Source organism: Caretta caretta, chromosome 7, assembly GCF_965140235.1.
Source record: "Caretta caretta isolate rCarCar2 chromosome 7, rCarCar1.hap1, whole genome shotgun sequence".
Classification (NCBI taxonomy): Eukaryota; Metazoa; Chordata; order Testudines; family Cheloniidae; genus Caretta; species Caretta caretta.
In genome coordinates, this window is record NC_134212.1 from 44,672,012 (window position 1) to 44,744,100 (window position 72,089).

The 72,089-nt window shown below is 46.8% G+C and overlaps 1 protein-coding gene across 1 annotated transcript; it reads right to left on the reverse strand.

The window, feature by feature from the left end:
• Nucleotides 1–14,748: 14,748 nt before the first annotated feature.
• Nucleotides 14,749–24,218, reverse strand: DUSP7 (dual specificity phosphatase 7). Its single transcript, XM_048858055.2, has 3 exons — nucleotides 23,232–24,218; nucleotides 19,673–20,101; nucleotides 14,749–17,115 (listed from the first exon to the last, which is right to left on the reverse strand). Exons 1-3 carry the CDS (start codon nucleotides 23,644–23,646, stop codon nucleotides 16,808–16,810), a joined length of 1,152 nt encoding a protein of 383 aa, XP_048714012.1. The 5' UTR covers nucleotides 23,647–24,218; the 3' UTR covers nucleotides 14,749–16,807.
• Between the last annotated feature and the right edge of the window lie 47,871 nt (nucleotides 24,219–72,089).

A 72,089-nucleotide genomic window follows, 5' to 3' on the forward strand; every position in this document is an offset into this window, starting at 1 on the left:
AAAGAATCTGTCTTTAGGACAGCAGTTGGAAACAGGAAGAGCAGAATACTTGGGTGCAGAGCAAATACCAGAGCTACCAAAGTAATGCCGTAGGAACCCCAGCAAGTGGCTTTCCAGAAGACAGAGGTTTCTTCATGTTTGAATTCTGTCCCTTTGCCAGCTATTTTTTTAAGGCTGTGTGCATTCATCTGGTCTCCGTGAAAGGCAAGCTACTAATCGGAGCTAGGCCACAACCAGAACTTCAGATCTCTGAATTCCAGGAGATGTTGCACTTTCAAATCCCCAAACCCAAACTTGCCTCTGTGCTTCTGTCTCAGAGTCAGGAGAGTGATCACTTTAGATGAGCTATTACCAGCAGGAGAGTGGGGTGGGGGAGAGAAAGCCTTTTGTAGTGGTAAACACCCATTTTTTCATGCTTTGAGTGTATAAAAAGTATAGAAGAAGTGAGCTGTAGCTCACGAAAGCTTATGCTCAAATAAATTGGTTAGTCTCTAAGGTGCCACTAGTACTCCTTTTCTTTTTGTGAATACAGACTAACACGGCTGTTACTCTGAAACCTGTCTCAGAGTCTGAATCAGAAGGGAACACTATTCATTCTCATCCAGATGAGGCCACAGATGGTACAGGAACAATTTGTGAGATGAATCATAGAATACCAGGGTTGGAAGGGACCTGAGGAGGTCATCTAGTCCAACCCCCTGCTCAAAGCAGGACCAATCCCCAATTTTTGCCCCAGATCCCTAAATGGCCCCCTCAAGGATTGAACTCACAACGCTGGGTTTAGCGGGCCAATGCTCAAACCACAGAGCTATCCCTCCCCCCCTTATGACAGCACCAGCAAACCTAATCTCCCCAATTCAGTTTCCAACCCTCATCTTGAGCCTACATATAATCCACGATTGACCATCACCACCTCTCCCTGCCCCCACCTTTAGTGCTAGTGGGCACTCTGCATGCTTTCCCCATATGGGTCTCATCTCAGCCTTCAATTTGCAGCACTCTCTCCCATTTCCAGCCTGCATCCCATCATTGCTCTGTGTAGGAATGTATGAGGCAACCAAATCAGATCACAGAATATCAGGGCTGGAAGGAACCTCAGGAGGTCATCTAGTCCAACCCCCTACTCAAAGCAGGAACAATCCCCAACTAAATCATCCCAGCCAGGGCTTTGTCAAGCCTGACCTTAAAAACTTCTAAGGAAGGAGATTCCACCACCTCCCTAGGTAACACATTCCAGTGCTTCACCACCTAGTGAAAAAGTTTTTCCTAATATCCAACCTAAACCTCCCCCACTGCAACTTGAGACCATTACTCCTTGTTCTGTCATCAGCTACCACTGAGAACAGTCTAGATCCATCCTCTTTGGAACCCCCTTTCAGGTAGTTGAAAGCAGCTATCAAATCCCCCCTCATTCTTCTCTTCTGCAGACTAAACAATCCCAGTTCCCTCAGCCTCTCCTCATAAGTCATGTGTTCCAGTCCCCTAATCATTTTTGTTGCCCTCCGCCGGACGTTTTCCAATTTTTCCACATCCTTCTTGTAGTGTGGGGCCCAAAACTGGACACAGTACTCCAGATGAGGCCTCACCAACATCGAATAGAGGAGAATGATCACTTCCCTCGATCTGCTGGCAATACCCCTACTTATATATCCCAAAATGCCATTGGCCTCCTTGGCAACAAGGGGCACACTGTTGACTCATATCCAGTTTCTCGTCCACTGTAACCCCTAGGTCCTTTTCTGCAGAATTGCTGCCTAGCCATTCAGACCCTAGTCTGTAGCGGTGCATGGGATTCTTCCATCCTAAGTGCAGGACTCTGCACTTGTCCTTGTTGAACCTCAGATTTCTTTTGGCCTAATCCTCTAATTTATCTACCACTCCTCCCAGTTTATGTCATCTGCAAACTTGCTGAGAGTACAATCCACACCATCCTCCAGATCATTTATGACGATATTGAACAAAACTGACCTGAGGACCAACCCTTGGGGCACTCCACTTGATACAGGCTGCCAACTAGATATGGAGCCATTGATCACTACCCAATGAGCCCGACAATCTAGCCAGCTTTCTATCCACCTTTAGTCCATTCATCAGCCCTTCATACTTCTTTAACTTGCTGGCAAGAATACTGTGGAAGACCATGTCAAAAGTCCTGCCTCTTTTCCCAACAATAGATCCCCCGCCAGGTAAACCGCCAAGCTAAGCAGATGCATCTTTCATCACACTTTAAATACATCTAAGTAGGAATCATGTAGTAGTCAGGGAAGACCCTCGGCTGTATTAGAAACTCGGAAGCCAGTTGCAGCCAGCTCTTTGTCATTGAAATTGCTTGTTCTGTCCACTCCATGAATTCTAGATGCATCATCAGTCCTGCTGGTGGCCTATTCCCAGACAAAAGCCCCTTGCTAAGTGCAGATTCATTTTTACTGATTAATCACAGATAAATCAAGGTGCTTCTCAGTTATAATACTTTGCTTCCTTATGGTGCCTCGTATAATAGAGGAGCTCTCTGTGTTCTACAAACATTCATTGAGCCTCATGACACCCTCTGAGGCAGGTGAGGGACACATAAGGGAAGCCTTTGCCTAGAGATGAAATCCAACCACCTCTGGATTGGAATACTTCAGCTGTTTGGCAGTGCACAGCAGTATTGTGCAAGAGTTGTAGGGCAGAAAATGAAGGATCCCCTATGCAATTACATGTGCAGGAGGGCTGAGCTCAGTCAGAATGTTCAAGTAGGAATTCAGGGAGGATCTCAGAATCTTTCAAAACTTGTCATTGGAACTCTAGTGGCCAGTCAGGATCTATATTTTACACTTCAAAGGAGGAGACCTCCAGCCATCACAGCGTTTCATACCAACAGAAAGCATCATGCTGCCTGTACACCCACCAATCCACCTCCTGTGGCACTTGGGTTTTCCCTGGAAGTCACCAGCCCATGTTTTGACCCAGCCAATGCTGATCCTGTAAAGTCTCACAAGATTAGCCTAATGCCAGATACTATTGCTGTATCTTAGTATCACTGCTATATGCGTCCCCAGAAAATAATCTCTATTTCACAGTAAAAAAGCACCTGCAGGTGATAGTCATTGGCTGGAAACCTCCCCCAAACATACCATTAGGTGCACTGGTTCTTTATCTCGAGAGCTGGATATATTATTTCAGCAGCTGGTGAAGTGACACTTGTCTATATACTGTAGAGTCTCTAAAGCTTTGGGGGATCTTTGGGATGGAAGCTGCCATACAAGAGAAATAGGTTATTATTCCCACTTTCAGTTGGGTGACTATTTTGTACCTCAAGCTTCTCCTAGACTTATGAGCAGATCATGCTCATTAGAAATAAATAGCCGAGCCAGACTGCTCACTAGATGGATTCCCCCACTCTCTCTCTCCACCCTCCTCCCCCAAAGATATCTGAGCTCTATGTTTAATTTACACTTGGAAGAAATGTCAGGGAAGAAATCTTTCCTTTCAAAGCCATAAATATTCAGGACATGGTTCTTAGGCCATTTCCCCTCACTTCTCCAGCTAATAGCTTAGTGCAAATTTAAAGTCAGTCTTGCCAAAAAACTTCACTTGTGGGACATCACTAAAATATTTATTGCTCGCATTTTCACAGCTCCTTCATTTTAAATGCAGGGCTCATAGTGATTCGGCCATGTGAGTTTCTTCTGATGCCCAGCAAAGGATAATAGAGGAACCCCCCATCCATGTCAAGACATAGCTGCAGACCTCCCCCTCTCGCATGTTCAGGGTTGCCAGTTTCAGCTCTAAGCTTTGGGAGATCATTGATTTAACCAATGACAGTGCCCCTTTCTGGGGCTACCAAATTTCAGTTCTCACCCGGCACCATGCAGGCAGCAGCCCTGTTTCCCAGACTGGCTGTCTCCTCGTGCATCCAGCCGGGCTACATGCATGAACTGCAGTTCCTTCCCTCTGCCCCTGAGGGCCACTATGGCACAGTCAGTGCCCCTGCCCCTTCTCCCTGGTCCCACTGCTGGCACCAGGCCAGGATGGAGGCAGCAGCAGCAGCAGCTGAGGAGGAGCAAGCCAAGGAATCAAAGGAGGGAGAGAATAGGGCAGAGTCCGGAAGAGGATGGGGCATATATGCAAATTCTCATTCAACAGCATGCATCAAGTGTCACCCATGGAGCTATCCCAAACTTGGCCTTTCATAGGAGGTAAACTGAGGCATAGAGGAGTAAGGCAATTTGCCCCTGGCTAGAGAGTGAGCCAGGAATAAAACTCAGGAGCCGTGGGGCCCCCTCCCCTGGCTGTTGTTCCTTGGCAGCCCTCTGTCCTAGGGGGAAGTGCATGTGTGTTTACATACACTGGAGAGCTGCAAACAGTACCACAGTCTGTGTTAATGGCAAGAGCTTCCACTGCCAGGGCCCTGCAGCTTCCATCCAGAACATGCAGCAATCACTTTGCCCACCACGAACACAGGCAAAGGACTCTTCACACAAGTTGACGTTAGGACAAGCTCCCACCTTTAGCAAGAGGCCCCTGGGGGCTTTCGTGGCCATGCAGAGAGCACCCAGGACCTCTGTTTTTAAGGCCTGGTCCAAATGAGCCACTACCTAGTAAACTGCCCACTGTCAGTATTCAGTACACCCTCCCCCAACCTGTACCAGAGGGGCTGTAATGCCCTATTGGGCAGGGTGGGTTTCTTCTGGGTCCCAGCCACACAGAGCTCCCTCCTGCATGATGTGCCTAAGCCACAGGGAGTGTAATGCTCGCCCTACACAGGAGTGCGGCAGGGACAACAGTTTTCTCCAGTCAAAGCTAAACACCCCCATGTCTGACTTCAAACCAAACAAACCCTGGTCTTCATTTGCACCACTGCTGGGGCAACAATGATGCAAAGCATGAACAAGCAATGACAAGATGGCTGATGTTAGTATGGTGGGTCCTGCACTTTTCTTGGCAGGGGGGCTAAGATGCCACCCCTTGTTCCTGCTCTTGGGACACCAAGGGCCCTCCTAGTGGCCCAGGAAGGTGGTAGAGAAGGGAAGCAGGGGAGGGGTCTGGGTTTGCACCTCACTCTGAGCCACAGCCCTCTCAACCCCTGTAGGTTCTTACCCAGTACCTCCAGTCCTTAGATGCTGGGGAAGGGAGTCTCCCTCCCCTACTTTGATTCTCTAGTTTTTCAAAACACTCCTCCAAGCTCTAGGCCTCACTCCTTCCTCCTCCTTCCCAACTGCCTGAAGCAGGGGGATTTTATTAGGTTCCTGACAGGCCTTAATTGACTACACGTGCTCAAATTAACCTGTAGCCACCCTACCTAGTCTACAGGGAACCATGCCTTAATTAGCCTAGGGCTTATATATTTCCCCTCGACCACTCTCCTACTGCTCCTTGGCCCTCCTGTATCACAAAGTCATGGAGGAGAAAGAAACAACACCAAGGTCTAATCAGACCTGCTGCATTGCCCCCCCCCCCAGCACTCTTGCAGCTCAGCTCTGACTTACACTGCACTTCAGCCAAGTTGCCTCATGTTGAGTCTTTCCCCAGGTCTATAACAGCCACAACATTTGGGATAATGCCTGAATCTGCAGGAAAATGAAGCCCTGGGAGGCAGCATGTCGCACAGGTGGTCTCCCTTAGGAGTTCTTCTCCAGAGGAAGAGAAAAACCTTTACCACTCATCAGCTCCTTTCACAGCCTGCAGGTAGCTGAGCCCCAAGCTAATGGAACAGAAGGGAGAGGAGAATGCCTGAGGCAGGGTGAGAACAGCACCACAAGAACACCAATGAGACTTAGGCCCCATCTACAATGGCAGGTTTCTGCACAGTAAAGCAGCTCTGAGTGCTGTAACTCCCAAGGTGGACACGCTGCCAAAGCACTTAGTGCGCAGAAACAGCGCAGTTGTAGCGTTGTAAAAAAACCACCCCAACGAGAGGCGTACAGCTTTCTGAACCGGAGGTACAGTACCAGCCCTGGAGTGGCTCTTAAACATTATGGAGCACCAAGCAGATATGCTCCAGGTGATACTAGCTCTTCAAATCGAGCAGCTCCACACCTGCCCTCCCCTGCAGCCACTGTCACAAATTTCTTTCCCATGATCCCCCCACACACTGCCAACACACTCTTATCAACCTCCTGGCTCCAGTCCATTCCTCACATTCCACTCCTCCCCCCTCACAGTCCAGCACTGCGGACTCCCACTACCCACTGCACTTAACACCCATCCCTCTGCAGTTTGGCCCTGCTGAAGTACAGTACCCACTGCATTGTACTCCAAAGGAGAGAGGTGGCTATGAGCTTTGGACATACACAAATCTTTACCTCTCCTGGGACCCCTCCTCCTCCTGGGACATTCCCTTCACCCATCCCCCTCACTGCGGATTTTTTTTTGTTTGTTTCACTCTCTCCTCTGGTTGTTGTTTTTTAATAAAAGAATTGTGTTGGTTTGAAAGCAATCTTTATTCTATTAATTGAAAGCAAACAGAGTCCTGCAAAGCAACAGACGGTTACGTTAAACCTTCATATTGCATCATCTGCACCAATCACCTCCTTGCATTACAAGCACTGCACTCCGGAGCATAGCAACAAATATTAGTGGATTTCAGCTTCAAATTGCTGCCTCAAAGCATCCCTGATTCTTATGGCCCCATGCTGTTCCCCTCTAATAGCCCTGGTCTCTGGCTGTTCAAACTCAGCCTCCAGGAGCTGAGCCTCTGCGGTCCAGCCCTGAGTGAAGCTTTCACCCTTCCCTTCACACATATTATGGAGCGTACAGCACACGGCTGTAAGTATAGGAATATTGTCATCGGCCAGGTCCAGCTTCCTATAGAGGCAGCGCCAGTGGGCCTTTAAAAGGCCAAAAGCACACTCAGCAGTCATTCTGCACTGCCTCAGCCTGTTGTTGAACCACTCCTTGCTGCTGTCAAGTTGCCCCGTGTATGGCTTATAGCTACGGCATTAAGGGGTAGGCAGGATCTCCCAGGATCACAATGGGCATTTCGACTTCCCCTACAGTGATCTTCTGGTCCAGAAAGAAAGTCCCTGCTTGCAGCTTCCTGAACAGGCCAGTGTTCCAAAAGATGCATGCATCATGCACCTTTCTGGACCAGCTTGCCTTAATGTCTGTGAAACGCCCTCAGTGATCCACAAGCACCTGCAATACCCCTGAGAAATACCCCTTGCGATTAATGTGCTAGGTGGTCTGGTGCCAGAATTAGAATATGCATGCCATCTATCGCCCCTCTGCAATTAGGGAAGCCCATTTTAGATTCATAGATATTTAGGTCAGAAGGGACCATTATGATCATGTAGTCTGACCTCCTGCACAACGCAGGCCACAGAATTTCACCCACCACTCCTGCGAAAGACCTCTCACCTGTGTCTGAGCTATTGAAGTCCTCAAATCGTGGTTTAAAGACTTCAAGGAGCAGAGAATCCTCCAGCAAGTGACCCATGCCCCATGCTACAGAGAAAGGCAAAAAACCTCCAGGGCCTCTTCCAATCTGCCCTGGAGGAAAATTCCTTCCCGACCCCAAATATGGCGATCAGCTAAACCCTGAGCATATGGGCAAGATTCACCAGCCAGATACTACAGAAAATTCTTTCCTGGGTAACTCAGATCCCACCTCATCTAATATCCTATCATAGGCCATTGGGCCTATTTACCATGAATATTTAATTACCAAAACCATGTTATCCCTTCATACCATCTCCTCCATAAACTTATCAAGTTTAATCTTAAAGCCAGACAGATCTTTTGCCCCCACTGCTTCCCTTGGAAGGCTATTCCAAAACTTCACTCCTCTGATGGTTAGAAACCTTCGTCAAAGCCAGCCACAATGTCACGCACACTGCCCAGAGTCATGGCCTTTCAGAGAAGGATGTGATTAATGGCCCTGCACACTTCCATCAACATGAGTCCAACAAGTGACTTTCCCACTCTGAACTGGTTAGCGACCGATCAGTAGAGGTCTGGAGTAGCCAGCTTCCACAGTGCAATCGCTACGTGCTTCTCCAACGGCAGGGCAGCTCTCATTCTCGTGTCCTTGCACTGCAGGGCTGGGGCGAGCTCATCACCCAGTCCCATGAAAGTGGCTTTCCTCATCCGAAAGTTCTGTAGCCACTGCTAGTCATCATCCCAGACATCCATCACGATGTGATCCCACCTCTCAGTGCTTGTTTTCCGAGCCCAAAAGTGGCATTTCACTGTGGTCAGCACCTCCGTGAATGCAACAAGCAATCTCATGTCGTAGCTCGTACGCGTGGTGAGATCAATGTCCCGCTCCTCTTGCCTTTGTAGTTTAAGGAATAACTCCACTGCCACTCGTGACGTGTTGGTCAGAGCAAGCAGCATACTACTCCCCATTCAGGATCCATTCCTGCAGCCCGAAGAGGCAGGGCGTGCAGTACACAAACCATTGAAAGATGGCACCAAATGCAACCGGAAGCACAGGGATTGCTGGCATGTGAAGCAATGCATCACAAGTCATTGGGTGCCCCGTGACCCCTCCGTCTTCCCACAATTCTTAGTGGCAGAAGAGGAAGAAATTCACTGTGGGATAGCTACCCAGAGTGCAAAGCTCCGAATACTGCTGCAAGCATGAACATGCTATTGCACAGGCAGCTGACAGTGTGAACCCACAATAGCAGTTTCCCTTCAGCGCTCTCTGAGCGGTGCTGTAACTCCCGATGCTGTAACTCTGCCAGTGTAGACATGCTCTTAAAGTTACCAGCAGTGTTCACAAAGGAGCCCATCCTTCAGCCAAGAGCTGAGCCATCCCCAGGTGGCAGGCAGGAAGACCAACTCCAGCAAAAAGGGGAGTGGACTCAGAATCAAGCTTTCAATTTCCTCCTGGGTGCCATGGTAACTAATTAGAGCTGGGACTTGAAGCAGCTGTTGGGGAAAGGAAAGGAACTCACTTATACAAGAAACCCCCAGGCTAAATTCTTTTTCATTTCTGCTTATTCCTCTCCCCCAGCTCCACCCCCTTTTCAGGGCTAGATTTCAAATGGGGCCTTATCCTTCCACTACGCTAGCTTGGACTGGGAACCGGCAACCAGTTACAGGCTAACCACTGGCAGCAACTGGCAGCAACCGGATGAGAGACCTCCGAGAAACACCTGCTATCCTGGTAGCTGTGAACAAAAGTGGTACTGATAATTCAGGAGGGGTCCCTGAGTTATTATTGAGCCTCCAGCATGGCTGTGCAGTGGTGGGCCCTGCCCATGTCCAGAGCCCTGCATGGGCACAGGGGTGAGGCTCTCGTTGCAGAACAGGAGTCTTGGTGTGTGCTAGTCCCCCACTTTGAGATCCTCTGGTAAAAAGCAGGAGGGATCCCCTGTATTAATCTCCAGAGGCTCACTGGTGCTGGTGCCGTTCTATTGCTGTCACTGGTACCCTGCTATCCCTATCGCTGCTGCCTCCAGGCAATGCCATCCTCCCACCTTCCAGCCATGGTCTGTCCCAACCCTGTGAATGCATCCTCCAGCCCCACACCCCACCCCGGTAGCCCCTCCAAATATTGCTGAGTCACTGCCTCATTCCATGCACCCCTCAGGAAATAACCCCAGCCCCCATGTCTTCCCCAAGCAAAGCACCATGTTCCTCCATCATGGCTACTCCAGCCACTGCCCAACTGCTCTTAAACAGCCTGACCAGGAAATGCCCTCATCCTTGCTGATAACTCGCCTGACCAATGTCTCCCCCGACCCTGCCGATGTAATGCCAGGTAATGCCCCATGGCACGGTCTACTACACCTTCATTGCCTTCCAGCACTCTGATACCCTCCTTATCCATGCATTGCTACCCTCACCCAAGCTCTGTCCCAGGCCCCTTCCAGAGAAGCTCCCATGACCACCAGCAGCTCTGGGAGAGAGTCTGAAAAAAAAAGGCCATGATGAATGTGCAAGAGAGTTGCCCTGGATATGGCTGAGCAGCCCTTCGTAGCAGGGAAAAGTCAGAGCAGGCAGGTGGAAGAAGTTAGCAATGCTTGGGCTGGAGAAGCCTTTAGGTAAACCCGGGAGGAGGGAAGCATCAGGGTTTGGATGGAGGAACTTGGGGAAAAGGAGCAGGTGGATACGGACAGCAGGGTAGGATAGGTCTGATTCAAAGAGATCTCCCTGCAGCTCGGTAGTCAGGTTGCATCTGTTTTGTGGACATTGTTCCATTCAGCCACTCGTGCTCCCAGGTTAACCCCCCTTTCACCAGCATGGAATTCTTGCCCAAAACACAATTAAAAGGGAAGAATTTAAGCTCGTGATAAAGAAAAAAGCACTTTTCAAGCAGCCAAGTGCACGACTCTCTGAGCATGTGCCAGTTGGCTATTAATACAGAAATGTGTTGATTAGCTGAACTATTTATATGCATTCCAAATTTCTGTACCCAGACTATACCCATCCTATTTTTGCTCAAAACTGAGGGGGGGGGGGGGAAACCCCAGCAATCCTGTTACTCTGGAAATCCACACAGGCAAATTGAGCTTAACGCTTTAAGAGTTTGCTTTGCTTATTTGTCTCTCTGTGCCACAAAGCAAGAGGCAAATTCCAAGCCTACATTATTATCGCTTGACACTATTCAGAGGAATGAAGAGTCTGGGAGTGAAATCCTGGCCCCACTGACGTTGATGGCAAGAAGGATTTCATCCCAAATCTCTGGCCTGTGGTGATAACCTAAGAGCTCAGAGCTAGGTGAGAGGCAGTCCAACTGCCATTGAAGTATTTTCATTGGCTTTAATGCAAATTGGATCAGACTCCTGGACAGAAATAACCTAAGCAGGGGAAAAGAAACAGAGTTCATGGGACCATACCCTCCGCTAGTGTCAATTGGCCTAGCTCCATTGGACATGCCCAGGAGTTTGCTTGCACTGGTGGGGGGTGGGAGGGAGCAGGGGTAGGGCCTACCATCCCCTGCCAATGAAACTGGGGCTTCTACCCTAAAGCAGTGTTCTCAGTACATCTGCTAGCGGTCTAGAGCAAGGGCCTCTGCACTGCAACCTTCCCACCCCACCCCCGGCTAACACAGCCCCTCTAAGGGGCATGGCAGACACTGGACCAGCCAGAAGGTACATGTCGCCGTCCTAAACGTTCCCCCTGCCCCCCATGTGTTGTTCTTCCTGTTCCAATCCTGCCATTTTAGCAATTTACCCCAGCTCTGAACTAATCTCTAGGACTTTGTTTCCTTCCTCCAGGACTAGGGTTGCCAATTTTGGTTGGATGTATTCTTGGAGCTTTCATCACATGACAATCTTTAATTAAAGATTAATCTTTAATTCCTGGAGGGCTGGCAACCCTATCTGGGCTGCTACCTCATCTATCCCAGGCTGGGCTGGGGCTTTCAGAGGGTGGCAGGTTGCCATGGCGAGGGTTGCCCAGCAATGACACAGGTGCTGGAGTAGCGAGCATAGGCACTGTGTACTGTGCACAAGGGCTGTGTGCCGAGGGGAGTCAGAGCTGAGTGTGGGGCAGCTAGCAGGGCATGAAGGCGAAAGGCAATGAGTGATGGGGCATGGATTACTTGATGATTACCTGTTCTTTTCATTCCCTCTGGGGCAGCTGGCACTGGCCACTGTCAGAAGACAGGATACTGGGCTAGATGGACCTTTGGTCTGATGCAATAGGGCCATTGTTATGTTCACCTCACCTGTAGCTCTAGCTCCCAGTTCTCTCGAATTACCGTAAATTTTTCTAGTGCTCTACTGCCCTTCAGCCCCCAAATTTTAGGAGAACCAAAGCAGAGCCATTTGTTTTACAGAGATTTTTTTAAGCCAATGTCCCAGATTTCCAACATTCAAGCCCATTTTTCTTGATGAGGCATTTGACTTAACTTACTGGACTATTCCAATCCGTGAGGAGAGTGGGGGGTTCGGAGGGGAGATTATGCCCTGGGGATAGGTAAGTAAGAAAGATTTGTGGGGAGCCATTAAAAAAAAAAAGCCAAATCTTAGATTCCCTTCTCTTCCACTGTGACATTGGCTGACAGGCCACTGTCAGCATAAATTCAGAGTTTCCTACTTTTCCTTGGCTGGAAACTGACAGAGGCAGGGATATGAAAAGCAACCTGTTAGTACAGAGATGGCCCTATAGGGCCAGTCTGATGGGCTCCTAGCACTTAAAGATAGGGATGGATGAGATGCAACTTGCAGGTGAAATTTCCCCTTTCAATTCCCAAGTGCCTGCAGCATCACAGCTGAGAATATCTGAAGGGGCTTCTCCCCCCAAATCAGGGGGAGAGGGGTCACCTAGCTTTGTTTGTAGAGCAACCCACTTTGTGTAAGAGCAAGGTACGAGTTGCTTGAGGCTAATTATTTATCCAGAAGCCTTCCCTGCTGTATGTAAAACAGCATCTTCTGGCTGCACTGAACTCCACTCATCTGAATTTCACCAGATAGTGGCATTTCTCTCACCCAGCCCTAGCTCCTCTGCTTAGCTACTGAGGGGTCTGGGGGCTCATCCAACACTGGGCACATGTACTTGCGAGGGCAGGAGAAATAGACTCCGTCTCATCAGCCTTTTCTAGTTCTGATTCTGTACTGATTACTACATTTCTCTGCGGCTTTTAGGGCTTTGCTGTGTTTACTGGTTGCTTTCAGTTTTTTTCTCCTCACGGAATTATCTCTAAGACTTCAGAAGTCATATGTCTCTGTGCAAATCCTCTGTAACAAGGAGCAAGAACCCCAGAGCTCCTTAACACGCACAGATGCTTAAGCACATGGCTGGGCTTCCATGTCAGGGCCAGAGAAACTTGGACAAACTTCCTTAAGAGACCGCTGGGAGATACCACTCTCCGGAGGTAGGGATGCTTAGCAGGAGCAAACTCTTTCACAACTTAGGCAAAAGGACCTTCTAATGCAACCTGCTGCTGGTAACATTTGCAACCACCTGAAGCCATGCTAGGGTGTGGGGCATTGTGAGATCAAGCCCTTCAGAACTAACACAGCTTGTTTCACACAGACGTTGCGTGAATACAAATTCTTGTAGTTAGAGAGATTAAAAATAGCATCTGCACTGTTCCAGACAGCTACAATCAAGCTACTGTGAAAGCCAGCTCACATGGCTGATGCTAAATGCTATTATTAACCTGAATCCTATCCAACAGTATTGTAGGAAAGAGAAAAATCAGATTGAAGAGAATATAACCACGTTACTAGCTGCTGAGCTGTTCTGCACCTTTCCAGCCCACATTTATGCTTTTTCATGGTTTCCAATCTTCCAGATGAACCGCTGTACCATGTAATTAAGGGAGGAAAAATGTAAAGGTCCATCTTTCCCTGTGTACAGGATGGATTTTCATTTGTCGAACCACAAACAAGCCTCTAAATCAATATATGGATTTCTATCATGCAGTAAGCTTTCTGCGATGGGGACACATTAGGGGGAGGTAAGCAACACACAAAGGTTCACTTTTCTTTTGCTTCAGACTTTTGACTATATTAGCCCCACCACCACCACTATATCTGAGGTCCTTTGCAGAATAAAAAGCGACAGTCTTTTGTTCCCCGACACCAGGTACAAGAAGAAAAAACAAAACAAAACAAAAACACCTCATTTGAGGACTCTGGTCCACAGAAAGGATTAAAAACGAGTAAGTTTGTTATTCACCCACTGGATTGAAACAAAGAATACTGAAAAAATAGAAATTTGCTTTTTTTAAAATTTCTCTCAGCTGGGACAATGGAACTAAACTGCCAAGTTTCACTTCCCAGTTCACATTGGTGCAGCTTGGATTCGCAGTTCTGTGGGGGAATGTTCAACTTTTCAACTAAATAAAAAACACATGAACACTTTGTAGGTGTTAAACCCATTTGAACAACAAAATAATCTTGTTTGGCCTAAATGAATGAGTGGTGATTTGCATTTTGTCTTCATTTGGACTACAGTTCAAATAGATAGGATCTTTCTGTTCCTCTTGGTAAACAGATGCTATCAGGCCATTGAGTCAGAGTAAAGACCCGTCTATCACTTCCTTTCGGAAATACAACTACATCTGCATTAGGGCATAGCCCAAGTCACAAATCTGAATCATGCACCAAAGTTTAAACTCTAGAAATGGTTCCATGTCATAGTTCTTGAACCAGGCGGTTAGGTACCAGAGCTAGGGCTCTGCCCTCACAGCTGGGCTGTAACTAGAAGTACATGTGGTGATTTCGAGCTCCCCTCTCCCCCAACTCCTGATTTCACATGACATTCAACATGCCAAACGAAGTAGCAAGGGGACTATCAACCTGATCTGAAAAATGCAGAGCATCTACAATTCCAACTGACTTCTTGCTTCAGCATCAGGCCCTAAGTTACCGTTACTTGCCACTGAAATGAAAGCGGCCCCTTTACATCCACTATAGAAGTTATTGGCAAGGGCCAGGTGTCCCCCTCAAGCCACAAATGCCTTATGAACAGAGGGCTTTTTTGGGTGGCGGTGCAAGAGGGTCAAAACCAGTATGCGTCTCATGCTGTTCTTTGTTCTCTGGTGTATTCAGTCCTCATTCTCCCCACCCCCACCCCCACTACTGCAAGATCTCAAAAATTATACTAAAAAAGAAAAGGAGTACTAATGGCACCTTAGAGACTAACCAATTTATTTGAGCATAAGCTTTCGTGAGCTACAGCTCACTTCATCGGAAGTTACACTGTGCACGAAACCAAACACCATGCTTGAACACAACCCAGAAAGTGCCGTTCACGGTCACAGGAGGACATAAAACGGGCCATAAAAAGGGATAAGAGAACAGCCCGCCCTTATACAGACAGGTTTCGCTGACTAGCCAAGCACTGGACACAGAAACATGATTTTTAAAGAAAAAATAATATTTATTTGCAATATAAACAAAAGTCCCAATATTGGTTCAGTATATATATAGGGTCATTAATTTACCTTCATAACTCAGAAAGCAAAAACCATCCCTCGCTAACAAGCTCTCATTTGGATTAATCAGAGGATGTATCTCTTTCCTTTAAAGAAGACAGATCACTTACAGCACAGGAAGCCTTTATAAGCCAGCTTAGCTGTAATGCAATACAGATGCACTGTCTAAAAATCCCTGAAAAAAAAAAAAAAAGTTCCTCCATGAGGTAAAATGCAATTAGGATATTTTCAATTTGCTCGCTCACTCTCAGCCATACTTATGTCCATTCTCCCTTCCCTGATGACCCACAATCCCAACATTGTTACAAAACAAAACAAAAAAACAAACAGAAGACAACCAACCAAAAAAAAAAAAAAAAATCATGACGACAGCATCGAACTTTCCTCTATATGGAGGGGTTCTTTTTTTTTTTCTTCTTTTATTTTTTTTTTGAAAAAAAAAAATACAAAAACCTGGATATTTAGAAAAAAAATTCCGTGGCTTTCTCTTTTTTTCTTTTTCATTTTAGTTACATGAGAGTTCCAGTGGATAAGGAGGTGGGGAGAAGGGAAGGACTACATTGCAGCCAATAAAAGAAACCTCCAGATCCATTCTGCCCTCCTCCCAGACGTTAGTACCACTTCTTCAGCGTATGAAACCTTTGCCAAACATTAGCCAGAAACATGAACAAGTCTTCTTGTTCTAGAAGGCACGGCAAAAAGTTACTCGAAAAAAGGAAACCCATCGAATCTCCATTGAACGCTCTGAAAGTCTTGGAATTTGCCAGTTTTTACAACATTCTGGTCATTATTTCACACATTTCCACTCCCCTTCCATGGTTTGCACATGACTCCGCAGCAGTGTCATGCTGTAAAAACTTTGCTCTGCTCCAGTCTTTTGGAGTACCAGTAGCACTCGATTCCCACCCTTGCACACATAAAAGAATGAAGTGTGCCAGATAAGTGCCAACATCACAAGTACTTTCTTCACTTCAGAAGCTGGAATGATTTCAGGCCAGCTGGATGACACCAATCATCATTCGACTGACGGCAGAGAACGAGGGCTAGCCTCAGACATGCTTCTACCAACTCTGGAGGCTCCACCAGGTTTACCTCTGGCAACAGCAGACAGTGTTTTTTGGTGGTGGGGTAATGGGGGTGGTATTTAAAAAAAAGCTTGCAGCTTAGTCACCTTGGTTGATTCAGTGCAGAGTTTATGATTGTGAGTGTGGAAGTGGCAGAGAGGCTAAGACCAACTGGCCTTCACAAATAACAAAGCTTCCTACCAGATGCTAGCAAGAACAGCAGCATGTGTCTCTCTCAGGGTGTACCCAGTAATATGCCAGGACGTCTCAAGGCTTCACAAAGTGTGCAAAATGCATTTGGTCAATATAAACATTTGATTAAAAAAAAAAAAAAAAAGAAAGAAAAAAAGAAAAGAAAGATCAAACAAGAACAAAATAAAATACTGGTTTTGCAACCTCGTCTGTACAAACAGTCAGGAACTTACATATTTAAAACAAGTTGGAGCCCAAGACTCAGAGGGTAAGATTACCTTTTTTTAAAAAAAAAAGGTAAACGTGGGTTTTAAAATAGTCTTGGGCCAACACCCTTTGTTCAAGGTTGCCAAGTGCGTAAGTCTCCTCTACTTTCCACAACAACCTACCACGCAGGTAGCTTTGCGTGTGGTTTGTGTGAGTGTGTGCGGTTCACTAGTCTCAACACATCCAGGAAAGCAGTTATTGCCGGTAACAGCTGCGCTCAGAACGCCACGAGATCCCCCATATTAAATAACCCCTGTAAAGAGACTACTCTTTGATCCACTTTGATTAGCATCAGGATACTAATAAATGGCCTTAGCCTTTTTAAAGCAGCGATCAGACACCTCTACTTGGAGAAACTAGTTCTTTCAAGGCTGCCTGGCAAGATACATACATTTTTAATATTTGAAATGCTCAAGAGAAGCTATTCAAGGCTCGAGTTCCCAACCAAACAACATCCCCTTCATGTGGACTCCAAGGTGTTCAGCTGGAACAGGTTGTGATTGGTGGGGGTGGTGAAGTACAGTTGCTCACTGGGGGAGCGGTTGTCACATGGGCTGTTGAGCCCCAGAGTCCTCTCAAAGTCCAGGAGCTGGCCCATGAAGTTGAAGTTCGGGGAGATATTCGACTTTTTCCTTTTCACGAAGTCATAGGCGTCATTCAGGGACAAGTTCATTTTTTGCATCAAGTAGGCAACGGTTACTGTTACAGACCTGCTGATGCCGGCGAGGCAGTGAACCAGGATACCACATTTCTTGGTACGGGCCTCATCTGAAACAAAGAGGGGGAAAAAGAAGGATACATTTAGACTTCTGTAGCAAAAATGCACTGTCCTGGAGCAGGGCTAGATAGCAGCTTCAGGCCTATAGAACCAGGTCATTGCCAGCAATGGACCCACTGCTCCAGCCGTTCAGAGTGACACTTTGTAATTTAACTCCACATATTTTCCTCCTCAAAAATCAGGCACCCTGACAATATACCCCAGTGATGCACTCAGTCATACTTAGCACTTCAGCTTCCCGGTGCTTAACAAAGACTAATTAATTAAAGCTTACAACACCCCTGTGAGGTTAGTAGGATTGCTTTCTGTTTCATAAAGGGAAGAAACTAGTGCGGTTAAGTCACTTGCCCAAGGCCAGAGAGAGTTGGAATTCCAACTCCAGAGTTCCTGGCACCCAGACCTGCTCCACACCCCTCTCACAATTCATATTAATCAATCAGTGCTAAGATGGGGTTGTGAAGTCGAACCCGTCATGTGACCAGAAATGAGACACACAAAAATCAGCAAAACTGAGGGGGTTTTTTTTGTTTTGTTTTTTAAAGACATTTATTTTCGGACTACTGTACAGTGGAAATGGATTCAAGTGAACTTTAAAATAGAGGAACTTAATTACTGTGATCTTGTTCTTTAGGCGTGGGGATTGGGAAAACAGACTTCCCTATAGCAAGATTTGTGCTATAGTGAATCTATCAGGACATACGGTGGCAGAGGGAAAAGGAAAGATAGCTTGTGGTAAAACTGCCATTTCTCTTAGCAACTGCTGCCACTGCTTGAAGAACACAGATGTACTGTCTCTTTCTCAGAGCCTGAACAGCGTGAACTGACATCATAGCGTTGAGAGAGAGAGGAATGCCGCTAAGAACATGGCATACGTTAAAATATACTGCAAAGTTTACTTCTGGGCAGAACAATGTTTCAAACAAGTCATTTGCCATAGAGCGTGGCTGTGAAGAATAAGGTACCATGAGAAAGGAAACCTCCACTCCCGCTCTAGTCAAAGCCAGAGCTTTTAAAAAATATATATAAATAAAAAGTACTCCAACACTACAGACTCAGGGATGGGCGGAGAGTAGGATACAAAAATTAAAAATAAGCCTCAGGTTTGACTTCCTAGTCCCCATTACTGTGTGAGTAACTCCAAGAGAAAGAACACCAACTCTTCAGATTGCATTGCTGCTCCTGCAATTTCAGAATTTCGCTGAAGTGTGTGTGTCTTTCGTCTGAGCAAAGCCCCATTTCTAAGTTTTGGATTTATAGTAAGCAAGTGAGATAATCCTCCATTTCCTGTCATTAAAAACAAAGCACAAGCGGTTGGTGTTCACAGAAACATGGGTTGACTATAGCAGAAACAACCCAAATGCCACAGCTCATCAGGAACCTGATGCATCCACCAGGAAGGTGAAACAGCATCCCTGCACCTTGCTAAACCCTTGGGCTTTTGACCAGAACAGTGCTATGGGGGGGAGCAATGGCAACTGGTTCCTCCAACATAGCTGCAAAGCACCCAAAGTCCTAATACTGTATTGTTCCATTTAAGGCCTCACAGTAGAAGCACCTAGGCCCCTTACACAGCCTATGGTATGAAGGCAAGGGGATCATTTCATTTCCTAGAGATATCAAAGCTTTCTAATGGTTCAATTGAGGACAGCTGCTTGTGCCATTCAATCCTAATAAAAATCTGGTGTTAGTAGGCCAATGACTACCATCCTTGAACAGCTGACATGCACACTGGAAGCATGCATTTTATTCAGCCTGACAGTCATCTACCACAGAACAAAAAGCATTTCTGGATGTTAAAGCTAACCTGGGAAGGGATCTGTCCTGCCAGGACCTTTAGTAAAGGTGGCTTAGGGCTTGTTTACACAGGGAAATTTACCAGCATAACTATATCAGTATGATTGTATTGCTATTATTGTACCACTAGAACTCCGTGTTACACTGGAATAGGAGCAGCTACATTGGCAGTTACACCAGTAGAAGTAGAACGGTATAATTACACCCATACATTTCCCCATGTAGACAAGTCCTCTGATTTTACCTCTAAGGATTAAGAATCTCCCTACAGGTATGGGGAACAGGCAACTGTAGACATCAGTCAAACCACAACATTTCTTGTCAGTCCACATTTCCCAAAACAAGAAGGTACCCTACTCCTGATTCTCCACCGCCTTGTATAGTCATTTTATACGGATGTGAATACCTATGTGAGGTGGGAGGCAGTGGACAATCAGGCCCCATAGCTGAGGTTGTTAAAAGTAATCAATTGTGGGGAACCCAACTTCAGATGCCTTAAAGGGAGACGGGCTTGGTCAGCACCAGTACTCTGAAGATGAGGCACTTCAAAAAGTACCTCAGATTGGACACTGAAAAGCAGTTGATTTTGGGTGGCTTGATCTTGGCACGTGACCAACATCTGATCTGAGAAGTGTACAACTTTTACGTCCACGTACAGACAAGTGGCGACTGTTATGGCACCGTAGCTCGCTGCAATCTCAAGTTGTGATTGCTAAAGGCATGTTCTGCCAACAGCGGAATTCCAACACCTACCAATGAAAGCGATGGCCTCAGGAAAGAACTGAGAGAGATTCTGGCTCCAGTGATCCGAGATGGGAATCTGTTTGTATTTAAACTCTCCGTTGTGCTCGAACATGTTTGGCAGGTTGGGAGTCACATTTAAGATGTACTTGATGCCGTATTTGCCCAAGACATCTAGGTTGGTAGAATCTTTGGCACAACCCAGATACAGGTAGGGTAGGATCTGGACAGGGAAGGCAGGCTGGTTGTTAGGGATTGGGCTCCCATCCGACTCTGTGGCACTGCTTGGCTCCCTGTCAGACTCGCCGTCAGAGCAATCGGAGCTGATCCTTAGTCCTCCAAGGCCAAGGACAGATGCAGGAGGAGAATTGCTGGGTGAGGAGCTGTCAAGGTTGGTCTCACAATGCTCAGAATATTCGGTCTGAAATTTGTTAAAGCCACCTGGGGGAAAAAAGGCAAGTTACTATTTAAAACGAGAGATTCTTGCATCAGTTAGTGGGTTAAATTTGGTAAAACACTATTTACTTTGGTCTTTGTTTCTCCCTAGCAAAAAGGGAGTGTAAATTCAGATCCCTGAAATGTAGATTATAGGCCCGATAGTGCTACCCTTACTCCTGTAGAGTAGCACTTTACTCAGCAAACAGTCCCACTGAAGTAAACGGAACTACTGATGTAGTATGGTACAGGAGTATGGGTAGCAGAATTACTAAGTAGGGGCTCAATCCACTTCCCATTTAAAATCAGTTGCAAGAGACTCATTGAACCTGAGCTGGCTTTCACCAGAGTCAAATTTTAGTAAATTTTGGTAAATTTTAGTTTCCTAATAATTTAATACCTTGAGGTTCGTGGAGATGTAAACCTAAGTCTTTTTCCATTTAAGATGGCTCAGACAAGAGCTATTGTGCTATTTAACGTGTAAGGAAGCCACAAAAAACAGTCAAACCATTCAAACCCCATCTACAAAAGATTTCACTTTAAAAACAGTTAAAATGACATGGGTTTTGCATGGTAGATTGATTCCAACCTCTAAGCTGTACGGTACAGACACACTTTGCATTGGATCATTTGTTACAGAATTTTTTAACATAAGAGAATCGTTTTATATAAAAATACAAAGGAGAGACCGAGAGGATCCAAAATGCTGATTTCTCAGCATTTCCTCTTCAGTGTCTCAGCTTAGCAGTCTGAGGAAGGAACGGAAAGTGGGGAGGGGGGAGAGGGGGGAGAAATCTACCTTCTTTTTAATATATATTAAACAGGAGTTTAGCCATCATTATCCAAAGCTGACAAGGTGTCATTAGAAAGCCTCCTGGAAACTTTGTTAGTGGGTTTGGTGGTTGTGAGTGGGTCATTGAGTAGAACAGACAGCTCCAGCCACATCCATTCATGAAAACAGGGCTCTTTCTTCCCCTCCTCCTCTTCCCTCCCCCAATAGAGAAAGACAACATGGAGAAGCCATCTTGGAATTTTAATTGAAAACATTTCCCACCAAAGCCCCAGGAAAAAAGGAGAGCAAGAGAAATCTAACTCCTCCCCTCACCATTAAAGATGGCTTAAAAGTAACTTCAAAGCTGTTTCTTCCTTCTTATGGGAGAGAGCAGTTTAAAAAGCAAATGACAGAGCTAATCAGATAACACTAAAGAGATATGGGGTGGGGGAAGGGATTTCATCAGGAAGGGGAAGAGCATATCCACAATCAGATCAAAAGCTATGACTGAAACATATCGGCAGGCAGGTCCCTTTATTTCACTTACGAACAGACCTAAATGCTAGAAAGAAGGAAATGCTCTGTCCCCAGATAATCCATTCCCCACCCCCGCCATGCACTCCAAAGAGCCTGATCATCTCCTCCCTCCCCCACATATCACTGGGCTCCTGGGGGGGGGAGGGGGAGGGAGTGGAGTGTGGTTTTAAATGGTTGAAAGTGACAATTTTGCTTCTGCTTCATTTACCATTTCTGCCTCAACCCTGCCGCCCAGCGACCGCAATGGGGTGTGCTTTGGGAACAGAGGGTGTCTAACTAGGCCAGTGTTCGGGGGGTGCCTTTTGAGACAGTTAGAGGAGGAAAGAAAATAATTAACAAAGTGAAATATAAATCAAGATCTTAAGTATGGAGCTACGAGGAGTTGAGCGTTTTATTCAGAGACTAAAAGCAAGGCACCCTCCCACTTCTATAGAGTGAATCCCGGGGAGGAAACCTAGTTGCTCTGAGCTATCCCTGGGTGTACATCAATGGAGTGTGTGTCTCAGAGGCTAAAGGGGAAGGTATCAGTACAAGAAACATCCCCTCTTCCACAGAGGTTACTGGATCTAGGAATTTCAAGATGGAGAGGGGGAACCAAGAGCAGTTTTGATGGAAAATGAAGCTCTGACCACTCAAACTTTGCTTTTTTTTAAAAAAATTAAGCTTTAGTCTACGGGGAAGATAGTCAGATCTTCTTCTGGGTAAATGTCAAGAAAGGGACCCTGCCACTCCAGAATACCGGAGGCAGGCCTTTAAAATACTCTGGGAGCAAACCGTGTGTCCCCAAGTGGTTTCTACAGCCAGTCAGAGGCACACATGAGAGCGGGGGTTATTAGTACACAAGGGATTGTTTTCATGCCAATGGGGTATCCCGCCTCCACCCTTCTCTGCTGGATAATAAAGTTCTGCTTTACTGTGGGGAGTTTTGGGGGCTGCTCTAATTACTGCAGGTCAGTTTAGGACATAGGAGACTGCGCATGATCTGTGCCAATCTGAATTTTCCTTTGAGAGAGAAAAGAAGACGAAAGATGCATCTATCTCCCTCCAGTAGGAATCAGATGTGGACTAAAGAAACGGATGAGGGGCAAATCCTTAAGGGTGGGGAAGGGAAAGGAATCTGCTAGGTTGTTACTTTCACCCTGCCCTGCTCTCTGGAGGGAGAGAGGGGGATCCCCCTGTTCTCTTTTAGCCTCTGGATTGGAAAAGGGGGGGGGTGTCAATTCGCTTCCCAGACGAGTTGCAAAGGAGGTGGTGATAGCGGTTCCCCCCTCCCAAGACACAAATGCAAAATTCGGGGCGATCTGGCCAAACTCTCCACTCCCTCAGCACACGGAACCATTTTGTAAAAAGATTAACAAGGGAGAAAATAATCCAGGCAAAAGAAAGTGTGTGTGTCTTTCGCTCCAAGTCTGAAATCACATCCTAGCTCGGCTTCCCCCTCCACACACAGGAGATTAAAAAGAGATAATCCTTGTGTGTGTGTGGGGGGGGGGGGTCTGTTATCCCCCCAAAAGTCTCGATTTCTCCTCAGAGAAGAGTCAGAGCCAATCGAGGGCATATGGGGGAGGGGAAACAAGGAGGAGGAAAAAAGCCCTAAAATAGGAAATCTGTCCTGGGGGATAAACTGCAAAGCACGGGGGGCTGGACAGAGTTTGTGGGGCCGCCAAAGGAAACGCATTTGTGATCACATGGGTGGGGGGGAGAAGCTCTGAGGTCCGAGGAGAGAGGCAGATTGGGGACTGGCGAGTTTAGGGAGGGCGATCTGCGAGCCCCTTTTCGGGGAGGGAGGGAGGCTGGGATAGGGACCGATCCGCCCCCGCCCCTTACCTTTCAGGTAATACGCCTTGCACCCATCGTCCCGCAGCTTCTGCAGCAGCAGCCCCAGGACAGAGCTGGGGGCGCCGTTGTCCTGCTGCCACTCGGCCGTGGCCTCGTCATAGAGCAGCACGGTGTCCGCCTTGCAGCGCTTGGCGAAGCGCTCCTTGTCCTCGTGGTTGGGGATGATGGAGCGGATGGGCAGGTTGCCCTTCTTGAGGCGGCGCAGCATGAGGCCCGGGATGGCCAGGTTGATGGCCGTCTCGATGTGCGAGGACTCGAAGAGCTCGTGGGGGCGGCAGTCGAGCAGCAGCAGCGAGCTGCCCCCGCCGGACTCCAGCTCCTCCTGCAGCCACTCCACGCTCTTCCACGGCACCGCCGCCGCCATGGGAGCTCGGGGGGAGCTGCCCCACAGGTGATTTTTCATGAGGCTCGGAGGACAGGGGGCGCCCCCCGGGTCCGAGGAAGGGAGCCCACGGGCCGCCGCTGCCGCAAGGGAAAGGCCCCCTTCCCTCCCCCGGTCCACTCCCAGTGCACCACCGAGCCGCAGGCAGCGGGCGCCAGAGGGGCAGGCAGGGGAGGCGAGAGCGATCCCAGGGCTGCCAGACCCGCTCTCCTCCCTCCGGGGGAGCCTGCTGAAGCAGAGATGCCGCCTTCCCCTTGCAGAAGCGGCGAGAGGGGGATCGCCCGGCGCCTGCCCCCGCCCCGGGGAGGTGGACGCTCGCTGCGGATTGCGGGGCTGCCCTCGCCCCCTGGCAGCGTGGCCGCTACCGCTCCAGCCTGAAAGACGCTACCGCCGCGGTCGATTCGCTTCCTACCCTCGCGGGCTGGCTCTGCCGCCTGACAGCCTCAATTAAAAAGGGGCTTCGCCATCGGAGCGGCGTGTCATGCTCCGGGAGGCGGGACCGGGGAGGGAGAGCGCAGCCGAGAGGCCAGCCTTAAAGGGGACGCGGGGCTCTCCCACCCTTCCAGGCGCACCTCTACCCATGGACCCAGCTGCCACCGCCTGGGAAATCGATGGCAAGTGCAGCCTGCCCCCAACCTGAAGGGCCGGATCCCCCCGCTTTCTGGAAAACACCCTCCTCCTCCCCCCTTACCACCATGGCTACCACATGGTTTTAAAACAATCTTAAAGGAAGGAGAGCGGAGAGAGCACAGCGAACCCACTGGCTATGTTAGATGAGGCATTTCCACACAGCTGCACAATATTTCTGTGCTTGAGCCGAGAGCAGCTCGTTGCCTGCCTTCACTTCAGTGAGAACAAACCAATACGTGTCACAGGCTGGAGACACGAGCTTATTCCACCCGGTTTCTCCCGTTGTTTATCAATGGGGAAGGTGCTGGGGTAAGGGCACCACTCGACCCTGGAATAAAACAGTGACAGCCCAGTAGATCAGCCGTCGGGGAAATAGTGGATCTTAATAGGAGGTTTTCATCCTTAAATAGGTACGGAAAAATAAACTGGCTTCTTTTACAAAGGACAGGAGGAATGAATGGGCACCTACTTCAGTTACTTTGGGTGACTTGAGTCTCTCTCTCAAAGACAGAATAGTGCAATCAGAAATAATTAACTAAATATTAGATTGCTGCACATCATCGGTTGTTGTGCAGGCTCTTGTGACCATAATCTGGATGTTTTCACTCTCTCTACCGTAATAATCAGCGTCTGTCATGATCCTCGCACATCACTGCACCTTTCCCATTCCCTTGCGCACTCTCTAAACTGCTTGGAGCTAGGGCTGTTCCCAAACCCAGTCTCCCTTGTTCTCTAAAAACCATCACAGAGTTTGTGCTGCTCCAAACCTCTCCTGAGCTAACAAGACACAAGCAGGGGTAGCATACAGCACACACAAGTGACACTCTGTAATATGACAGAGGGGAGTGAAGCAATCCCTATTTCGCGTCAGGATAGAGCGGGACTGATTTCCCTCTGGAAATTAGGTTTACACCAGTCTGAATTCAGTGGAGTCACTCCTGATTAGCACCAGCGAGTGGAAAATCGGGTCCAGCCCCGTGCGATTGCGGGCTGGTGTAGTCCAGGCTGGGCGGTATGTGAGCCTGGGCGTTCCAAAGTATATGCTCTCTGTGTTACAATCTGCACAACTCAACAAGGGGCTGGCTGCCACTGGCCGGTTCAGCTTACACTGGCAGAATGGAAGCATTGCAACGTCCTCAAGGGGTTCGAAGCAGGAACCTCCTCGTGCATTATTGGTACCTGGATACAAAGATTGAACCCACAGTTCAACTCCACAAACAAACTGCTCCAACAGCGCTGAGACCACTCGGCAACACGTCCCGGGGCTCCTAGCTGGCCCTTTAAACAGCTTTACTGATTGACTGGCCCGCTGCTCCACTCGACTTTTCCGTTGGGGGGAGGGGGGGAGTCTCCCTCCTCCCCCCTCCCTTCCCGTTCGTTCGCGGCGCCAATGAGGCGTTCCAGTGGGCGGCGATGGAACGCGAGAGGTCCTATCCGGGGGAAGAGGGGCGGGGTGTTTGGAACTTGGTGTATCAAGTTGCTCATTGCAAAGCGCGGGAAGGGGGCGGGCTCAGAGGAGGTGAATGGAGCCGCAGGTAGAGCGGTAACTGAATGTCGGCAGAGGCAGGCTCAGGAGCAAGGGCTGTCACGCAATTGATCAAAGCCGCAGCGGCGTTACTTACAAAGGCGCTTGTCATTTTTCTCCATTGTGAGCCTTGGTGCTCAGGGTTTAATACCCGTCCTGCTCAGGTTGATCATCCAGCACACACCCGTGGGAGCATTAGGACACGGGTGCTAGCGAGGCTGCTGCAGAGACCCAGGCACTGCAGCTAAGCTGGGCACATTCACTGAGCTGAGAACACTCAAGCAAACACGATTTCTCCTTATTACATTGTAAAAAGAAAAGGAGTACTTGTGGCACCTGAGAGACTAACCAATTTATTTGAGCATGAGCTTTCGTGAGCTACAGCTCACTTCATCGGATGCATACCGTGGAAACTGCAGCAGACTTTATATACACACAGAGAATATGAAACAATACCTCCTCCCACCCCACTGTCCTGCTGGTAATGGGCTATCACCAGCAGGAGAGTGAATTTGTGGGGGGGGGTGGAGGGCGAGAAAACCTGGATTTGTGCTGGAAATGGCCCAACTTGATGATCACTTTAGATAAGCTATTACCAGCAGGACAGTGGGGTGGGAGGAGGTATTGTTTCATGATCTCTGTGTGTATATAAAGTCTGCTGCAGTTTCCACGGTATGCATCCGATGAAGTGAGCTGTAGCTCACGAAAGCTCATGCTCAAATAAATTGGTTAGTCTCTAAGGTGCCACAAATACTCCTTTTCTTTTTGCGAATACAGACTAACACGGCTGTTACTCTGAAACCTGTTATTACATTGTGTTAAGCAGACTCAATGCTGCCCAAGCCAGAAGAGTAAAGACAGATCCAGTCCCAAACAGCTTGAAATCTCCCCCCTCCTCCTTTTTTTTTAAAATAGTCCTCTCCTGATCTCTTGTGCTCAGGCTAGTTTTTACAAATTAACTGGTAAATTATTAAAATGAACAATAACGATTCAGCTGAATCTCTAAAGTAATTCTGTTTTTAGGTGCAAAGAGACTCAGTTGTCTAATTTTAAAAAAACAGCATGAAGTGTAGTTACAAACTAAAACGTAACCCAGACTCATCTGAACTTCTAAATTCCCATTTATTTTCAGGTTACATTTTTTAAAAGAACATGTTTATATGTGAATCCCTGTACATTTTTAGATTAGAAGGGTGTCTTGCTTTTCAACATGCACAAACATAAAAATGAGCCTTGCATACTGAAATATTGAACTTTCAAAATATAAAAATAATTGGAAGAATTATCCTGTTTTGTGTCAGTTTTTTTAATGGATGACTGCTCTGTTCCCTGCAGCTTTCAGTGTTTGGTATAAAGTCTTCTGGTTACAGATCAGACATTACAAGTCTCTCCTTTTCAACATGTAGGAGTATTTTAAAAAACAGATTGTTCTGTTTTCATACAGACCAGTTCTTCTCTCATAGTCAATTTCCAAACTTCTATTAACTTCAATGAGAGTAGGACAGACCCTCTAAACCTTGGATGGACATAATCTCTGTTGTCAGGAGCCTAATACTCTACATTTTTCTATCAAATAATGTGAAAGATTGATCAGAGTCTCTGCAGACAGACCCTTGTGCTCAGGCAGAATCCCATCTAAATCAGGAGGGTCATCTATGCAGAGGAGAGTGCAGGATCAGGGCCGTATATGCAGGTTTGGAAGGATTAGATTTTTAGTCAATAAATGCTGATTTCACTGTATTTACACAAGAGGACAAAAATATTCCCCTTTGCTCATAATTGAGATCAGCAAAGTAAGAAAAAGGCAACTTGAGAATGTACTAAAGTTTGATTTAAGGATGTACTAAAGTTTGATTTACTTTGTATGTTTTGATGTGTGATGTTGCCAATTTTTGTTTTAATGGTTATAAAGCTTTAATTTTTTGACTCTCAATGTCTACTGACAATAAATAAATGTCTGAACCATCCCCCAACTGTGAACATTTTAAATTGATCATTTTTTCTCAGCTTTTTAAGAAATTTTTTTTATCAAATTTAAAAAAAAACCCTCAAGTTCTGACAAGCCTACATATCATAGAAAAATAACTGTAGTTTTAAAACTCTGGGCCTCATTCTTTATAAATGCTTAGATTTTAAAAGCTACTCAACTCATTTGTTTTAAATTACATTTTAAAAATACACTTTTTATTCAGACTGGCAACAAACATCATGTTGTCTTTGAAAAGGTCTTGAAAGCTCCACATCAGGATTTCCCAAAGTCAGGGCTTGTAACTGGAACTTTAGTTTAACCAGTGCACTTGTGGTACAGTAGTCACTTACATATGCTGAAGATTTACAGTTTTCTGAGGCACCCATTTGTCATTGATACTTTGTTCATGACATGCATTTGGGTTGCTTTTAAGGAGGATTTTCTTTTCTTTTTGATTTAAATGAAAAAAAACCTATCAAATGCTGTTTCCTCTTAGGCTGATCTTTAAGAGCTTGAGTCTTCATTCTGGTCCTGATTCAGCAAATGCATGATTCACTTTAAGCATGTAAATAGTCCCATTGCAAAACTCATTAAGTGGGAACAAAAGCTATTGTTTTCAGCAGTAGCGGTGCCAGCCCTTTGGGGGCCCTAAGCAGCAATATCCCCCACCCCACCCCATAATAAAACAGGCAAATTCTTATGAAAATAAGTGAATAGGGGGGCCCCCTTTTGCTGCTTGGAGCCCTAAGCAATTGCTTAATCCTCTTATATGCAGCGCCAGCTCCGGGCATCAGTGAGTTAAAGGCCTAAGAAACAGGAACAAAATATGGTAGTCTACTTCCTCTTGCCCTGTGTATTTTTACTGTTGGCTATTGTGGGAAACGATTATGATTCAGTAAGGAGCGTTGCTGTAAGAAGTTTCAAATATTGGTGTTTCAGAACAGGATGTTTCAGTACTTACAAGCCACAGTGAAACTAACTTGTATACTAGCTGACCTCTGAGTCCATGCGATTCATAAATGAAACAGCAACGTCATACAAAGAAAGCACATCTGTATCGAAAGCATTTGTAAAGTTAAAAAAAATATATGACATCCAGAAATATCTGGGTGGGCTGAGTGGACCTGATTCTCTATTATCTTGGGCAGTCATTGACAAAGGTGCAAAGCACTATCAAACTCCAACCACTTTGCACTGATGTTAATAACTACACAATGGGCAAGACAGTGGGAGATCTGGTCCATTGACTTTGGCCAAAGCTCACGTCTAGATGTTGCTTGGTATGTTTGGTCCCCTGTCTGTGCATTAGAATGTTGAGAGATATGCCTGAGCCCAGTTCAAATAGGCTTTAGTTGAGTGTATAGTCATAGGTCAGAGTAAGAGGCAAGTGTGGAGGTAATTGAGAAAGCATGCGCTTCCTTTTCTTCATTCTGAGAGCACCATCTTGCTCAGCTTCCTGTCCTGTTGGCAGGCTCACATTGAGTCACGGCCTCTCTCTGCCCAGGACTGCAAGGAGGCAGCTTTATGCAAGTCTGTCTGAATGCTGCCCCCATGAGTCAGTGATTAGAAAATGCAGTAGAAACCAATGTAATCAGCATCAAGATAATAACCTCCTCCAACAGGGTCCTTTTCCACTGAGTGGGGGAGGAAGGGGGGGGGGGGAATCACTGCTAGTCAGTGCAAATGTTATCAGTTAACAGAGCTTTCTTTGCAAATTTCTATATACTAACATACACACACACACACATACACACACGAACCCATGCTCTCTCTCATGTCCCCTCTCCCATGAATAAGACAAGGTGGAGCAGGCAGTCAGACCTATATTAGCCACGTCTGAATTCCCCATGATCCAGTTGGAGGAAACATGTAGGAATCAGAAATATACCTGATCATGAAAACCTCACTGGAATGAGATCAGAGAGATTGCCAGATATACTGTCATATGTAGCTATTGTATCTGGCCATGATGCCCATGGAGTCAGCTGTTCACGTTTTTTGGCCGTTTTGTAGATGAGGAATTCAGCCAGAGAGAGGGGAGTGGGTTTGGCTATTTGCAGAGACCTAACTCACGATTCCCCTCTCATTCATTTGGCCACTTTAATCTGTACGTGTGTGTATGTTTTTACTGGATAGAATAAGAAACAGAATAATGGCTCATGATTCATTTGTGTTCATCTAGTCATGTGTGTGGTTTAGCTGCCACCGTTGTGATGTCTGTACATAGGCTGTTACAGGCTGCTTCCTGACTGTTGGACTATATTCCTAAGAATCCCTCACACTTGAGGACAAGCTGTGTTTTTGCTGGGAGAGAAGAGTATGGCATAATAACTGCGGTATGTATGTATCACTATAGCTGCTGACTGGACTGTTAAAGCGGTCCAAGTGGTTTTAACATGCTAGTGTCTCACTCAGGAGGCTGTCCTGCTTCTGAAAGTTTCTTTTCTTCAGATCTCCTTCTCTCTACTTGGATCCCATATTCATATCTATTTTCATCTTTCCCCATCCACACCAATACCTATGTTCTTGATCTCATCAATAGCAACACATCACTCCCTTTCCTAGTCTATTTATAATCTTGCCTGCACAGACCACTCTTGGATTATATCTGGACATCTGGCCCCATAGTTTCTCCTTAGAAAATGAGGATGTATTGAAGCTTGCTCAAACACCTTGATTCCACTTGACTTTCAAGCCTGGTTTGCTCTTCAATAGCTATTTTGCCGGCCCTTCCATCCCAATCCCCTCTGTTGATGCTTCCGGTGCTGTTCTCTCAACTCCCTTATTTCCTGCTGTTTATCACCATCTTACTCATCACATTCTGTGCTGCCTCTCACACATCAAGTTATCTTTGGTACGGAGAAACCAGCCTTGATCCTAAAGTGCACAAGCTGGCTGGTGTCTTGAAAAACAAGAGCATGTGTCCCTACTCTATATCCATTAGTACAAAATCTGGAGAGCTGCCAGCAGATATTCTATAGGGTTTGCCTCACTAGTTGAAAATTCAGATATCTATTTCCTCACCTGCAGAGTAGCTGATAATCCTTGCTTTCTCTTTCGTGCCATGAATTCTCTTCTTCCTTCCCATGTTCCCAGACTTTATCTCCTTTACCCATCCTTTTCCCTCTAACTTCAGTCTCATGAGGACATACATGTATTTGGCAATTTACAAAGGAAAGGCATCAACTCCACATTATTCAAAACTTTCCCCTCTGTGTTTTAATGTCTCCCTTCATTTGGGTCATTGCGAACAATACTATTAGCTTTATACTGCCATAACTTAAGCTTCTGATGTTTGTCTCTAACATCTTGAGACAAACATCAGAAGCTTAAGTTATGGCAGTATAAGAGCTAATAGTATTGTTCGCAAACGCCTATCCAAAATGCTCTCCTCCCTGTCTCTGCTGTGGTTACTGCTCCCAGATAAAGTTCTGATCACAAGATCAAGCAGAGGAAGTAGTTGAAATCTTAGTAAAGAGGAATGCTGCTGTCTATTGGTATCGAATTAATGCCTGTCGGAAACAACAAGCAAGTGAAGACAATAGGGAAGTGACCCATAGGTAGTAGATGTACTCTCCCGAAGTACCATTATTGAAATCCTGCAGAATCAATGTGTACGTCAGAGATAGCTTATCACTTCAGTGTTTCTGATGACTCTTACAGTAAAGAAGGTTGTAATTAGAGCTGGTCAAAATATTTAGCCTAAAAACATTTCCTCTCTTCCCCACATCAAAAATGGACCTCTCTCATGAAAGGAAGTTATGCACAACATCTGATTTTCAAAATTTTTCAAGTTTTCTTCAGTGAAAGCCAAACATTTTGGGGGTTGATTTTCATTTTTTGTTTGTCCGGTGGCAAAATGAGAAGAGGGAGGGGGAGGGGGAGGGGCAGAGAAAGGGTGAGAAAGTGGGGGCAATGGACTGCAGGTTTGAAAATATTTACCAGAGTTCTGCTCCGGATGGCTCTGGCTGAATTTAAGCTCAGATTGCTATACATAGAATGCATTATTCCTTCCTGACTCCCTCCAGTAACTGGCTGACACTCTGAAGCATTACATATGAGAGATAGTGTTTGGACAGAGCACTGAGTCCAGAGCTCCAGGTTCTATTCCTAGCTCTGCCTTTGATGCCCTATGTGACCTTGAGCAAAATCACAAGCTCCGTGCCTCAGTTTCCCCATCTGTAGAACAGTGATCATAAATCTTACCCGCCTTTGCAACACTTTGAAATTTGCAGATTAATGACACTGCACACATTTTTCTATCCAGCTGCATTATTTGACACTGCAGCCTCCTTGCAGCATTGAATTCCTACAAAGTAAAGAACAGTTTCCTGTAATTTGCTATGGATCTACCATATAATTACTTAGCTGAGATTCTGCTGTGGAAGGGCAGTTATTACTGCAAAGGTTGGATGGTTTACATTGTCTTTTACTAACGCATACAAGAGGTTAACTCTCTAGAGAAACATATGCATGGTTTCAATGGTAGAAAGCCTTGCTTTCCACCCCTATACTAATTTGTGACTATTTTTATCGGTATTAATGTTGAGCTAAGGTAAAAATACTCCCTGGAAAATTTAGAATTTACATTTGCCTTTATATCTATTCAGCAGAAAGCTAGCGTTGCAGTCCCTATCCTGATTCATTAGCTTCACCCGCCCCATGGAAATGTCAGATTGCTTTGGCCTGGTGAGCCACCTCTCCTGCAGACGCAGAGCTTGAGGATCTGAAGCGACTAACTCTGAATTTTAAAAAAAATTAATTAAATTAAAAAAAATCAGACCTCTCTCTCTCCCTCTAACAATAGTGCTGACACAATTAATAACATCATAGAACTGCAGTGATCAGGTTCATGAACTATCCCACTATTTTGCACATGGGTCCTCTCTCTCTCAGGATTGATCTACACTGCAAGTGACTATGTGATTTTAGTACCGGTAGCCCATATGAGCTTTAACCTAGCCCACACAGGTAGCAATGCAGTGTAGGTGTGGCAAAATGGGCTAACAAGCAGATTATATACCCAGGTTCTCCTGAGGACTTGTAATCTGGTTGCTAGCCAGTGCTTTGAGACTGATGGAGGAAGAGGGCTAGATAAGAGCTTGATATTCACTAAGTAACCACTAGCATAAGCCTTCCTGTATCTCTCCTCTTCTCATTGGTTCTCCGTTTCCATTCACCTCTCCTCTGACAATGTCTCTTTTCTCCTTTGCCTAGATCCTCGAGTGTTCTCACTCTGCAATAACTGATTCTGTTAAGCCTTGTAAAGCATTGTCAGCCAGCCCTGGTAGAGCTCCCCCAGATGCACACTCAGCCGGCTGCTTTGTTTGGGTCCCGCTTCATTGGGCTCATGTGCTCTTAAGCTTCCTTTGGTCTGAGCAGCCTCCAGACTCTTCTCTTGATCTCTCTGGCATCTTTCCTGGGCATGGCCTCTCTATTACCCCTTTGCAGAAACGGGACCTTATGGCCCAGCTACCCTAGGCCCCCAGGAAAAGTGGAGACCCCCCAGTAGCTTAACCACACCCTTTCCCAGAGCTGCAACCTTGTGGGCTCTCTGGGTTTACAGTTCACCTCTTCAGGGGCACATGATAGCTCAAAGCCAACAGAGGCTTCATAATAGATAGCTCATAGCCAACAGAGGCTACCCAAATCAAACACTTGTCGCTTCAGTTAAAATAAGCAATGTACAGATCCAGAAAAAAAATCATAAACATCGACACGCATTTCGCTGCCTCTGTTTCCTCACTGCTTGACTATTCTCTAGACTTCGATCAGAGTCCTCTCAGAGTCCAAGATCCCCCTTACGGCACATGGCTTCTCTGCAGGTAGTTTCTTTCTTCCTTGTCTGGTCACACAGTTAAACAGGACATCTATGCTACAAAAGCACATCCCTATGTTTCTCTCCTGAGCCCAAGTTTCCTGTGTCTGAGTCCCCCTGCCTTCCCCCTAAATGTCTCAGGAACTATGATTTTTTTTTAAGACCCAGCATTCACACCTGAACTTTGTTCTCCTGACAGGATAGTGAGAAATCCCCAAACCCCAGCCTCCTGCTGAGAGATTGGTGTGATACTCTGTGCCCCAAAGCAACACCCTGGCACCCCCATATTCACCACTGGCATATAAATTATGATATGTTTTGTACACAGTATGCCTTGTGAGGTATCATTCTAAAAGTCTTGATCTGTTGGACATTAATATCCTGTTAAGCTGTATGTGCTGTCATTGTATGTGAAGTTATGAAGTTTTGCTACGTATGTGACACTGAAACATGTTGTGAGGTTGGGAACACCCACAAGCAGCCTTTCAGGTACAACAATAAAAAGGCCAAACAATGTTGATGGCTCATTGAGGAGAATACAAACACTCACAAAGATTGCTCCAGGAACTGTGAACAATGGAAACCTCTCAGGGATAGCACATACCCAGAGGAGACTGTTGAACTTATAACACAGCAAAAAACCTTTCCAGAAAGTTGGAAGAAGATATGAAAGGGGTGAAGTGACATCATTGATTGGCCTCACACCCCACACAACAGAACACCTGTGGAACAAAGACTGACCTGGGGAAAGTGCTCGACCCAGGCAGGAAAGAAGAAGGCCCTGCCTGTGTATGAAACATCAGCAGACTGCTTGCACTATCTAACAGGGTAAGACACTGCTTGATTCAAATCTTGTCTAGTGTATAAGACTTAGATTGCAGTTTTGTTTATTTCTTAGGTAATCTTTTATCTGTACATCTGTCACTTATCACTTAAAATCTATCTATTTTATATTTTACCTAAAAATAATGTGGTTTGAGTGAAGTGCTTAAGGAAAATCTCAGCTCAGTTAACAAAGGCTTGTGCATATTCCTCTCCACATTGAGGAAGGGGTGGACTGGGTAATAAACTCATACTGGTCAAGATTTTGACCAGGACAAGACAGGACAGGACAGGACAGGACAATCCAGCGGTACAAGGCTGGAGAGTAATTGGCTGGAGCCTTTCTATTGTTGGTTCATGCAGTAGCTGGCTAGAGCATTCATGAACGCAGCTGGGCATGGCCCCTGCCTGTGGATGTTTGTGTGAGAGGAAGCTTGGAGGGCTTTTGCATCTTGGCACAACATCACAGTGTGAGAGGGAACCGAGACTGACAAGACAGAGGACTCAGTGGTACTCCAGTTCCAGGTTGCACCCTGGGGCAGCCTATCACAGTTGGAAACACTGATTTCTCCTAGAATGTATCCAGCCATCTTAATATTTCACCAGAGGAGGTTGTGTGTAGTCTCCGCCAAAAGCAAAGAACTATCTGATTGTCAGTTATTGCAAGAGGTTTGCACGGGAAACAATTCGAAAGCTACTTAACATGTAGGATATTAGGTTTCACTCACAACAGACTTGGAACACATCCCCTGCAGAAGGGAAGTGTGACAGCTGACTCAATCAACATAAGAAGGATGGTCATCAGTGGAGACAGCCTGTGTTTGTGGTGAGGACTAGATGCAGATGGGACGATTCTCAGGGGACCCACAACTGAGAGTCACCTTATTCACACCCTGCCTCCAGCATGAGAGAGTCTTGCTTGTGCCCAGCTGGGTGGCAGCTCCTGGGCTGTGCCAGCCCTTACTGTACCTTGCAGGTTAACAGTAGATGCAGCCCAGTCCCAGAGTCCCTCTGAAACATTCTGCCACTTATCCACTGACCACCCTCAGAAATACCAGGTCTGCTGTCCCCCACAGAACAGTCTGAATTAGCGTATGTTATTCGGCTCCCTTTGCTTAAAAGCACAACACTCTGATGTATTTATAGTGAAAACAAGAATCCATTTGTTCTCAGGTTTCAGAGGAACAGCCGTGTTAGTCTGTATTCGCAAAAAGAAAAGGAGTACTTGTGGCACCTTAGAGACTAACCAATTTATTTGAGCATGAGCTTTCGTGAGCTACAGCTCACTTCATCATTTGTTCTCAGAGATTCAAGGAATAGCAAGTCAGAATACTGGAAAGAAACTGCTACATACAAAACCAAATTGTAACACACTTTCTAGAGGCTAAACTTAACTAACCAGTTAACCTCCTGTCTTCTCTCACCCAGAATCCTGCAGCATTTTCAACCATGTTTGGCTGAGATCCCATTTTCATTAATGTAAGTGCACTGCCTGTTTACTTCCTAGGTGCAGGAAAGGGAGGGGGTCTTCTTTGCCTTCTACATCTATCCCCCCAAAGTTCATGGTTTGTCCTCAAAGACAGGATAACCACCAGGCTTATTTTTCCTGTGTGCTGTTTCCCTCTTGACTTCACATCTCTTCATTGACTTCATATGCAAAGGGTATCCATTGCATTAGCTTACAATGCTTAATTTACATCCCAACAGAGACACAGGTAAATAAACATCTCTTGTAGGACAGAAAACCTGTTCCTCCCTCTCTGTTTGGGGCTCAAACCTTGACCCAGACCCTACGGACATATTTTCAGCATATACACATAACTCCTTACTTATCTGTACAGACATTTTACAATGATAGTAGTGACTAGAGTGACCCCAGCTTTCATTTTCGACCTCATGTGACATTCTTTGGTGAACCAGAATGTACATACCAGGCTCAGGACACTCCTGTAAGCCCCTTTCCTGTTGCCATTAATGGGTTTTGGGGTCACAGTAGTCTGGAGATTTACAAGACAAATGAACCCCTGGGGAGTTCTAAGAAGAGGGGACCTTCTTGGCTGAGAGGCAATGGCTTGTGACTGGATAAGAGAAGACATGGTCCATATGGTTACCCATTACAGAGGAGTGACTCTGCCAGCGGGAGTTGTTTCATGAAGTGGGTCCCAACTCTCTGAACTGGACAAGTGCTGCAAGAACTAGCCAGTGGGTGAGAAATAGTAACTAATTACTTTCCTGCCTCATAAGCTAAGTGTAGGTTACAGATTACATTTTGTTTCTTTTAACTGTAACCTTATGTTTCCCAGTCCTCCTACTTGCCTTTATCTGAATCGTTATCTCAAGCTCTGTTAAATACATTTCAGTCTGGTTTTTCTACAAGCCTGTCTAAGGTCCCGTCTACACTGCAGACGTGTATGGGTGTAACTACATCACTCACAGGTGTGAAAAATCCACATCCCTGAACAACGTAGTTATACGAACTTAACCCCCCCCCCTGGAGACAGCGCTTCTCCCACCAACATAGCTACTGCCTCTCAGGGAGGTGGATTAACTAAGCTAATGGAAGAGCTCTCGCCTGTCTGCTTAGAGCGTCTTCATTACAGCGATGCAGCTGCGCCAATGCAGTGTTTTAGTATAGATGTGCCTTTAGTGACTTGTGCTAAGGAGCGCAATGAACTGAGGTGAAACCAGTGAACTGGGGTGCACTGCTTCCACAGAGGCAGCAAAGCAGTGTACACTGTGGGTGTCCTGAAGATAGGGGACTGGGCACTCAAGTGTAACAAACATGCCCATTGGCCCCCAGCACTCCCACGTAAATGGGCACCATCAAGGTTTTAATGAGCCTCCGTTGTCCCTGGTCTGGGAGATACATGTGACAGCCCTGACAGCACATGGCTGACTCCACAGCCACTGGGACATTCACTGATACAGCAATTTCATAAGATCAACCAGTATTCATAGGCTGTGCATAGACAGATCCTCCGAACCATCACAAGCATGTTCTCTTTTGTATAAAGAAAATGCTTATCAAACTGTGTTACCTGCTAGTTTTCAAAGCCAGAGGGGAGCATCCTGACAATACAGTCTGACTTCCCACATGGTGTATTAGGCCCAGATCCTCAAAAGGTATTTAGGCACCTAACTCCCAGGGATTGCAATATGAGCCTTAGAACTCCTTCGTCTTTGCATCACAACAATCCAAACCTTGTGGGCTAGATCTCAACTTTCTACCAATTTGGTCCTTACAGCTATGGTGCCAAGATCTGGAGCTCTCACTGCAGGGTGAGCTGTGGAATTTTGCTGCTGAGCAAAGCCCTTCATGCTTCTAAAACTGGTGAGCACATAAAGAAGCCGGCCCAGAGCAGAGAAATCTGGTTCCCTTTCCCAGACAATTGAGGCTGCAACATGTACCAAAACCCCGACAGTCACGGAAGTATGTATGCTTCTTAAATGTTCATCCACAGCTAGCCTGATTGTAGCTCACAGTCCACAGCTGCTGGATTCCACCACCTAAACCCTAAAGGGTTAATTTCATGAAAAGCAAAGAAATTAGCAGCAGGCTGCATTTCCCCCGGCTTCCAATATTGCACCTTCTTCCTACTGCCTCTGACTAATGCATTGTGGAGATGAGACCATTGTGCAGCAACAGCATCTTTCTCTCGGAGAATGTGTCATGGCAAGGCCACAGCTGTACCCAGAGAGGAAGAAACTCAGTGGGAAACAGCTGAGCAACAGCTACCGAGTTTGAAATCCTGCCAACGCACCTTGGAGCACAATAAACTGAACACAGGTTGGGTTTTGTAGCACAGCAACTGTCAAGCAAGTATTTCTGTAGAGAGGGTCCAAATCCCAGGAACTGCGAAAGAGGCCGGGGCTGAACCTGGATCCAAAGTTCCTCAGCTCTGCCCCTCGCTGTATCAGGAGCCAGAGCAAACCCTTCCCCACGCTGAACGGTCCTGAGTTTTGGGAGCCTCAGAATCCAGACCGAGGTCTGGCTCTGAACCTTGCAACTTGGGCCGGCTCTACTTGTTCCTTGTGTCTGAGTTTACCCCTGGGGCATTCCCTAAGGGCCAGATCCAAGTTCTACTGCCGGCAGTGGAAGCTTTGTCATTGCTTTCAAAGGGCCTGGGATTGGGCCCTCACCCATGGTATGGAGGAGTCTGAGAAAATAGTCTTCGCAATGGTTTTTTCTCCTGTTCTTCATTGCTTTATGGGGAGAGAACTGAGATCCCCATTTTATTTCTCTCCTTCAACCCCAACGAAGAGCACCCGCACAGTGAACCAGAGAGGGCGGGGCCTGTGTCAGAGCTCCCTGATGTTGGGGGTGAGATCTCTCTTCAGGGCGTGAGGCTGCAAGATGGGGCAGAGGATGGCTCTAGAGCTACTCACAGACTCCCTCCCCACGGGAACAGAAGGCACAGCCACGGCAGGCTTGAAAGAACTCGAGCGCAAATACAGCATGTTGCTCTGCCACTAAACGGCAGCTCTCCCGGTCAAGAAAACACCTACATTTTCCACTAAAAAGCAGACCGAATTGGGTTGTTTAGTCAAAAAACAGTTTATATGGAACATGTTTGACCAGTCCTGCCCCCAAGGACATCACCGGGAGCTTTGGCTGAGTGAAGGCTGCAGGATTGGGCCCAAAGCACCTGGCTTCTGAAATACAAGAGAGAATCCTGAGAGCAAGACAGCTGCCCAGCCAGCTCTCCCTAGCAGCTGGCTGCTCTGCAGATGAGCAGTTCTCAGCACAACTCTGGCTCCAGACTAATTCAACTTGGGAGCAGGCTGAGCAAACGGTTACACCCGCTCTCTTCTTTTACCCATCACAGACCTCCAACCAATAGCGAGACAGCAGGTCACCCAGTCTTTACTGTAGCCAGTGTGCAGAAACTCTACAATAATCACCCCATTAGTTAGTGGGCTAAACTAAAACAGTGCAAAACAGGAACCTAAAACCACATGGCATGGATCAGCACCTGCATGAGGAGCCCATTGACTTCCCTGAGAGCTCTGCATAGGGAATGGGGACAGACAGTCACCCTGGAAGTCTCTCTCTTCCCTTCCTAACTAGAGACACCAAAGTTTTCTCTTCACAGAAGGTAAACGGAAGGATCTGCCCCCGCTGATTTGACTGGTCGTGCTGCTCAGACCGTCAGTCCCCGGGGATCGGCGACCGGGATTCTGACATGTTGAGTAGCATCAGACCCCACTTACAGTCCCCTTGAATTCAAAGGGACTGTGTGAGGAGCCAACATTATATCCAATGTGAGTAAAGGTGCCCCAATCTGGCCCTTCCAAGATAAGTTAGTAGAGGACAGGGATCAGGAACTAAGCCACTGTGCTGGACTATGGTCACAAGTTTCTTCCCTGTTATTTATCTTCATGTAAAAACCAAAGCCAACTCCTCCACCAAGCACGGAATCTCATGCACTCTGTACTCACCACCCAGCCTACCAAGAAGGCCGAGGGAGAGGTACATTCTGCATCTCCCCCTGAAGCAGGCAGGTAGGGGCAGGCTGGAAAGGCGGGAAGATTAGAAGTAAGTGATTTCCCTGCTTGGAAGTTCCTGGACTCCCACTCCTCCTAGCTCTGCCAAGCTTCCTGCCTGAAGGAGGAGTATCGTGCATTAGAGAGATCCCTTGCCACTTTCTGGAACACCACCTTCAATGCCAGAGCTCCAGCAGCGGCTCCAGGGAGGGCTGGCTGGAGGGAGGAAGAAGCAGGTAGCCAGAAAACCTGCGCTTTGAGAGACTGACTGTCCCTGGAATGCAGCCAGCAGGGGAAGAGAGCAAGCCATCTGCCTGGGGAAGTGCCAGAACACTAGGTCCTTGCGGTGTGAGAGGGAGGAAGAGAGATAGGAAGGCCAGAAGAGAGGAATGGACTAGAGGCAGGGAGAGCAAAGGGAGTGTGAAAGGGGGGCAGTTTGTTAAGGGTAACTAATGTATTAAATCTCTCTCATCTTCACAGGACTCTTGGGTCTGAGTTCAAGCAGCTCAGCTAAACATCCAGCGAAGGCTATTCCCTGGCCCGTCCGAACTTGGCAATAGCTGGAGGCCTTGTAAGAAAGCCTGGTCCCTTGAGACTTCCTGATCCTAGAGGCTGGACATGCTTACCCGAGCTGAACCCTTGAGGAGGTTTGCCCATCACTAGAATGACGCTGCAGGATCCAAGTCTTATCTCAGCTACACTGCTGTAAATCCAGGCAATTCCATTGGCCTCAGCATAGTTATTTGGGATTGAGATCGTTGTGAGCTCACAATCTTGCATAGTGACCTGATGACACAACCTCTCTGCCCCCATTACCCACGCCCAAACCCGTTCACAGCACAGATTAGCACCTTTTTGGTGCACAGAGGTGAAGGGGCTGTTTCTCTGTGATGCGGCTTCTCACGTTGTGCTGCTTTGCTCCCCCTTACTGTGCTTATGCATCCGATGAAGCGAGCTGTAGCTCACGAAAGCTCATGCTCAAATAAATTGGTTAGTCTCGAAGGTGCCACAAGTCCTCCTTTTCTTCTTACTGTGCTGCTTTGCTCCCTCCTATTGCTCTTACCCTTTTATTATAACATGAGTTACACGTTACCCAGCCAGTGGGATCCTGGAAAAATCTATTCCTACCACCTACGTTTCTGTTGCTGCTGTTGATGTCTCTTTAGGTTAGTCACACATTTCCCCCCTGATTCAGCCCAGCCCGTTGCTTCAGTCTCTGCCCCGGCACCCACATTAGCAATTCTGCTCCAATCTGCTGGCTAGACCTTGCGTGTTTTGAGGTGGCTAGGATCAGGTAGCAAGGAGATGCTACAACTGGAGGGCCATGTTTCCCCCCCCTCACACACCTGATGTGCATGATGGCTGCTTGATGGGAGCTAAGGGTAGGACCTGAGTGAGCAAAACATACCCGGGGATCAGATTGTATTAAAGAAGAGGGTGGCTGCAAAGAGGCAGTCTATGGATACTATAGGTCTCACTGTGCAGTGTTCCATCCTGATCCGGGGGCTTCCTGCCCCTCTGCCCATTTCTGTACAATGCTTTGTAAGCCATGCAACAATGCATGCTCACGTGCCCAGTGAAAGCAGCACATCCATCAGTATTTGTACACACCTACTTTGTGCGGTGATGCCCATGTTCAACCCAAGCATCCACTTGAGACATGGCTTAGGCCCTCTGTTTTCCATATAGGCTTTTGCCTCATTTCTTACTACTGACTCTGTGTTCTCACCTCTCTGCGTTACAGAGAAGACATTAAGCTCAACAACCTGCAGTTCCAATGGAGTTTCCAGTCCCTCTGGGTCAAAGCCTCCTAATGAGCATACCTTTTCCATACTTTTTCCAGCCGTCCTTTGCAACAGCTTGTGGATCCAATTCCACTTGCTATCAGAGCAAAGTGATTTTTTTTTCAGACAAGGAGGGGGTTGTTAGTTTTGGTTTTGCTTTGTTTTTGCTTAAAAAAAAAAAAGGCAGTTTTGTGTCAACTGAAGCTATTCACAAATTCGGGTTGAAAGCAACAAATAGTTTGAGATGGGGAAAAAAAATTTTTTTCCCCTGAAAGCATTGAAATGTTTGACACTTTTGAAACACAACGTTTTGAGGTTTTGTTTAGAAATTTAGCTATCTTTGTTTTAACACTGAAAGGGTAAAACACACCTGAAAACTAAACCAAACATGACAACAACTCACTTTAGGGCAAACATTTTAATTTTGTTTGACCTTAAAACAAATAGCTTGTGGTGTTTTGTTTTGGCCACCCGAAAATGAAAATAGAAGATAAAAACGACCCATTCTTTCAGATCTACTCCCCACCCCCGTGTTCAGCTTAATGGGAGTAAGTGTGTCCACACCTGGAGTTATTCAGGAACAGCTGAATAGCTCCATGTATAAACTAAACATTATCCTAGGCACTGATGCTAATGGGGCGATAGGAACAGGTGGCTATGTTCCGTCCTATGTTCATGAGATTCCAAGGGGAAATTGACAGAACATTAACCACTGGCAGCAAATAACATAGCAACAGTGCTGCTAGCCTTCAGTAAGTGCATGGAGCTGCAACAGATGCCGGAACAGGGACTGCTACAGAGCTGTAGGTTGGCGTGTGGAGCGAAGAGGCACCTCTGCTCTATGCAGCTGTTTTGCATTTCCGTTCTGAGAAGGACAGGCAAAGGAAAAAAACCCAAACGTTTTAGCTTTCTTTTCACGAGAAACTTTGGACAAAGGAGGCCATAACAGCTGCTTGTGTTAAAAAGTAACTTAGGCCGACTTCCTTGCTGGACCCCGTAATACCTTCCTTCTAGAGAAAGAAGTCTAACAGAGTCTTCAGTGCTAGATTCTACCCTCAGTTATGCCCTTGCAAGATGCAAGCCCATTGATTTCAGCTGGGTTGTACAGATAGCGGCAAGAGATCAACTGGCCTCCTGTGCTATTACCTTTTGCATTCAGGGCAGCAAGGCAATAACCCTTTGCATTGAGCAGTTTAGCCTGAGTTCCCTAATTAGTCCTTGCTTCCTGATGTTCTACAGGTTTCAGAGTGGTAGCCGTGTTAGTCTGTATCACCAAAAAGAACGAGGAGTCCTTGTGGCATCTTAGAGACTAACAAATTTATTTGGGCATAAGCTTTCGTGGGCTAAGCCCACTTCATCAGATGCATGCAGTGGAAAATACAGTAGGAAGATATATATATATATACAGAGAAGATGAAAAAATGGGGATTGCCATACTAACTCTAACTCTAATAACTCTTAAGGGTACCCAGAAGTCACCTACTACAGGACAGACCCAACAAATAAAGTAACACCTCGTTCTTTTTGATGTTCTACAGTAAGTCCTTTCATTGAAAGCCCACTTTTGTGAAATATTTTGCATATGTCAATATTTTCCCCATGTTGAGGTGTCTGAATTAGACTCTTTTAAAAAAAAAGATTTTGTTTTGAATTCTGAAATGTGTATAGATAACGTAATTGAAATGTTTTGGTTTGCCCCAATTTTTTTTAAAGAAAAACGAAAAACAAAAAGTCCATGTTTTTTGTTTTTAGAAATTGTTTTTGTTAAGACATGACATTTCATTTTTTAAAAAGGACATTCAATGAAAAAGATATTTTCTTTTGAAGAATTTCAGTCAACTCTAGTAAAGACTAAACCATTCACTAGTCAAGCCCAGTTGACTTTATCAAATACATTCATGACATTGAAATGCTCCTTTGGTCACTGCAAAGCATCTGCTATCAACAATAAGGTCTTGAACGTCTATACTAGTTTTTAGTGTAGTCGTTTTTAGTGTACACTGGCTTCTCTTCAGAGCAGTGTTGCCTTGCAGCTAGAGCACTAGGCTGGCCTTGGGAGACCAAGGTTTTATTCTTAGCTCTGCCACTGGCCTGCTGGATGACCTTGGGCATGTCTCATTGCCACTCTATGCCTCAGTTTCCCCATCTGTAAAACCAGGATAATGACCTCACTGGTAAAGAGCATTGGGATTTATTGATGAAAAGCAGGATATAAAAGGGTATTGTTATTATCCTAAAGTGGAGCCCCAAGTGGTGGTTTATGGCAGTGCAGTGACGCTACACATGGGATTAGTGATGCCGCGTGACAGAACTCACTCACCACTAGGTGCCTCCTAATGGCATGGCTGCTTTCCCTGGGCCAGTGCCCCTTTGTTGACAGTTGCTTTGGCACTGCGGTGATCTCTGTGCCTAGTAGCACAGTCCTCTGGCCAGATCACAGTCCTTAGTCTCCAACATTGACTGCTCAGCCTGCAGCCCCTTTTCTGGGCTCGATAACAGGCTTGTATACCCCCTTTCCCTGGGGCTGGTAGGGGAACCCAATCCCACCCGTACTCTGGGTTTAAGCCCAAGGCCCCATCCTGGAGAACTACTCTGCTCCTTCACCTGTGCTGTGCTTTTCCCTGGGCCATTTCCTACCCCTTTTCTCAAGTTCCTCTCTGGGGTTCCCACTCACTTCCCTGGTTAGTCCAGGCCCCCCCACCCGGAAAGCGTTCTTCATTCATGTAGAGAATGGAATTCCCCCATACAGCTTGACTCTCTTTCCAGCTTCCCCCCCAGGCTTTATCGTCACTTGAGCCTGTTTTTCCCTCCTTCACTTCAGCCCCCTTCTGCTCTCTATGGGGAAGCAGCTGATTCCCCTCAGGTGGGGCTCATCCTCTGATCAGGTTGGCTTAGCCCCAGGTATCATGCCACCCTGTTCCAAGCAGCACTATCACTGCATTTTTACCAGAGGCTAAAAAGATCCAGTGTGCACATGGCCCAAGACCAGGGCCCTTCTCCTCCCTGCACAACTTCAGTTATACAAGCTGGGTCTCACCTTGTTGCTCAACCAATTATCTCCTTCTCACTCCATGCTACAAGCTGTATTGCAGACAGTGGGGCCGAGTGTCCAGTGCCCTGCTCTTGTGGTGCATTCCCTTGACTGAACAGTGGCTGTAAAGTGCTACCAGGCCGAAACGTAGGGATACCATATTTGAACATTAAAAAAACAGGACACTCCTTCGGGGGGTGGGGAGGGTGGAATTTGCTCGCACCCCTCTGCCCCCAGCCCTGCCTCAACTCCACCCCTTCCCCACCCCCATTGGACCCCTTCCCCAAATCCTCGCCCCGGCCCCGCCTCCTCCTCTGAGCATGCTGCGTTCCCCCTCCTCCCCCTCCCTCCCAGCTGCACGAAACAGCTGTTTCGCGGCGCAAGCGCTGGGAGCTAGGGGGGAAAAGGTGGGCACTCTCTCGCGTGATCAACATTCACTTTCTTTCTCAAATGACCAACATTCGCTCTCTTTCTTGAATGATCAACTCTTCTATGGGGAAAAATAATAATGGCAAAATCCCGGACGTTTTTAGATATTTAGAAATTCCTCCCGGATGGCAATTTAAGAACCAAAAAGCTGAACATGTCCGGGAAAATACGGATGTATGGTAACCCTACCAGAACGGTCGCATCACGCAGCCACATGGCCTAGGGGTAAATGACTGCACAGGATGGAAAGCACTGGAGAACTGGGCCCTTGATGTGTTTCAAGTTCCATAGGCCTCAAATCCTTAGGCCAGTACGGCATAGAGTAAGCAGGCCGTGTGCTATGGAGAGCCACAGGGGTTGCTGGGGGTGGGGGGAGAAAGGAGGGAGATAAAGGGATCTCTCCCCGCCCTCCCCACACCAGGCTGCAGATTGGCAGCAAAGACCCATTTGCTGTGCTATGGGGTAGAGTGCTGCTTGCCTGGGGCCCCGTATCCAGTAGCAGTGTCCCCTCATTTGCTGCATAGTCTGCCCTAGGCTCGCATAACTTGCTCTCTTCCTCACTGCGTGTACTGCTGCTGTGCCTTTCGTCGAAAGCTCATGCTCAAATAAATTGGTTAGTCTCTAAGGTGCCACAAGTACTCCTTTTCTTTTTGCGAATACAGACTAACACGGCTGTTACTCTGAAACCTGTCATTAGGTAAGAGCAGCGCAGCCGAATGATGCACAAGAGGTTATTGTAGCCAGCACTTGTCAGAGCTCATCCGGGGCACTGCCTGCATTACTGGGCTGCTGCTACTGCCTGGGTTGTTAACCATTGCGTCTCTGAAGCACACACAGGGATTTTTAAATGTGTGCTGGCACGATTTGAGTTGTTCGGCTTTGCTGCTCCACAGCTGAGAACTGGGAGGGCTGCGTGCTACTGGGAGCTTTTCTAACCCGTTTTAAAACAGCTGGAGTTATAATGCAGACTCAGTTTCAAGCACTTAAGCTGGCTTCACCTGTTTTTACCGAGCTGGCTTTACGACCCTAACCCACCTAAAACTGTGTCTATGCTATTTCATGAGCCAGTTTTAACACTGGTTTAGCTGAACTGGTTAGGAAATATCCCCAGCATAGACCGTCACTGAAATATTTGTCATTTGTGTGGGGTAGTGTCCCAGAGAAATCTAACTTAATTGGCTCTCTAGTCCACTGTCCGCACATTAACCTGCTGAACTGTGTCTGTGAAGCTGCTAAATACTGTATTTAGCACAACAAAGGAAAGGAAATTGAAAATATGGAAGGGCCCTTGCTGTGCACTCAGGCAATTTAATTAGGTATCCAAGCATTGAGTGTGTGTCATGATTTCTCCAGAGCCAATGTTAAAAGAGTGGAGGATAGTAATCAAAGAAAGAGGTGGCCAGGCAGCTAATTTAAGTAAATACATCCTGAGAAATGAGTCATTCCCGTTACACTAGACTGACAAGCACCTCCGTAATGGATGGGGCCACGGAGGTCACTGGGCAAAATGAATGATCTAGGGCAGGGGTGGGCAAACTTTTTAGTCTGAGGGTCACATCTGGGTATGGAAATTGTGACCATGACTGCTGACAAAATTGGGGGTTGGACTCTGGTTCAGGCTCTGGGGTGGGGCCAGAAATGAGCAGTTCAGGGTGTGGGTGGGGGCTCTAGGCTGGGGCAGAGGGTTGGGATGCGAGAGAGGGTGAGGGCTCCAGCTGAAGGTACGGGGTCTGGGGTGGGGCTATGGATGAGGGGTTTGGGGTGCAGGAGGGGACTGTGGGTGGAGCAGAGGGGTTTGGAGTATGGGAGGGGGTCCAGGCTGAGGCAGGGATTTGGGCTCTTGGAGGAGGTACAGGCTCTGGACGGGGGGTGTGGGTTCCAGAGTGGGGACAGAAATGAGGGGTTCAGGATGTGGGAGGGGGCTCCAGGCAAGGGCAGGGGGTTGGGGAGTGGGACAGGGCTCCGGGCTGGGGCAGAGAGCTGGGGGGGGGTGCAGGCTCTGGGTGGGGCTGAGGATGCTTCAGGCTGGGATCAAGGGGTTCGGAGGGTGGGAGGGGGATCAGGGCTGGGGCAGGGGCATGGGAGGGGATCAGGGGTGCAGGCTTCGGGTAGCGCTTACCTCAAGCAGCTCCCAGAAGTAGCAGCATGTCCCCTCTCCAGCTCCTACGTGGAGGCGCAGCCAGGCAGTTCTGCAGGGCTGCCCCATCTGCAGGTGCCACCCCTGCAGCTCCCATTGGCCATGGTTCCCGGCCAATGGGAGCTGCAGAGCCAGCGCTTGGGGTGGGGGCAGCATGCAGAGCCCCCTGACTGTCCCTATGTGTAGGAGCCAGAGTGGGGACATGCCAATGCTTCTGGGAGCCACAGTACACACAGAGTGGGGCAAGCCCCCAACCTTGAGGGCCAGATTAAAAGGTCTGATGGGTCAGATGTGGCCCATGGACCATAGTTTGCCCACCCCTGATCTAGGGAGATGCCTGTGTGTAAGCTTAAATGGCAAGTTGTGCCTTGAATTAAGGGACCGGATCTTCCACCTTGGCGATTGTCATCTCAGATCAGTGCTGGGAAGACCATGCTTGTCTAAAAGGCAGGGCTTCGCCGCTCTTTCCTCAGGCGAACGCGGGGAGGTCGCCATGTGTCAGCTGCAGAGCGCAAAGGCTGTGACAGAGGGAGACAGCTTCCCAGCATGGGAGCTGTAAAATATCAATGAGGCTGTGTCTTGCCTTTCCTATGGCATTAGCGCCTCATCCAGGTGTGGCCAGGCACCTCCTCTACCTCACTGGGCTTGCGTGTCCCCCTCCGGTAGTTGGGGGCCTGAAGGAAAACAGCCCTGCTCCAGACCGTGTTTATTTCTCACTACATTCCACGTAGGCCAGCGCAGGCCGAAGGAGAACTCCTCCACCAAACCAAGGGGATACCTTTTCCTACCCCCTCTTGGGTGGGGGGGGGGGGAAGGCAGCGCTTGTTTTTAGTCCTGGGGGGCTAGTCCTTCCCCTAAACCAGCTGTCAGTCATGTAGCGTTCCCTGTTCGGAGGAGAACTGCCTCTCACCCTGGAGCAGCCTCTCTCTCTGCTGCCATTAGCACAACAGGTTTCAGAGTAACAGTCGTGTTAGTCTGTATCCGCAAAAAGAAAAGGAGAACTTGTGGCACCTTAGAGACTAACCAATTTATTTGAGCATAAACTTTTGTGAGCTACAGCTCACTTCATCGGACGCATACTGTGGAAAGTACAGAAGATCTTTTTATACACACAAAGCATGAAAAAATGGGTGTTTACCACTACAAAAGGTTTATTCTCCCCCCACCCCACTCTCCTGCTGGTAATAGCTCAATGTATATGATAATCAAGTTGTGATACTATTAACTTAGGCTTGAATAGAGACTGGGAGTGGCTAAGTCATTATGCAAGGTAACCTATTTCCTCTTGTTTTTTCCTACCCCCCTCCGCCCCCCAGACATTCTTGTTAAACCCTGGATTTGTGCTGGAAATGGCCCACCTTGATTATCATACACATTGTAAGGAGAGTGATCACTTTAGATAAGCTAAAAGAAAAGGAGTACTTGTGGCACCTTAGAGACTAACCAATTTATTTGAGCATGAGCTTTTGTGAGCTACAGGGAGAGTGGTCACTTTGGATGAGCTATTACCAGCAGAATAGTGAGTCTGTGTGTGTGGTTTTTGGAGGGGGGTGAGAGGGTGAGAGAACCTGGATTTGTGCAGGAAATGGCCCACCTTGATTATCATGCACATTGCGAAGAGAGTTGTCACTTTGGATGGGCTATTACCAGCAGGAGAGTGAGTTTGTGTGTGGGGGGGTGGAGGGTGAGAAAACCTGGATTTGTGCTGGAAATGGCCCAACTTGATGATCACTTTAGATAAGCTATTACCAGCAGGACAGTGGGGTGGGAGGAGGTATTGTTTCATGATCTCTGTGTGTATATAATGTCTGCTGCAGTTTCCACAGTATGCATCCGATGAAGTGAGCTGTAGCTCACGAAAGCTCATGCTCAAATAAATTGGTTAGTCTCTAAGGTGCCACAAGTACCCCTTTTCTATTAGCACAACAGCAGTTTCTCTCTCCTGCCCTCTCACCAGAGGAGGGGTTGATAAAGGTCTCAGGCAGCCCTGCATTGGACTCAGGTGGCCCTTGTTGACCAGTTGTCACCCTTCTTCAGCTCATAGGGAAAAGGGCCTTTATCTCGGGCTAATATACCTGCCCTCCCCCACACTCTTACAACTGCCCAGCGTGACTTTGTCACCCAGGAGAGCTGCAGAGCACGGCTCATGCTGGCCACCCGTACTGCACACTGAATACATGATCCATAGATTTTTAGATCTCATTAAATGAATTAGGCGCTACTGTAATCACAGCGGCCCCAGCCAAGATCAGGGCCCCGGTGTGCTAGGCGTGGTACTAACATAAGAAAGAGTCGCTGCCCCACAGGGCTTACAGTCTGAACAGACAAAGGCTGCAGGGGAAACACAGAGAGAGAAGGGGAGTGACTGCCTAAAATCGCGCAGCAGCTGAATAGCAGAGCCAGAGAAACCAGATCTCCTGACCCCCAGTCCGGTGCCCGCCCCACTGTCTGCTTTACTCTGGGGAGTGGAGGCCATCTCTGAGAGGGATTTCCCTTCCGACCTCTGCTCTGGATGGATGTGTCAGGTGGGTTTCAGTCTCAGAAAGGAGGAGGCCTGTTGGTAGTTAGGGGAACACCTGTAGGCATTGTCCGCAGCCTGTAGTGCAAGCCAAAGAGGCTGAGGGGGATTGGGTCAGGGGCATACGCAAGGGGTGGGCAAGGAGGGGCACAGGCTCCCCAGTAATAATGCACAGAATGCCTCCAGCCCCAGGACCATGTGGCAGGGGAAGGAAGAGTGAGCTCCTGCAGGGCTTGGGTGGGAGGGGGAAGGAAGAGGGAGCTCCTGCCAGGGTGGGGGAGGGGAATACAGACCCCCAAAAGGGGTCAAAGTAAAATTTCTGCGCATGGCCCTGGAGTGGGGAGAAGGGCATGGCCATGCCAGACCCTGAAGGACGGTAAGTGTTATAGAAAGGCTCAAACAAGGGAGAAATGGCACAGCTCCCTGGGAAGGAGCAGGTGGGGTATGTCAAGCCAGGCTCTGTCTCAGGTTTGAGCCCAAGCCCCCCTTCCGTCCACACACAAATCAGTCTGACTTGGGACCCCAGTCCTATGACCCCCCTGGGGGGTGGGTCAGGCACAGAGTCCCAATGCGACTTGGGTCCAAGCCCTGTCATTTTGCAGCATGGATGCAGCTCAAGCTGCAGAGCCAACTCTGAAGATCTGGACCCATTAGCTCGGCTGAGACAGCTGGGGCCAGCAATTGTAAACCCAGGTTTAAAGCACAGTGTGACCACTCCAGCACAGGCTTGGAAACAGTGTCCACAAGCCTGGGTCCCCCAGACCTAGGCACGGTGTGCAGTGTAGACATACCTGGAGAGACCATCCAGGGAACTGCCACACCCTCTGCATATCATGAAGCAGCCTCCATAGTAAGCCCTCAGAGCAGGGATTTGGGAAGGGAGCGTGTCTGGCCAGGGGAGGACAGCGGTGTGGCCACGGGGCCCGGGGCTACATGGATTCACTGGCCTACCCCTTCCAGGGTAAGGCTGGGCAGCAGCTCCCCAACACCACTCCCTGAGGCCACAGTAGCAGCCATCAAGGAGTGCAAAGGAGCTCTTCCCCGCCCCCACATCTCCAGGCTACGTGGGAGGACTCTGCCTCCAGCACTCCCAGCCCTTGCCCAGCTCCCCTGGGTACAGCTTCCTTCACTTGGGCCCTGTGCCTACACCGGGATTCGGTCCTAAGCCCTCACACCACTTGCTCTACTAAGCCAGCCCAAGCTTCTGAACAAGGCGAGAGGAATCTGGTACTATTAGAGGCTAGAGCTGCCGTCCCTCGGCTTTCCTCCAAGGGGAAAGCACAGTTGTGTGGCTTGTGCTTAGACTGGGAGCTCGTTGGTACAGTGCAGCTTTTCATTGTGTGTGTATAGCGCCTAGCACAGTGGTTGCTACCCAATGGGCTGTAACTGCTACCACGCCACAACTGCTGATGATTTTGCAAACGAAGGCATCCAGCTGCTCTTTCTTCCCCATGAGAAGGACACACCCAGATTCACAGGAGCCAACTTTCCTTGGCGCCGGTGGGTGCTTGTGCCCCCCTGCCTCCCACTCCACCCCCTCCCTGCCCCTATTGGACCCCTCCCAAATCCCCGCCCCAGCCCCACCTCTACGCCGAGCGCGCCGCGTTCCTCCTCCTCCCTCTCCCTCCCAGCGCTTGCCGCACAAAACAGCTGTTTCGCAGCGCAAGTGCTGGGAGGGAGGGTGGAGAAGCAGGATGCGGCGGTGCACTCATGGGAGGAGGCAGAGGTGGAGAGGAGGCAGAGGCGGAGCTGGGGCGGGGCGGGGAGCTGCCGGTGGGTGCAGAGCACCCACCAATTTTTCCCCGTGGGTGCTCTAGCCCTGGAGCACCCACGGAGTTGGCACCTATGCCCAGATTCGGCAAGTGAAGTTCCACCGGTTCACTATATGTCCAGCCACAGACTCTGTGTCACCTTCTTCTCCCATGGGAAACACACCAGCAAGGCTCTGGCATTTGCTACAGAGAAGCAAGAACATCTTGCTTTGGGGCGGAATCAGAGATTTCTTCTTGTCCTTTCCCTGATCTAATAACCTTTGGCATTAAACAACTGAAAAGCTGGCCCTCATCCTCTGGTAAGCTACAACTAAACAGGGACATGACCCACTTAACCAGTGTGGTAAACACTCCCCCACAACAGGGAAGGCTTGTCCTGACTATCTGAAGTCCACGTATCCTCGTAGGAACCATCACTGCCCCACTTCAGCTTGTCAGCAGGGATGTAACCCTGAATCAGAGCACAGGCCTCTACCACTGGAGTTAAACCACTCTATTAGCTGGTAGCAGTAGCAGGCTTTTATCCACAACACACTTGGTCAGCTTGTTACACATACGTCACATGCACTGCAGAAAATATTTTTTTAAATGTTAGACTGTGTTAATTGTATTTATTTACACTAGTTTTTCATATCTCTTCACTCATCTGGCCTGGCTGACAGAGTTAACTCTGAGCCCTGCTGTAGGCAGAGAAAGAATATAACTAATAAAATCTTAGAAACTTCTAAACCTTGCGTAACTTAACCTGCCTATATATAATAAACCATGTCTGTCAAGTATTGTGAGATTCTTGGCTGAAATATGCCAGAAGTGCAAAATATTATTATTTAAAAGCAATTTGGTGGGATAGAATAGACACTGGGTCCAATTCTCAGCTGATTTCAATGGAGCTATACTTTTCTATGCCAGTTGATGATCTGGCCCATTATTTCAGTGTAAAATTAGATTTGCCGGATATATCCTCATATATTTAAAATTACTTTTATTAATTCAAATGGTGACATTTTAAACAAAATATTAATGTTATTTATCTTGCACAGTAACTGAAGTTGTCATGCCACTCCAAAAAATTTTTTTTTCATGTTAAACTTTTTTTTAATATAAGAATGGAAAGCTAAAATCAAAGAGAAATCTCAACACTTATGAAACAAGGAATGCAAATTAAGGCCCAGAACCTACAAACACTAATATATATTTGTATCTGTATTCATGTGAGTAGTCCCACTGATTTCAACAGATCTCCTCAGGTAAGTAAAGTTATGCACATATTTAAACATTCAGAGGATCAGGGCGTATGTAGTGGTTCTATGTGAACTGGACTACAAGTGCATACTAGGGTTGCCAGTTTTGGTTGGACGTGTTCCTGGTGATTTAATCACATGACATAATCTTTAATTCCTGGAGACTCCAGGCCAGTCCTGGAGGGTTGGCAACCCTAGTGCACACAGGAAAACACAGTAGGCCAGTTTCTGCTTTCTTGTATATTGGTGTAGGCTCAGAGTAACTCCACTGGTGATTGCTAATCTGGATTTAAATTGGAGAAACTGAAAGCAGACACCGGCTCAGTGAATCTATCTTCCTAAACTATTGCACAACACCTAGGACCTTTGAAAACAAAGCTCCCTTTTGCATACACAAAAATGAAAGCAAATTAATTAAACAGAAAATGCAGAACACTATGAACTCTAATCCAGTGGTTCTCAAACTTTTTTTTTTGCTGACCACTTGAAAATTGCCCAGGGTCTCAGCGGACCACTTATTGATCTTTCCAAATGTTGTTTGTACTGTTAGCTAACTATTGTAAAATGCTTTGGATAAAAGTGCTAGATAAAAAAACCCTTAATAATAATTAACATTTTTGGCTCCACAAATAAAAGGACACAACTCATATTTTAATATCAGTAGTCTTACCTTTGTAATACAAAGGAAGTGCCCTCTATTCCCTGCCACAGCAGCCCCTGAGCTGGGGCAGGGAAGAAGGGCGGTCTCTCCCCGGCCACAGCAGCCGCAGAGCTGAGGCTGGGAAGAAGGGCAGTCTCTCCCCGGCAGCCGCAGCCCTGGAGCTGGGGAAAGTGGCTTCTTTCTCTGGCCACCGCAGACCTGCACATCCCAAATTCCCAACACCCCATCTTCTCACCCCACCGCCCCCTCCCACCTACCCTCTATTCCCCCCAAAGCCACCACCTCACCTTACATGTGTGTCTTCTCCAGGGTCCAGGCACCTAATTAGTGGAGCCACGCCTGCGCACTTTAGGGGGAACTATCCGCGGACCACCTGAATGGAGCTCACAGACCACAGTTTGAAAACCTCTGCTCTAACCCATAACTACAACAATCAGAACAAGTCAAAGTGCATCGTCCATGCCAAGAGCTGTAAATCATTGTGAGATCAGAAGTAACTCAAACTAACCACCAACCCTTACTATACCGCTAATCTGCATGTAACAGTTTCATTTGCTGCATAAGGGAGACTGCAAAGATGGTGGCTTGCTTGGTCCAGTTGCTATGTCCATGTGACTGCACCAGCTATGAGCAAAGCCCATAAGAGGGCAGATTCAGATCTCAGTTACCAAAGTGTAAACATGGAGTAGTTCTGCTGAAGTCAAAATACTTCACATTTGCACCAGTGCAACTCAGAGCAGAGTCTAGCCCTTCCATTGCATTACTGTATTGTGTGCCCATATTCTGGCTCGGACCAGCCCTGTGCCCAGCTGCCCATTGGACAATCTGCTTCTTGCTAAAAGACAGGTAAGAATAACCTGCAGAGGGGCTGTGTAGAGAACCTATGGTTTAAATCACATGCAGGTAAATATGTGGATCATGTATTCTGACCACAGGCCATGTCCCATAATGCCTCCCTGTAGCTCTTCAGCTCAGAGAGCCTGCTGGGTGTCTTTCTGCCTTCTTTCAGAGGGGTTAGGATAGGAGCTAGCCATCCTCTGCCCTATGCCCCATCTGTTGGCCAGGGGCTGTCTGTCTCTTCACAGTGCCAGGCAGAATCTGACCCAATACTGTAACTTGTTAATGGCCCATAGAAACAGTTACACTGAATCACTTTGTTTTAAGAGCCTTGCAAGTCACTTAATTCCTGCATTAGATCTGCCCTTCCCCACTCTGGCTTGGAAAGCATAATCAGTTCCAGGAACAGGCTGGAGAAGACCATTGGGCTGACATATGCTTAGTTGTTCTGTTCTGTTTAGTTAAACTTTTCCTCCATTCTTCTCTCCCTACTGTACCTTTCCAGCCTTTTCCATTCACAAACCCACCCAATTTTTTCTTGCGCCATTCACTCTCCAAGTTGTTTCAGTAACTAGAGGCCAAATTTGTCCTGGTGCAACCAGGCACAACTCCAGTAAAGTCAACACCAGGCTGCTTTCACTTACACCAGGGCTGCATTTTGCCCTTTGTACTCCTGGCCAGTTTGAAGAGCTTGATTGACTGTTGCATCAGTCACACTGGATTTCATAACATTAGACATTTCAATGGGAGTGACTCATTCCTTTTGGAGTGTATAATATGTATGAGCAAAGATGATTAACTTTTGCTGAATGGGATGATTTCTGGGATGGGAACTGGTGTTAATGAGGAACAGATCTCAGACTTTCACAACCTCTGTTTTTAATGACCTTCTTTATATATATATATTAAAAAATCAATTTGCTTTTTAGCCCAGGCTTGATGTTAATGCTAAAGTTACATACCCTTTTCATCTCATCTTAGAAAGGAACAATGGAGACTCAGAGTTAAGGCTTCAGATTTTGATAGGCCCTGACATTGCCAACTCTCGTGATTTCATTGCAAGTCTCATGATATTTGCAGAAGAATCTCAGCTTTCATTTGAAAAAGAAGTTTTTAGCCCTCGTGGCTGCAGGGAAAAGCCTTTAAGATGTGAAGCAAGTAAATCCTGAAGGCTCAGGAAGCAGAAGAAACATTTAAAGAATCAAAACTACATCTTTTGTAAAAAAATATTGCAGGATTGTTAAGCCAATCTCACAATTTTGGGGGCATCTGGCACTTGAATGTTTGAGTTTTACCAGCTCTTGTTGGCCCTGCAAGCCAGTACTATCCCATGGTGATTTGTCTCATGTTCCAGCTTTGAAGCGTCTATTTTATTTTTATCTTTTTTAAAGTCTCTTGCTATTATGGATGCAAACGAAGCCTTCAAGATGTAGGCAAAGTCTAAACTGATGCAATGCTGTCTCTTCTACCTGGGTCTGCAGAGCTGTGAATGGCTTCTGGTAGCTTTAAGGGGGTGTTGACCCTAGAGCCTAACAGCAACCGTTTAAGTGGCCATGTTGTTAGCTATTTCACTGCTGATCAAAGCATACAAGCAAAAAGAAGGGCACCTGCATTAGAAAGTTCTGCACAATCTACTGTTAGTGGCAACAGGAGTGGGTGGAGCCTATATTGTGGGTGGAGCCTGGGAGAATATCAGCACTTTTCTTTTCCCAGCTTGAGCCATGCTGCTATTTCTGGCTATTGTCAATGATGTAAAAAGCTGTTGTTCTTATAATTATTCTAATTATTATTTGCATTGCAGTAATGCCTAGGAGTTCCAGTCCTGGGCAAGGACTCCACTGTGCCAGGCGCTGTACAAACACACAACAAAAAGACCGTCTCTGACCCAAGGAGCTAACTGGCCTTCTCTATTGCAATCCCCGTCCCTGTCTCAGTGATTAATTCAGGTCCCATGCCTCTGCATTGTGGCGATCCACCTCTCCTTCAGATCTGGACACTCTAACCCACAGCAGAACATGGGAATCTATCAATAAAGACTTTGCCTTTTTGTGGGTGATGACTAACCTTCCTCATTTTCTAGGGAATTCAGAGGCGGTGCACTGGTCCTCTCAACACTTACCTCAAAGTACTTTACAAAGGAGCTGCAAACGTCATCAGCCTCATTTTACAAGAATGCAGTGATGAGGCATAAAGGTTAAGTGACAAGGCTGCAGTCATGCAGGGAGTCGGTAACAGAAAGAACGCAAGTCGCCTTGAATCCTGGTCTGATGCACTATCTGCTGGATCACGCTGCCTCCTCCATGAAGGGATAGTCTTCAGACCTCTCAATAGGGCACTTTTCAACAACATAAGATACTATTGTAACAGGGACGATTGCAAGTCCTTAGTCGCAGCAATGCTGCTGACCAAATCTCTTCGTAGCCTCTATTATACTCATCTTGGCATTTTCTTCGAGAGCTTATTTACCTGAGTCTTGATAGGCTAAGAAATATCTCTGAATACAGCCTCTAAATGTTACCCCAAAAGAACCTGGCGGTTGTGTACATAGATGTAGGAAGTAGCTGCCTCTTTGGAGTTTTGCTGTTTCTCCAGCCCCAGCTATTTTCTTGCTCTTCAGCTTGCTCACTTTTCTAAAAACGTATGACAGAGCAACTGGCTGCTCCAAGGCTATTTCCATAACAGTGGGTGCATTTCATGGTTTCTGCAAAAAATGGGCAATAGGTGCACTGCAAATCTGTGGAGAGCGTGTGTGATTAACGGATCTGAACACTCCTGAAACTTGTCCAATGACTAGCCCTGGAGTCCCCTGTTTATCCCAGCAGACAGGCAGCGGCAGTCCGTAACACTCAGCGGGCAGTGACAGTCCTGTGCAACTCCAGCTAAAGCAAGGAGGTTGCATGGGTGTGGAAGGCCCAAGACTATTTGGCCTTTATGGATGAAAATGCCACGCAATGGACATAGGAGAATAGCAAGCGTTTCAGGATGGCCCAGTAAGCAGCAGAGATAATCTTCCTGCAAACTGGTGCCTATTTAGCATCTCAGCCTTTAGACATCAGCAAATACAGCTGCTGAGCTCTGGAAAGGCATCCTTCTAAAGGAAGAGAAACTCAGCAGACAGGCCAAGGGCAGAATGGGTGTAAAGACTGAACTGCCCTCTTTGCCCCTCAGGCAGTTCCTTCAGCTCAGCCAGGAGTCAATTTGGCTCCGATCCTGGGCCTTGCTCCAGCAGCTTTGTGCTGCTCCACCTGTGCAAAGAGGCCATTAGCCCAGTGAACATAAGAACAGCCATACTGGGCCAGATCAGTGGTCCTTCTAGCCCTGTATCTTGTCTTCTGACAGTGGCCAATGGCAGATGCTTCAGAGGGAATTAACAGAACAGGAGTCAAACAAACTGGCATCTTTCACCAGCACTGCATTTTCAAGTTAAAGAAACTCAGGCCTGCAAAGGCAGTGTGGCCTAATGGGCAGAGCAAATTTATTATTTTTTAAAAATCAGATGACTTTTAAGCTAATCTCATGATCTTGGGCACTTGGGATTGGCAATATCAGCTTTGTCTTTTCCTTCTCGAACTCTTTGCTGCTTATTGCTCTGCCTAGCATTAACATGCAACTACTGCTTCTGTTTTTAAACCCAGCCTTCAGGTAACTAAAACTCTTTTAATTTGTGTTGGGTGGAAACCTGTTGTCAGCCATATACTAATCTGTATGTGTGACAGGTTGGACCCTCCTTCTGGGATGCCACCTGATCAGCTGGGGTTTAACTGAGCCTCCCCTGCTCAATCAGCTTGGGTTCCCTCTCCCTTCTTCGCTGAATTAGGCTCTCCGGCCTCTTGCAGCGCACACACACAGGTCGGGCCACTCCCCGCTGCAGACACAGGCTGAAGTCAGCTCTGTGTGAGAGGGCTCCCCCAGCACTCACATGCCCACCCCTTTTCGGAGACAAACCCAAAATACTACTGTCTTGCATTGTATAGAAATATCTGTACAGTGCATACTCATAAAATTCGCCCTCTTCCTCAATGTGAAGAGAGGTGTGCACGACTTCTTGCCCCCCGCAGCTAGAAATTGCATAAACTGGGTTTTATTATAAACAAGAAATAAGTTGAACTGCAAAAGGTGAATTTTAAATGGTTAAAGAGGTAGCAAACAGAACAAAACTGATTACCTTAGTAAACAAAAGCTGCAGACTGAGCTTAAGACACTTAGATAGGTGGGATACAAATTAACAAATTCTCACCGAGTGATAAACTGGCTAGCCAATTCTTAAGGCCCCAGTTGCCTTGGCTTCCCCAGGTTTTCTTACACAGGCTAAAGATCTTAGCCTGGGACCATCACTTCTCACAGTTCAGTCTTTGTTCCTCAAGTGTCTTCAGGTGTGCTGTTGTAGGGAGAGTGAGGACCTGTCCTGTTGTCATTGTCCCTCTTTTATACCTTCCCCGCACTTGCTGGGAAGTTTTTTCACTGTGACCTGGATCAAACAGTTCCCATTGTGTAGAACTATCTGACCTGGGTCAAACAGTTCCCATTGTGTAGTGCTATCTCTGAGAGGTTTCTATTGCATACCGTTCCTGGGGTAATCCTTATGCTTGTCTGCATTTATTCAATAAACCACTAACATTGTTTGGCCTCATCCAACGTAGCACATTTGAAATACAGAGACATGGTCAATATTTCCAGCTTCAGATACAAAAATGATACATGCATACAAACTGGTTAAACACATTCAGTAAATCATAACCTTTCCAATGATATCTTACAAGATCCATCTGGCATAAAGTACATCTCAGTTATGTCATATTCATATCATATGCATATTTTCGTAAAGAATATGGAGTGAAACATCATACTATGTTTCCAATTATTTGTTTCCATCTTAAAACCTGTTTTTTCAGCCAATTGCAGTTCAATTTTAATGTGTGTCTGGCTGGACCTTGATATATTCATGGTCAGCCACCCAGACACAAATTTCATGCATTGCACACCAAAAAAGGGATTTTAAATGGAATAAACAACATATTTTTAAAAATAAAACAAAACCCTAGACAGTGGGCTGGTTGTCGTCTTAGGTTTTTCTTTTTTAAACTCTCCCTTGAAACAAAATTAATCTGAACACATGACTTTTGTTTTGTTTTGTTTTTTTAAGAGAATTAGATACAGCAAAGCACCAAATCACATGCTTAATTTCAAGCACATGTTTAAATCCAAATCCGAATGGTATACCCTCAGGCAGCTAGTCCCTCCAACTGCCCATCATTCTGCAGCTACACTGCTGTTGTTAGCGAGTTAGCACGGCTGGGTCTAGCTGAGCTGGAAATTACAGCTCCAGCGAGGACATAGCCAGAGTCCTTGTGAGTTCACTCCAGGATCCTGCTGATCTTGGGGGTCTTGCTTTCAGGGGCAAAAATCTAACAGCCACAGAATTTAAGAGCATAGCTTCTCATTTGTGCTTCCTGTGCACTTCGCATACACTTTCCCCTCTCATTCAAGTCTTGTGCATGTCACACATTTCCCATTTTTCATTTAACATTCGCCCCTCTAAGGACAGACACATTCAGACCCAACCAAGTCATTCAAGTCTTTCTACGCTGAGCACTTCCCTGCTGGTTACAGTCAGGCCTCATTTATGGAAAGTCACAAGAAAGCGTAACTGGCGAGTGTGTGTTACAGGGCCCCCTCTGTGCGATCCACGGAGGGTAGGATTTATCACAAAGCCCTGGCTCTAGCAGCTCATGCTCTGAGGTCCCTGGTGTATTAGCCAAGAAGGCAGCCATCACAAGAGCATTTGTTGAAATTACTAGATCCCCTGCTTCGTCCCCCATCCCTCTGGTCTGCAAGGACACAGAGCTCTGGTATATCACTTCACAGGCAAAGAGGGGAAATTTTAGTGGGAGCCTCATGTTATAATATCAGCACACATCACTGGGGTGGAGGTGGCTAAGCCATCAGCAAAGCAGAGGATAAAAGAAACCTTGTCCCCTTTCCTCTCCTTTTGAACAGAAGAACTGCTTGTATCACAATAGTGCCTACGGATCCTCAGTGGAAAGCAGGGCCCCTATTACGCTAGGCACTGTACAGACACAGTGAGAGACTGTGTGCCTCGAAGAGCTTATGACTTAAATAGACGGATCCAAAGGGGAAACAGAAGCAGAATAACTTGTCCACTTTCCCATACCAGGTCAGTGGAAGAGAGGGGAATAGAATGCAGACCTTCTGGATCCAAATCCAGGGCTTTATCCACTACATCACACTGCCACTTGTAGGACTAGCTGAGGTGACACACAGTGGCATATAGATGCAGGAAATAACAGGGGATGCAGGGGATGCAGGTGCACTTAAGTAAGGGCCATAGAAACTAGACAGCCTGTCCATCTATTTATCAAAGCACCTGCAGCCCCCATTTCAAGTCAGGTGAAACAATTAGAAATACTGTGCTAAAGGAGGATGCTTGAAGTAGATATTCCTTTCTAGGAGCTGCCTACTCAGTTGTAACCTAAAGACCTTGAGAGATGGGAACAGCCAAAGCTACATGGGCAGAAGGCAGCTAGATACTCTGCGTAATGAAGAATGAGCTGGAGATGGTGAATATGACAACTCTGTAGCTAGTCATTCTACATACAGATGAACCCACTGCTTACGTATTCCATGACCAATCCTGCCCACTCTGTCTAATTTTGGTGAGTGCAGCAGGCTGGAGGAGTGATCTGGAATGAAGCTCTCTCTGCCACACCCTCTAGGATGGCCCAGATTTATCAGCGTATTGGAAAGCTGAGTTCAAGGTAATGGATTTGTTGGCTTTAGCCCATGCCTCTCACTGCAAAGTGGATGGCTGCAGCGGAGCTGACCTCTGTGGAATGAATTATGGGTGTGTTGATATGTGAGCCTCTGGAAATAACTGATCAATATAAAGGGGGAAATTAGCCACACCATACATGTACAGGCAAGGATATCCCAGAGAAACTTCCCAAACGCGACAAATGCTTCTCCAGTAATAGATTGTACAAGCTGATGGACTAATGACTGATTCCTAGCCCATGTGAAATGAGATGATGATCTCAGGTGTTAGGAGACAGGTCTCTACCATCCTCCATCTGCAATGCCACCCATGTCCTGGCAGGGAATCCAAAGACCGTAAGGCCCCTTGAGAGGCACTGAACTCCCATTGCATGCACTCTCTCATCAGCAAACCCTAACGAGCAGAGATAGGGAGGTCATCTCTTGCCTCAGAGGTGCCCTCCTAGAGCAGTGGTTCTCGGCATTTACCACCAGGGACCCGAGAACCACCTGTGGTTTCTTCCCACCCCCCCACATCCCACAATCTTGTGTGTCTGCAAAGGACTGTGGGATTGGGATCCTGGCATGAAATGGCAGGTAGAATATGGGTGGTGGTGGGCCTGTTGCTGGCTGGGGATTGGAGAGGTGCTGGGTAGAGGTGCGTGGTGTTACTGTGCTTTTGGAAACACTGGAGTGTGCTGGGGTTGGAGGGTCCTGGGTAGGGATGTTGCCTGTGGGGCTGATGGGAGATCCTGGGGCTCAGTACTGAAAGGGGCCTGGTTGACTTGGGAGGCTGTTACCTTTCTCCCCATCTCCACAGCTCCAGCCCAGGGCTGCTTCAGCACTGTCTGAAGAGCAGCAGCAGCAGGGGAAAGATGGGGTGAGCTGAGGACCCGACTGGATGGGAAAGAAGGGATGGGAGAGCAGGGAAGGGAGGGCAGGAGAGGGGCAGAGGCAGAGGCAGAGCAGGAGGGAGCTGCTCCTTCCCTGGCTCTCACTAGGGCCTAGCAGCCCCGTGGGCTTTGCTGCTGTATTTGTCCCCTCAAGCAGCTCAGCAGTCCCGTGTTAGAGGTCAAGGCCAGGGCATGACTTTGGAGCAGAGACTCCCGCGTGGCCACCACTGAGCCTTCTGCCATGTGCCTGTGAACAGCAGGGGACGAGGTGCTCAGGCTAGCACCTTCCAGCAGTACTAGATCCACTTGAAATGAAATCAAAGGGGTGGCAGGGATCCGGAATAAACGGCCCGATACGGGGTTTTCTGCTTTGAACGTAACTGCCCCAAGACAACATTGACACGCACACATGCCTAATGCATCTATACTGCACACCCAGCCTCTGCAACACCCTCCATCCTGGGCAATAATCAGCAGAACGCTTTGCAGTTACTTTTAGCCTTCTTAAAGGTGGGTGAAATATCATCTCCCCCTTTTACAGATGGGGAAACTGAGGCAAACAGAATTGACACGCCCCGCTTCAGGTCCCCAACAGGTCAGTGGCGTAACCTGGAATAGAATGCAGGTCTCCCCTTCACTTGTGTGATAGCTTGGGTGTCCCTGTAACCCCTCACTTGAGCACAAAGGTGCTAGTAACACAAGAGGGCTGGCAAGTCCCGGGGTATAGGCCAAAGCCTGAGAGAGCTCAGTTCATTGGCTAACATGACCACTCTACTGTGGCTGGAGAATAGGTTCCCAACACAACACTCAAGGGATGCTAGGCCTCTGATGCCCCAGGGCCATCTTTCCTTGTTGTCCTCCCATTCCCTGATTCCGGACTGGAAATCAACGACCAAGTCACATAAGCCAGTTCGGCGCTCAATCCCCACAGTCTCTCGCAGCTTCCAGTACCAGCAACTGCATTTCTCTAGGGGGCTGCACCACACCGCCACCCTAACACCACACCCCAGAGAGGACAATGAACGAAAAGCAAGCCACACAAAAGCCAGAGCGCCACATTCATACTTAAAACGACATCAACCGAGCCCGCCATAGCTTTGGCATCAGAGGAGACTAGAACCTTGAAAATCAAGCCCATTTTCACCCTGTACAAATTGGACTTCTGAATGAAAGTGCCTCCATGGAACTATATACTCCCCAGAAAATGAGGAAAAGAGATCAATTTGCCCATTGTTACTGATCTCTCAGTTGCCACACCTGTTCACAGTCAGCCAAGTCACCCTGTAAGAGAACTGGCATTCAATTGCAGCAATAGGTAAAACAAGGCAAATCTGGTAATCTCCCTTTGGGAAAGCCAATCATGGGCATGCAGTATTACAGCAGCACAGTGCTCCATTGTGCCAGTTCAAGGGATTGATAAGAACCTGGTCTTTGGATTTCACTCATTTGGTTCCCCTCACCTGATGTTTGCGGGAGTTTACATCCAAAAATAAGTCAAACCCAGCCCAGAAAACTTCACCTAGTTTGCAATCTGTGGGAATTTTAAGTTCATTTGCAATGATTATTCATACCAGGAGCTGTGCCAGGAAAACATATCTGTTTATACAGTCAGGAAACAGAAATGATATGTTACTTATGACCAATCGCAATGAAGCAACACAGCTCCCAGGTGGGATTTTGCGGTTTGAATAGCAAGCCACAGAATAAACACAAAAATTACCAAAAAATTGCTAAATAATGTCCATTAGTGAATAAATTCAAGGAAATCATCTGCTCGCAGCCATTCTGAGAGAAAGAGAAAGAGAATCATAGAATCATAGAATATAAGGGTTGGAAGGGACCCCAGAAGGTCATCTAGTCCAACCCCCTGCTCGAAGCAGGACCAATTCCCAGTTAAATCATCCCAGCCAGGGCTTTGTCAAGCCTGACCTTAAAAACCTCTAAGGAAGGAGATTCTACCACCTCCCTAGGTAACGCATTCCAGTGTTTCACCACCCTCTTAGTGAAAAAGTTTTTCCTAATATCCAATCTAAACCTCCCCCACTGCAGCTTGAGACCATTACTCCTCGTTCTGTCATCTGATACCATTGAGAACAGTCTAGAGCCATCCTCTTTGGAACCCCCTTTCAGGTAGTTGAAAGCAGCTATCAAATCCCCCCTCATTCTTCTCTTCTGCAGGCTAAACAATCCCAGCTCCCTCAGCCTCTCCTCATAACTCATGTGTTCCAGACCCCTAATCACTTTTGTTGCCCTTCGCTGGACTCTCTCCAATTTATCCACATCCTTCTTGAAGTGTGGGGCCCAAAACTGGACACAGTACTCCAGATGAGGCCTCACCAATGTCGAATAGAGGGGAACGATCACGTCCCTCGATCTGCTCGCTATGCCCCTACTTATACATCCCAAAATGCCATTGGCCTTCTTGGCAACAAGGGCACACTGCTGACTCATATCCAGCTTCTCGTCCACTGTCACCCCTAGGTCCTTTTCCGCAGAACTGCTGCCTAGCCATTCGGTCCCTAGTCTGTAGCTGTGCATTGGGTTCTTCCGTCCTAAGTGCAGGACCCTGCACTTATCCTTATTGAACCTCATCAGATTTCTTTTGGCCCAATCCTCCAATTTGTCTAGGTCCTTCTGTATCCTATCCCTCCCCTCCAGCGTATCTACCACTCCTCCCAGTTTAGTATCATCCGCAAATTTGCTGAGAGTGCAATCCACACCATCCTCCAGATCATTTATGAAGATATTGAACAAAACCGGCCCCAGGACCGACCCTTGGGGCACTCCACTTGATACCGGCTGCCAACTAGACATGGAGCCATTGATAACTACCCGTTGAGCCCGACAATCTAGCCAGCTTTCTACCCACCTTGTAGTGCATTCATCCAGCCCATACTTCCTTAACTTGCTGACAAGAATACTGTGGGAGACCGTGTCAAAAGCTTTGCTAAAGTCAAGAAACAATACATCCACTGCTTTCCCTTCATCCATAGAACCAGTAATCTCATCATAGAAGGCGATTAGATTAGTCAGGCATGACCTTCCCTTGGTGAATCCATGCTGGCTGTTCCTGATCACTTTCCTCTCATGCAAGTGCTTCAGGATTGATTCTTTGAGGACCTGCTCCATGATTTTTCCAGGGACTGAAGTGAGGCTGACTGGCCTGTAGTTCCCAGGATCCTCCTTCTTCCCTTTTTTAAAGATTGGCACTACATTAGCCTTTTTCCAGTCATCTGGGACTTCCCCGGTTCGCCACGAGTTTTCAAAGATAATGGCCAATGGCTCTGCAATCACAGCCGCCAGTTCCTTCAGCACTCTCGGATGCAACTCGTCCGGCCCCATGGACTTGTGCACGTCCAGCTTTTCTAAATAGTCCCTAACCACCTCTATCTCCACAGAAGAGATCAGACATCAGAAAAAAAACTTTCTGTCGTGGTAGTTAAGCACTGGAATACATTTCCAAGGAAGGTTGTGGAATCTCCATCATTGAAGTTTTTTAAGAACAGGTTAGACAAACACCTGGCAGGGATGGTCTAGATAATACGTAGTCCTGCCATGAATGCAGGGGACTGGACTAGAAGACTTCTCGAGATCCCTTCCAGTCCTATGATTTTATGATTCCATGATTCTATAAATTATTACAAATTATTTGCTCACTCTAGGCATAATGAACTTTAGCCCATGAACACTCCCAATATCAATGGCTTTCATTTAAAAACTAAGAGCCAAGGTTTTCAGAAGTGCCTAGAGATTTTGAGTGACTATGCTGAGACACTTCCTGAAAATCAGTCCCCCGCAGCAGGGTCCCCAAAATTTTGGCAAAAGCCCTGTTTCTTTGCTTCCTGCAGTTCCAAACTGAATTAAACAAAATTCTGGAGCAGCTATTCACAAAAGGGACAGATCTTTTGCTGGTGTATTAATGGCGCTATGACAACTGACACTAGCTGAGGCTCTGCCTTGGACTGTTTTCACCCTTTAGACAGACTAGATGAACCTTTCATACTGTTTTATTTCTAATAATAACAGTACTAACAATCTTAAAGATGTCTATCAGAGCATGCAGCAGTCCAAATGTTGAAACACATAAACTGCCTCTCCTGCTCCATGCTAGCAAAACTGTTCCATATTTAGCTCAAAATCCAGGTATTCCACATTTGACCAACTGTTCTTTGTGGTGTCATCTTTGTTTGTTTATCCCCTAACTGCTCTCTGAAATTCTGGGTCTAAAAAAAAAAAGGGCATTTTTTCTTTAAAGACAAGAAAAATAAAAAGCAAGAGCTGCTGTACAGCTGCCAGTGCGTTTTACAGTGGGGCAGAAGTCTCCATCTGCCCATTTGACAGATAAGGGAAATCAGGGACAGAGGTTAAGGGACTTTTCCAAGGTCTCAAATAAGCCAGTGACAGAGCCAAGACTAAAAGTTAGGTCTCTTGATTCCCAGGCCAGCATGTCATTCCCAGGCTCACACTGCCGCCTCCTTCCTGCTGATTGCTTTTGGCTTTCTGACTCTTCACCTAATCAGGCCAGGTTGCACATCCCCCTAGTTGCTCATGCATGCATTTCAAGTCATACACTGACCAATTCCCATAAGAGCCCTGACTCCAGTGTCGGCTATGGGAACATGTTGGATGCCACTACAAGCCAAGCACTCAGCTAGCAGATCATCTGGGGAAGTCTGGAGTGTCCTGAAAGGCCGTGGAAGATCTCAAAGCACGTTCCATCACACCAGGGATGATGGATCCAGTGCCTTGGAGGTAAGCAGCACATCACAGTTGATTTAGCACATGACATTGCAAGTCACAGAAAAATACAGAGGGAGGGGCAGGAGGTACAGCCCCTGGCCAGAAAGTTATGAAACACAGAGCCAGGAGGCAAAGGGAGAGGGGCGCCTTCCGGATCAGCCACTGGGCAAGTCACTGTGGTATTTGGGCAGCTTCCTCAGCAGCAGCCTGGGTACAGATGTTTTCTCTCAGGCAGATCATTTTTCGTGTGGCCGACAGATATCGTTTGGTTCCCTGGTACGGGAGGCAGCTGTAATCGCTTGTCCTTTCTCACACACGTGTCCTGGAGGTTTCTCATTAAACTTCCACATCTGTTCCTGGTTTGCTATTTCTCTGAAGATATTCCTGCTATGCCGGAGAATGTGCAGCAAAGGGTCAGGTGACATCTCAAGAGAGAGGGGGCCTCCAGAGAGCCCTCACGAGTTAGCCCTGTGGATGGCAGGTGAAGCAGTAGCAAGAGTTATTATATAGAACAGGCCATGATGGACATCAACAGGGTTTTGATATAAACAGCCCGTCACATTGCTGCTCAAAAATGGTCCCACGCGCACTCCTTGAGGAGTCAGGAGTGGAAGAGAACGGGCACAAAGAAGTCATTGCTTCACCCCGGCCTTTCTGGGTAATTAATCCACAGTTCTGGGGGGCTCTGAAGGCGGGTGGGTGGGAAAATTAGTAAGAGAAATGGAGTGTGGGGAAGAGAGAGAGGATCCTGGAGATTTAAACATGGAGGTGACAAACAAACACTTTCCTACCCGCCCCACCACCAGTGGTGGGGAAACTCAGATGATTACAGGAAGTTGCCTCTCTGTGTCCCTTCTTGCAAACCCACATCCCAACAACTCAGCTGCTAGGTACAAGCTCCATGTGTCATTTTTAGCTGCTGAGTGGTCTGGGCCCTCACCCCGCCCCTATTTTATGTATGGAGTGAAGAATTCTTTTTTGGTTTGCTTTGCCAGTGGGAGAGTGAGCTACAACAGGCCAGATGGAAGACGTTCTAATTTGGGTTTCCTATGATTTATAGAATTAGGTTTAGGCAAGGTTGGATGTATATGGCACAATCATCTGTTAGCTTGGTTCTGTCTACTCCCCTCCCCGCACCCCAAAAGGTTTTCAGGAGACCGGAGTACTGTGTCACCACTAGTGCTCTGGATCTAGCTATCTTAGGTATTTAGATGAAATTGCTGCTTGGGTAATTTTCACCCAGAATAACACAGGGCCAAATTCTATGGCCCTCAACTGAGCAAGTTCCCACTCGAGTAATTGCACTGGCCAAAGCCATCCAGGGGAGAGAGATGCTGGGAGAGTCTGCTGAAGGCTAGACCAAGAGTTTTCTCTCAGCTGTGGCCGTAACACACTGTAGGGGAGTGAAGGAACTTATGACCCCCACCCTAGGCAGGCACATAAGACAAGCCACAATTTCCCCCTGCCCATTGCAAAGGGACCTCAAAGCTGTACTTATAAGGGAGAAAAAACCAAGTTCGTCGTTAATATCAAATAGATTTAGTTTAAAAATAAACCATCTTGTTGCTAATACATTTCACAACACTTCTGTCACTTCTGTCAAGAAAGGGGCTCATGATGAATGTCTTTATCGTTGCGAAAGATCTCACTTCCTCAGTGCTCTCCAGTTTGTGTTACAACAAGTGCTGCTTGGGCAACACAGTTCATTACCATACTTCCCTAAACACAGTATCTGTGGTGCGGATCTTCTTACTCAACACTTCAGAGTGACTCATCGGAGAACAGTCACACCACGTCTGGTTAATCAGGGACAAGTTTCTAGTTTCCCAGGCTGCTGCTTTGGGCCTGTATCTGAAGATACATTGTTGGGCGTAGTCCTCCCTCTCCTTGGTTTCAAGCGGGATGTATTATTTTATGGAGAAAGCAAGTTAAAATATAAAGTAACCCCTTTATATAAAATAACCTCCACCTATGGAGAAGGGGCATCCAAAATATAGTTCATTGGTTCTGTTCAAGCTGTGGTGTTAGGAAGATCAGTAGTTTTCTGTCTGAAGAGAAGAGGACAAAGGACTATATTCTGCCCTTAGTTACACTCTTGCAATAGATAGGGTTGCTCCATCCATGGTAACTATATGGCCCCCATTATTCTAGTGTCCGTGCACCTCAGACAGTCCTCAATGTATTTATCCTCACAATGCCCCTGTGGGGTCAGGATTATCAAAGTAACTTGCCCCAGGTGTACCCTTCACCCAGTAGAGAAAGTCTATCTATTTTTTTCTTTGCCCAAACTGTGAATGATTTATCACCAGGCTTGGAATCGGAGGACTATTTCACTAGAAGGGTGGTGAAGCACTGGTATGGGTTACCTAGGAAGGTGGTGGAATCTCCATCCTTAGAGGTTTTTAAGGCTTGACAAAGCCGTGGCTGGGATGATTTAGTTGGTGTTGGTCCTGCTTTGAGCAAGGGATTAGACTAAATGACCTCCTGAGGTCTCTTCCAACCCTAATATTCTATGAATCTATGACTCAGTACTGGCTTACTGCAATGTCTTGAAAAGGAATTTGTCCAGAAGGATTTAGGTTTGGACTCCAGCTGAGAAACTATTTGAACTATTTGGGATTTTGCTTAAAAAAAACAAGAGAAAGTTGTCATTTTTCTTTTAGTAAACACCTGTGCCACTAATGGCAATGACATTTCTCTAATGGAAGTGTGTATCGCTCAGATGGAAGATGCCCTGAAAGGTGATGAAAATTCAAACAAACATGCAAGATCCCAAGCATGGAGGAAAAAATACAGCTGTCTAAAAAGACAATTAGCACTGATTGTACTTTGCAACATTTGAGACAATCTTTAACTTGCTAAGGTCCTCTCAGATTCAGACAAGGACACTTTTTTTAACTTTCTTTTTTTAATGGTAGAGATTTCTTATATTGTCTTTGGCAAATATTGCTGAGATGTAGCTGAAACCCTTGGTCATTCCTACAAAGGGTTATTCCAGTTCTGCTCCCTTTGAAATCAATGGCAAAACACCCACTGATTTCAATATGAGTAGGATCTGGAACTTATAAACCACTCTGTACAAATTAAGACCCTGATTGAGGGAAGCACTTAAGCACTCACTCAAAATTAAACCCCCTTTCTGACTGGGGATACTTTGCTGAATTGGGGCCTAAATGTCTTTCACTTTTTACTGAGAAATCAGAACTGCACCTTCACGGTGTCTCTGTCGGGTTGAGTGAAATCACAATCACCAACAAGAGAGCCAGAAGGCACCCTTCCCATTCAAGGCCACCATGTTCATTCACTCCCAAATGTCCCCTGAAATTTAGCATTCTTTGCATCATCCCAGAAAAGGATTTCGCAAGGCTGGAGAGGGGCGAGTTAGTGAAGCGATTTGAGCAAATTGCAACTGAGCTGCTGGTGTGGTTTGCAAAGTAAATAAACAAACAAAATTAAAAGGACATTTCCTTTTGCACTTGGCTAGCACAAACCAGGAAAACATTACATTTAAGGTGCTGGGCTTTTCAAAATCATCCAGCATTGGTTTAATTCAACTCCCCTTGAAATCAGTGTTCAAATTCCCACTGGCTCCCATTGGAGCTAGGCTAACGCTCAATGCTTTCAAAGGAAGTTCCACCCCGGTTCACTAATGCAGTTAAAAGTGGCTAGAAAATGATGCTCTAGCTACACATACACATCACCCTGTTGTTACTGCTGCAGGGCCTTATTCTCCCAGGGGCTGAGCATCTTTAAGTCCCATGGCAATGGAGAGCACTCAGCACCTGCTGAGCCATGATATACAACTAGACCCCTACAAGCTCATGCAGCAAACTCTCTGGGCCTGTTCTAAAATAGTTAAGGGCTGTGTGTGGCCAGTGTGTCATATATTCAATTGCTTCTAAATTAATACGCCAAAGGGCAGTGTACCCCATGTCTAAAGTTACCACCCCATCTCCGCTGGTAACAGCCTTTCCGGTGGCCTTTATCTAGGCTTGGAAGGATTCGATTTTTATTGATAAAGTCAGTAAATGTTGATTTCACTATGCACACACACAAACCGAGCGGAAAATATTTCCATCAAAAATAACAGAAATTTACAGATAGGCAAAGTAAGGAAAAATTCTTCTTGACAACTTGGTTCAGACTTTTGAATTAGGCTTGTTAAGCATGGACTAGCTTATGAATAGGAAAAACAGGTATGATTTGTTGATTTAAGGATATTTACTTTGTATATTTTGACAGGTGATGCCGACGATTTGTGTTTTAGTGGTTTCTAGAGATTCAAAAAGTTAAAGCTTACTATCCGCAGTCACAAAATCATTGTCTGATCCCAACTTTCCCACAACTGTGACAATTTAAATCAACAGACAATTTTAAAAATGCTTAAAAATTAAACATTGATATTAGCTTTCAAAATATAAAAAAATAAAAATCAAGATTCGGCCAAGCCTGCCTTTATCATACTGCTGGACTATTGTTGGATGACAATAGTTGCACACTTCTGTCATTGCACAGGCAGATTTGAGTGGTGTCAAAACATGTAAAGAAAAAGTAGTTGAAAAAGCAAAATTTCGATAGTTTAAAAAAACAGGTATTTAGCTTTCTGTTTAAAGCTTTGCAGCTAAATTCTGCTCTCAGTTACACTGATGTAAATCCATTCAGGTACCCTGCTCTCCACCCAGCTGTCAGAGCAAAACTTGTCTCCAAGTATATTTCCCCACTTGATATCCTGGACATAATGGGCTAAATTAATCCCTGATATAATTCCATTGGCTTCAGTGGTTTTACACCACAGATGAATCCAGGCTGCAGAGACAATCTGAAATAGACACTGGTCGAGCCTAGAATTCAGCCTGATTACAAGAGATAAGAATTGGTCTCTAAACCGAAAGAAGCAAAATCTCCCTAATGTTGGCTGAGGCCAGGTGGTCTAACAATTCGTAGTGGCTACTGTACAAGGGACCTGGATTCTCAAGTACTTACCATGGTGGCAATAGCTGAGAGTGAGTGGATGACCCAGGATACCTTACCAGACTACAACAGGGAGAAAAGACCATCCTACATAAAACCCAAACCTGGGGAGGCAAAGACATCACCCAAAGAGTTGCTCATTGCTGGGGAATACCAGCTGCACGCATGTCCCAAGTCTTCCCAAAGCAGTCTGAGCTCTCCTGAATATTTTGTTCTTCACTTTTCAGTTCCAGTATGAAGCCAGCAGTGTCAGAGCAAAAAGGAAGGTGGTTTCCTACAGCACATTTCATACAAAAGGGTGTCTCGTAAAACACACGGGGGGCCTGACCTTACCTTCATTGCACAGGCAAAACTCACTAACTTCAATGGGAATTTTGCCTGCTTATGAACTGCAAAACGGGTCCCAACAATTACAGCCCTGATTCAGCAAT

Coding starts and splice junctions, on each gene's coding strand:
- DUSP7 (XM_048858055.2), bottom strand. CDS start 23,646: ATGAAAAATCACCTGTGGGGCAGCTCCCCCCGAGCTCCCATGGCGGCG. Junction 20,102..23,231: donor CAAGGCGTATTACCTGAAAG/GTAAGGGGCGGG, acceptor TTTTTCCCCCAG/GTGGCTTTAACAAATTTCAG. Junction 17,116..19,672: donor TGAGGCCATCGCTTTCATTG/GTAGGTGTTGGA, acceptor TCTTTGTTTCAG/ATGAGGCCCGTACCAAGAAA.